This window comes from Coloeus monedula (assembly GCF_965178545.1).
Source record: "Coloeus monedula genome assembly, chromosome: 15".
Lineage (NCBI taxonomy): Eukaryota > Metazoa > Chordata > Aves > Passeriformes > Corvidae > Coloeus > Coloeus monedula.
In genome coordinates this window covers 261,843-322,790 of record NC_138795.1, presented here as the reverse complement: position 1 = coordinate 322,790, position 60,948 = coordinate 261,843, and the positions used below count along the sequence as shown (strand labels likewise).

The following is a 60,948-nucleotide window of genomic DNA, read 5'->3' as shown; positions in this document are numbered from 1 at the left end:
CCTACGAGCTCAGTGCACCTGCCCTCCCCATCCAACATCCTGCCTCCAGCCAGACCCTGCGCCCTCATCTGCCTGGCCGGGTCGCCCTGAGGGCTATTCCCACTGTCCCACACCACGGCATCCCACACACATTCAACACCAATAACACTGAACTGAGCAACCTGTCCGAGCGGCATGCATACAGAGAGGAAGAGCAAAACACAACCCAACCAAACCCACAACAGTAACAACAACAGAACTTTAAGGCTATGCAAAAACAAAATGAAGCAACATCTTTAAAGCTAGGTAGCAAGTAGCATTTGTGAAACATAAGGCTTGAGGCTTATTGATTCTTCAGAACAGGTTTATTTCTTTTCATTCTTAAACACCAATGTACCATTTTCTTCCTTTGCTTGAACAGGGATTTTGTTTCCTCCTCAGCCAGGACATTTAGCTCAAGGAGGTGATGTTGGAGCGACCTCCTGGGGGTGCGACGATGCGCTTGCTTGCTGAGCGCATGCCTTCATCAACCTGGGTACCTGGGATAGGACAAGAAAGTAAGAAGGGAATGGAGAAAAGCAAAGTTAAGAGCATCTTCTTCACAGGACTGAGCAGTCAGGAAGCCTGGAGCCTTGCCAAGGCCCTCCAGAAACTATCTACTGCAACCTGCTCCCTCTCCAACTCCAGTAGCAACCCCAAGAGCAGCAGTGGCTTGAACATCTCTGCAGATGCATTGTGAACAATGCAGCAAGAACAGCATCAGATGGTGTGCTGGCCTCTATAGTCTGCCTTGCTTTTACTGCAAGGTGCAGCTCCAGCCATGTTCTTTAAGGGACACACAGGATCTTGCCCTGCCATGATCCACTCTTGTGCTTACCTTACCCCAGGACACCTCCAACTGCCCCCTGCCCCAGGCCAGGGACAGGGATGCACGGCCAGTGGCTCTGTCCCCTCCCAGTCCAGCCACATGTGTTCACCTGACAGGCTGAATCCAGACTGATGGAGATTCCTGACAGGCGGTGTCTGACGCGTGGGGGACTCCCTGGTTGACCCCGCAGGGGTGCCCCCCTTGGGGGTGGTGGTCAGGTCAAACACAGGTCCGTCATACAAGCCCCGGGGCACAGCATGCATCTCTGCCATCTGCCACCAGAGAGAAGAGGACAGTGACACTTCTCTAGCCCAGGGAGCATCATGCTCCAGCCATCCCCCAGCTCCTCAGTCCCCCTGCAGAAGGAACTCACACCGCCATGCACCCTAAGTCCTGCAGCACTGAGGCCTGGCACAGCCCCACTGCCCATCCTTCATCCCTGCCCTGGAAGGGGTTGCGGAGCCAGTGCAACAGGCTATCACCCAGATGGGTTTTTTGCTGCACAAATGGGGAAGGAGAAGGCGATTTTGGCCAACCTTTTAACTCAGCATTTCCCTCCAGACTCCTGCTGCAGCAGGAAAGGATGAGGAGAGACATTACCACTGCTAACCTTGAGGAGCATCTGCCTCCAACATGGCCCACCACTAACACGAAGGGCTCCCTATCCAAGCCTCAGCTATTTTGTACATTCAAAAACATCATCAGTTTGCAGCACTGCTTACAGGGTCCACCCAGAACAGCAAAGGAAACCCAACCAGTTATCAAGGGCAATTTGGGCTAACAGTATCCAAACTCTGTCTCCTGGCATCCCCATCTCCTCACCTTCCTCCTGGCTTTGATGCGCTTGTAGACATAGTCAGGGAAAGGGCTGCTGGGCAGGAATCGTCCAGTCCCCTGGGTCACATGCAGGTTGCCATCCTCCAGCATGATCTTCCCCTGGCATATGACAACCAGCGGGGCCCCACGGAGCTCCATCCCCTCAAAGATGTTGTATTCAGCCACCTGCAGCAACCCCAGGATGATGGTCAGGAGGGACAGGAGCACTGCCTGCCCATTCAGGGTGGGTCAGTCCCCACACCTCGCTGCTGGAGTCACCAATGCAGGCAGAAGACACCTCTAACAGCCTTGCCTGTTCAGAGGCCTCCTGTAGCTCACTAGCCCATCACAGTAAAAAACCCACCAGAGCTCCCAACATGAACCAGGACCTGCTGGTTTGAAGCTCAGTGTGAGGAAGTACTCCAAGAACAGACGAAGGCAGGACCTAGGCTTGAGGTAAGGCATGAACAAAGCACTGTGGCAAGGCCAGGAAAAATATTTGTGCCTGGAAGAGGAACCAAGGTAAGGAGAAATGTGTGTCTTAACATCTGCACAGGGTCAGGAGAAGAACACCCAAGCAGGGTGAAAAAAGCCCCATGTCCTGAGCCTAGGGCTCACAGACATTCTACCCACAGTCACAACTGGCACCACCTGGAGCCTGGGCTCAGTCAATCCTCCTCAGAGTCAAGCAGGACAGTACCAAGCTCCCAGCAGCCAGGCCACCTTTTTACAAAGCTACTTGCATGCCACCCTTCAGCATTCACACAGATGAGTAGAGGACTTACAGATTGATGGGTTTTTGCTGTGATGATCTTTACTGCATCAGGATCCCATATAACCAGATCGCTGTCCGAGCCCACTGCTATTCTCCCTTTTCGTGGATACAGGTTGAAGATTTTGGCAGCATTAGTGCTCGTCACAGCCACAAACTGGTTTTCATCCATCTTTCCTGTGGCCTGCTCACACACAAAGAGAACTAAGTCCTTCTATGGGAAAAGGGTGAGTAAGAGCCCTGGGAAGCACCATCCTCACTCCCACACAAGGTGCTGGCTGGCTGGGCCCAAGCTTCTGAGGCTGATCTTACTAACTGGTGCCAGACAGACCAAGAACTGGGGGCACAGTTACAGCTTCTGGACGTTCATCCCAAGCCTGCAACAGCCACCCCTCCTGCTCCAGCTTGATTTGACTCTCAAAGCCAGAGAGGGAACAAGCTGGGTGCCCAGCTCTGTGGGACAGTAGCACGGGTGTGTGAGAGCAACCACCTCTGCTCACTCTGCCCGTTCCCTGGTGGGGCTCTCACCACTGCCTTGTCCCAGATGACAGACATTCGTTCCTCGATGCCGTTGGTTCCTTCTGGGATCGCTGTGAAGTTGTCTTTTCCAATGGCTTTCTGCGCGGTGCTGAAGGTACAGTGAGCACTTCCCGACACCTGCAGATCACCACTGAAGAGTGGTGGAACAAACCCACTGTCAGTCATTTTGCAGTCAGACAGCAACAGAGACATGAGGGATATGGATTTCCTCTGGCTACAGGCAGCCCCCGGCTCAGTGTTTTTTACTCTGCACCCTCATTTCCACAGCCCCTCAGCCTGAAGACTTCCACCTGACCCAGCCCCTGGGGCAGCTGTATCACATGGGGGCAAGAGACCTCTGCCACACTGTGCTACCTGCCTGAGCATGGACAGCATCCTGTACAAAAGAGAAGTCAACAGCAGAGCTCCTAGGGAACAGAGTGGTCTTTGTGTCAATCCAGAAGATGTCCTTTCACACCAGACTCCATCATTTGCACAAGTATGAAGAAAAAAACATGCCAGTGCAAGTCACAAAACCCATTTCTGGCAGTTTGTCAGGTCTGCTTGAGAGAGCCCTTCTGCCACACACGGAGGAAGGGGCATCTCTGCTCCAGGACCATTCCCCACTCCCACAGGCTGGCCCTTGTGTTGTGCACTGCCAGCTCCTGCATGCTGAGGGCTAGCACAGTCCTCCCCTGCCCCACGAAAGCCTGCTGCAGTGGGATGGAGGGAGTTGGGACTGCCCAGAAGCAGCTCTCTGCAGGAAGCCCAGAAATGCTTCACTGAGGCCTCTTCACCCTCTGCCCAAAGGGGTACCTGGACAGATGAGATGCCCTGACCCATCCTGCTCCTAGGAAACAGGAAGAGCCAGCGAGCTGCCCACAGACAAGGCAGGGAGAGGAACTGTCCATGGCTCTCTGGAAGTCACCCAGGTGCTGCTGGGTCCTCAGGGAACATTGGACAGGCAGCAGTTGGAAAGTCCTTGCTGCCAGGCAAAAGGAAGAAGACCAAAGCAAGCCAGTTCCCAGCACTGCCTACATGAGGCAAGGGGCCTCAGGCACCTGGGCAGTGCAGACACAGTGACTCTCCTCAAGGCTGCAAATCTGCCCTAATCCACTGATCATCTCCACCTTCCTCTGATAATTTCTGCCATATGTCTGACGGACTGTACAGACAGAAATCCAGAATGATCACACAACATGCTTTCTGCTGGAGAAAAGCCATCCAGCCCAGCTGGAACCTCACAGTGTCCCTCCCGCTGCAGCCTCACAGAAAACAGTACGGCAAAGGTGTCAAGACAGTCACCTATGAGCTGCAGGGACCAAGAATTGCTTGTGTCTTCTTCGAGGTCTGGCATAAATTGGAAGGTAAGGATTAGAAAACCAGTTCAGGAGCTGGGCTCACTTTTCCTTGCTAGTTGTTAAGACCTGCATCTCTATCGTACATCCAGTACGAGCTGAGGTATCTCTTGTTCATTGACCACAGCAAAATGCAGGGTGAGCTGCATATTCAGACCCTCAAATGCACTAGCACCTCTCTTACACCCAGACACAGCATCTCAACTCTGGCACAACCCGGGTTTATCCTAAGGTGCCCCGCCGAAGAGACACCTCTTAGTTACTGCTCATCCCTTGCTCATCTTGGCAGAGATGTTTCCAGCATTACCTCAAAGGACATTTCCACTTACAACCCCCTCAGTGTCAGCCATCTGCTGGCTAACAGACCAGACACTGTGCACACAATCGGATGTACAAACACAGTGGTGTGCGATGGACACACAGCACAAAGTCAGGGCCAGGAACGCGCAGTATCTTCAGCTGCGTGCTGGCTTTGCCAGTGAGAGGATGGAGTGTAACTGTGAAAGGTCATGGCAAACTGCTGAAGTGCTTTTCTTGTTTGTCTTTGTTTTCAACAAATCCCTTCTCTACCCCCTTGCCTTCAGGATGAAAAACCAACCTGCCATCCCAGCCAGATGTGCAGGAGCTGCTCCTAAAGGTTTCTTGCACTCTGCAGGCTCTGCTATTGCTCACCTCTATAGGTGTGTGAATATATCTGCTTTTTATTTGACTGGGGTCCCCACCAGCCTGTGAAACATGTAATGCCCTCTGCATTGGTGCAGCATCTTGCATCATCTTGCAGCATCCCAACTCAGGCAGCCATTCCCCATTTCTCCAGCTCAGTGAATGGTTCAGTTGACAAGTCTGTTTTAGCTTGTCCTCATTTCTTTGCCTTCTTCAGGGCATTTAAAATGGTTCGTGACTACTGGTATTTTTCTCATTAGTGATGTTAAGCTTACGGTGTCCTCCCTCAACTCTCGAGGATAAACCAACACGGCTTGGAGTCAGAGCCATTTCACTGGTCAGTTCATTACATCCCTACTGTGAAGTGGTTCAGGTTGGACTAACCTCTTTCTTCCCTAGCCAGAGTCCACTATCCCCTAGCAGTATCCCCAGCAGAGCTGTCACTCACCTGGCCAGGAGGGAGTTGATGTAGTCAGGAGTGGTTGGGTCTGGGCTCAGTGGCGGAGAGACCACAAATGCCGCAGCCTTGGCCCAGTTCTTGCTCCAGTAGTGTGTTCCATCAGTCCCCAGACTAGCTGTGATGGGCTCACCAAACACCACAATGCCTGGAGAAGGGCACAGAAAGAATAGTGTTTCGGTGGAGCCCAGTGGCATTCTCTGCTCCACAGCACTACCAACAGCCTGCCATGTCCCGAGAATACCCAGACCCATACCATCACTACAGGGTCCTCCTGCTCAAGGGCACAGATCCTAGTGCACCAGAATCCCCCTTCATACCTCCTGGGGCAGGGGCAGAGAGCCCACTGAACAGAGCTGTGGACATGCCCACACTTGTGGGGCAGCCCTGTGCTCCACCACCACTGACAAATGGAGCTCCCAGCCACCTGAAAAGGCACCCAGGCACCTCCAAGGGGCCAGCACGTCAAAGGAAGGCCAGAGCTGTACGCAGCAGCTCAACCCATTACCACGTGCAATGAACAAAGCGTCCTCGTCAAGCCCTTCACAGCTGCAGACAAACTGTGGTGTTTAAAGCATTGCTCCTACCTGTGCCCCACATATTGATGTTAGCTCACTGACAAAAGGAGGTGACTCCATGTGGCCTGCTGCAGTGTCACCCTGCCCTTCACAAGTCAGGCAAACTCCTAAGCTAACTACTCCCCAGCAGAAGGGGAAGCAATGCACAGCACCCAAAGCAGAGTGCTGATCTTGGCAAAACAACCACGAGGACACAGGGACCATATAATCCAGGATCCTGGTGGCAGCAGCAGGGCTGAGTGCAGCACCAGCTGCCACTCACCTTTTTTTCTGGCTTGTGAGATGAGGTCAGCAGCACTTTTGCTCATCACTTTAGTCACGTAGAGAGGACAGTTGGTCTGGCTGGCAATAGTGATGGCCCGGAAGACAGCTTCTGCTTCCAGCTGGAACAGAGGATGGCACAAAGCTGCAGAAGAGCACTGGCTGGGCAGGGAGGAGCCCCTGTTACTCTCAGCACACCACTGATTACTGCAGACACCCTGTGCCCTCACTTTTACCCTTGACTCCCCCAGGGCAGTTTAATCAGGGAGACCTGGGGGGGGGGAGCTTCCATCTCCCCAGAGCCTGGCCCAAATGGCAGGCTACAGTAACACAATGCCTGGCACAGGAGCACTGCCTGAACCCTGCTCCATGCCCAGCACAGGAGCACTGCCTGAACCCTGCTCAGGGACAAGCAGAGCCACATCTGCTGTTTTTTCCACTGCCTGGTTTCAGCTCTCCCGACAGCCCAAGCAGCCCAGGGACTGCTGCCCAGCCTGAGAGCACAGCTTACAGGCTGATGCCAGGCAGCAGGAGGGTCCACCCTTTTGTAGCACTCCCTGCTCCACGCTGTCCCACGGCTGCAGCAGGGTTAACCAGATGTCCCCTGCCACCCCCATGGCAGGGTGCAGAGGGCTGAACACTGGCAGGCTGCTTGTCATTGAGGCCTGGCCATCCTGCAGTACAGCTGCTGCTTGCCCCAGCCTGCCCCATCTCACTGTCCTGCTGTTAGTGGAGGGTAGATTTCCACCACGAGGGATATCTTTGGACTATTACATCAGCCTGTGCTCCACCCAAGCTCAACCCCAGAGATCTCCAAGTGTTTGCTCTACAATTTGGCTTCAAGTGCTGGCTTGAGAAAGTTCAAAACAGAAGCCTTAAAAAGACACAATGATCCTGCCCCCAGGGCAATGCCTGGGACCATGCCAGTCGAAATGTCCCAGAGCAGAGAAGCAGAGCACTGCATCCAGACACACATGCACTCCTACGCCTCTCATACTTCTGCAGATCTATTTGCTGTACAGTGAAAAGAGGTTTTTCTCTTCTTAAAGACTCTTTAAATAGAAATTTAAATGAGAAGCCATTTTTTATCACCACACTTATGGGTTGTAGTAGTTGATGGGGTTTAACATGTGGACAGGAGCAAACAGCCATCACTGAATACCCCTCACAGCAGGTTACAATCTGGAGCAGCATCATCCTGCCCTACCAAGTCACCATCATCACCGGAGAGAAGAACATGTCTTTAACCCCCACTGAGGTCCCTCCAGGACAGAGAAGACCCACAGAGCCACAGACCACTCTCCTAATGCTTTGCCATCTGCCTGCAGGCTTTATAGGGTAGCTGGGTCATTTGTGGTAGAGTGTGTTCTGGAAGAAGGACACTGTTTATTTTCAAAGGCAATGAGATCTGGATTTGGCTGAACAGATAATATCTAGAGCCTTGCACTGTTCTCAGTTGCCTTATACGTTAATGGCATTTCAAGATCAAACACTGAACAATGTTTATTGGCTCTGGATGAGATGTGCACTGCTTATGGTAACAGGACAGTTCTCAAATCTGGGCACAACCACAGCATCCTGTAATTGCACCTTAGCTTGCCAACTAGTGGCAACAGGTTAGAGTCATAAAAGTAAATGGCAGCTTACACACAGAGGGACTCTGAGCCACTGTATTTGACACTGAGACTCTTCCCTGTATAGGAAAATGCTTTACACTCTTGTATTTCAGAGAGAGTAAGTACTGTTATTACACTAGGCCATATATGTTGTTACTAGCCCTAATACAGCCAACTTCTTACACTTTTAATTTAAGCCAACTGATTTTATTTCAGCAGGCCCTGAAGTACAAATCTGTCCCTGTGCTCCCCTGCTCAGGGGAAAGCTTTGCTATTGTACCAAATTCCTATTGTTTTCTTCTTTCACATGCTGTGGGAAGTCAAAGTACCTCTCGGCAGGGAGTTACATGAAGGAAACCTATCTAAAATTAGATTCAACTCATATTAATGGACCAAACAGAAAAATCCCTGCAAGCTAAAATTAGAAGTAATCTCATTAGGGTTCTGACAATGACTTGTAACCAGGGAATTCCCCCTCTCTCTCCCTCCCACTCCTTCTACCAATGGCTTTGTCCATCTGACTCTGAAACACTTTAGAGACTAAGCAGATATAAAGCAGGAAGAGGTTGGAATCTGTCAGCACTTAAATGTGAATTCTCAGAGAAACTAAAACTCGTCATTAGATTCTTCTTAGGCTTCTCACACCCGTGGAGTCACCTACACAAGACAAATGCCCCCAACAATCCAGACTCAAAGGCTGCTAGAGCCATACAGACACTTTGGTTGATTGATTCCTCTCTGTGAGACTCAGAACAAGGGCTTCTATCTCTGCTGGGCAACTCAAGCAAGACTGAGAAATGTTGTCACAAACATGCACCTTGCTCTTTCCTGGGCTGATGATGAAAAAGACAGCAGTGCCTGTATGAATGGATACCCCTGGATGTACACACATTCTCCCGTGCCCTGATGCTTGCCTGCCCCCACTAAACACACTGAGCCCTACTGTGACTGGAAAACGCTTCAGTGAAGCAAGGCTGAACTGTCCTCTGCATCTTACCTCCTCAGGTCTGCTCAGCACATGGCCTTCAGGGCCTGTTATTCCCATCTCCAACATCCTGGCTTGTTCCTAGGACAGCAAAAGAACAGAGGGATATTACAGGACTGAAGTTATCAACCAAAAAAGCAGATCCCTTCTGTGTCAAGCTCTTCCCTCAGGACCATCACCACCCTATGTCTTGTGGGACCATCAGGCACAGTGAGAGGCTGCTGTATGCTCAAGGGGTTTGAAAGAGGGAACATGGGGAAATGGGAGATCAGGCGCTGACTTAAACCTCTTCAATAAAACAAGCACAATGTGCAGACAAAAAAGGGCTACAAAACTCCTCATCCTCTCCAATTCCCAGGACTGTGAAGTGCTATCAAATAGTAATTTTGGGGCATTTTATGATAAGGCAGGTACTAAAATAGAGATAAGCTCTGGCCAATACAATTCCTTTGACCACTCTCAGTTTTCATGTGAAGGAGCCATCCAACTGTGCACTGCAGCTCTAGAAAGTCCAAACAAAACTGATTCTTGTAGTCTGAAAAGATGCTCAAAGAATGACCTCTTGGTTCATGCTCCTTCAACTCCCAAGAACAAGAGAAATAGTTGCAGAGCTTAACTGAGCGGTGTCTTCTGTGCCTTAAAGAAAATCAAAACATTTGGACCTTCTGTCATCCAGCACCAGTTACAACACAGCGGGCCAATACACACTACTCACTTGATCACTAAACCACATCCCTCAGAACACTTTCCTTGCAAATCCAGCTTCATTAGCCACCTGTTTGCTTACAGGGAGAAAATCTCTCTTGTCAAGGCAGTTCTCAGTGAACTTTACCTCTCCTGGCTTGTTATGTGCAAGGCAAAGGTCTCTGCCTCCCCACACTGAAGACAGCTGCAGCTGGAACAAACATACCATACTTGATGGATACTCACTTCCATTTAGGTAATTGCTAATTCACTACTGCAGATTTGCTTATGCACAACATATTCACAACAAAAAATCTTGCTAAATTAGATATTGCTGCTGAACAGCGAAGGTATCACCTGGCACAAGATGTCCAACTTTAGAGTCATTTTGCTAATGGGCCACACCAAATCTGCCTGAGAAAGATTTTCAGTTCTTGCCTGCCAGAAGTAGTTAGTTACCTGTGCAATTATATCCCCATTTTCTGCATGAACTTGAGCTATGGCACCCAGCTCTGCCAGGCAGCTGAATATCTCGTACAGCTAAAAGAGAGACAAGAAGAAATGATTACTGAGCAGGCTGCCCATGGCCCTGACACCGCTCATGGCAGTTCCACCCATGCCCCTGGCAGCAGCAGGACCCAGTGTAGCCACGCCAGGCAGAGCTCTGGCTGTGCTGGGACCAGCTCTCTGAAGGATGCAGTCACCAGCAGATGCTCCTGGTGATCTCCACACTAGACCTGTGTCTCTGCCTGCAATGCAGGAGCCCAGCCAGCCCACAGCACAGCCTGGGGCAGCCCTGCACAAGCAGCCAGGGTGGAAGAGAGGAGCAGCAAGGCCTGGCCAGGGACAGCAGCCACCAGCCTTATGAGCTGCTCCATACCCACCATGGCTGTCACCCCCCACTGCTCCTTGAATCAACACAACCATGGCAGTGTAGGGGGTCTCACCTCGGTGTTGGACATCTGGTACAAATCCTTGTAGGCCATGTACACCATGAAGGAGTTAATGCCTGGGGCAGGGCAGAGAGGAGACAGAGGTGAGCTTTGTAGGTTAGGCTGCCTGCTCTGGCCACCCTCCCCACCAAATGCCCTGCAGGGCACAGCTCCTGCTGGCAGCTGTGCAAGACCCCATGGGAACCCAACAGCGCAGCCACCTCATGCCTTCCCTGGCCAGGGGACAGGGCTGGCCAAGGCCAGGCAGGGAGCAGCAGGCAACAAACCTTTCTCCTGGACCATGGTGTGCAGCTCCTGCCTGACGTGGTCGCTCCAGCGTGGGATGTCCACATGCAATGCATAGTCACAGCAGGCCTTGCCATCAGCCCACTCCCGCCACCGCTCCAGCGCCTCGGCCAGGCTGGACTCCGGCTCTGGCACCACGTGATCCACTGCAGGGCCACAGCAGAGGAAGGGCTGAGCAAGGACTCCCCAACCGGGCCATTCCACTGTGGCCTGGCAGCTCCACCACCCCAGGCTGGTCTCCTCAACAGCTTCAGGGCAGCTCCCAAGAGGATCCTGTCCCCTTCACAACATGCCTTGGCTCCTCAAGTGCATTTATTGGCAGGGAAGTACACAGAGCCTTTACTTAATGGCCTCTGGCACAGGACCAGAGGTTTTTACACGCTTCTGCTGAGAAACTGGCTGGAAGCTGAAGAGCCTTGTCTTTCCCCATCGCCACTCCCACCCCATTAGCACACAGCCTCTTCCTACACTGCAACACTAATGCACCTTTTATTGCCCACCATGGAATCTCCACACCTTACCACAGACCATTTCACAAAACATATATTTTTGGCACAGAGGAAGGAAAAACGGTGGGGGGAGGACAAGGAACCCAGCCCTTTACTGGAAGGATCAACACTTGCTCCTGCATCCCAAGAAACCCTGCAGTGCACCCAGCTGTAACCACTGCACAGGACAACACCTGGACCTCAAACCAGTGCACAGCCATAGCATTCTCCAGGGAAGGACCTCAGAATTCCCTTTCCTTTTTCGTCAGCACTGTTTATTTTCAAGCAGTGTGGGATGCCAGCACACTGCTCTGTTCCTCTGCTCAGAGCCATCTGAGCAACATGCTGTCCTACTTTTATTTAAAAGAGAAGTTATGCCATTGCTCCTTTTTGAGGGTCCCAGGGGCAACAGTGGCTGCAGACAAGCACTGCAGAACACAGGATCTGCAAGGGCACATATCCTGTCCTATCACATCATCATTACTAAGGATACAAAGTTCATCCCAATCCTTACTCGCTAGACTGCATTGACAGAGATCACAGAAAATATGAACACACTTTCATGGACTTTGAAGACAAAGAAGATTGAGAAAAGCACAGAAAAAAGAAAGAACTAACTGGGTGATCTTGCAGGAGTGCTGGGTGGTGTCATGCACAGGCCATGCCTACTGCACTTACTGATCATGGTGGTTCCACCAGCCAGAGCTGCTTTTGTTCCTTGGAAGAAATCATCCACAGCAGTCATTCCCCTGTATGGCATCTGCAGGCGAGTGTGGACATCAATTCCTCCAGGGATCACCATCTTCCCATTGGCTTCTATGGTTTTGACCCCTCCAGGAACAATCAGGTTGTCTCCAATCTGCCTGATAAGATCACACCAAGATACTCACACAAAGGAAAACCAGCCACAACACAACCTCTGAATAGCTCAGCCAGGGATTGCCAGGGCAGCTCCCTGCCAGCAGGAACACCCTACTCTGTCTTGCTCCCAGACCCAGGCTTGCCAGAGCCAGCAGAGCAAAACCACTCCACTCTGCAGCAATGTGCAGGATTGTCTGGCTTGCTTATACCTACGCTGTGCTTAGTCTAGGCGTGGCTGCCATCTGTCCAGTTGTCTCTGCAGTGCATGGTGGGAACCTGCCTAGGACAGTTCATACCCTACAGGCTCACAAAACAGGCTCCAGCATGCATTTCCAGTGTAGCAGTCCTAACTACTCACCCAGGGTGCATGCTCACAAAACCTGACACCAGCCCTGCTTCCAAGCGAGCTACACCCCTAATCTCTCCTGCCCCTCTGCCCACCTTAAGTAAGGCTCAAGTCTGAGCTTACTTACAGAGAAAGATGATTTCCACTGTAATGCCACAGCTGGTAGGCCAGCTCAGGGCTCATCAGGGACTTGCAATGCTGCTCACAGCACAAAGTCCCAAGAGTGAAGGGACTCCTGGGAGCTGGGAAATAGCTCAGCAAGTGCCCAGCCTGACTGGCTGCAGCCTGCTGGGCTCATGGCACAGCCTGCAAGCTCTGGGCTCACTGTCTTCCCAAGAAGTCCACAGTTCTCCCGTCTCACCTTGTCTCTTCTGTGGCCCTGAAGGACAGCTTTGCTATCAGCAGGGCCACACTGTAGTGAAGGCAGCTAAAAATCAAATACTTAAAAGTGTCCTCTGAAAACAGGAAACCTAGAGAGTTCCAGTATAAATCCACCAGTAACCTAATACACAACTATAGTGCTCTGGAGCCTGTCCTGTTCGAGCACAACTTGATGCACCCAGCCCTCCTGCAGGCCAAGTCACCTGAACCTCAGCATTGCCTTTCTAAGCCCCTGTCCCCTCAACCCTTTATGTGTCCATATGTACAACTCAGCCTTCAAATCTCTTATTTCAGAAATCCTACTTTCATCAACCCTTTCTCAGTTTTCCTTGATAAATTAATATTAAAGATAAGTTGGTTTTAGTGGAAAACTTCTGACTTCCTTGTCACACTGGGGAGGTAAAAATGAGACGCAAATTCAATTTTTGCATTTCATTCAAGCTGAGTCACTTTGCAGGGTTTTTTTTCCCCTAGTATAACAAAAATTCTGTGGACAGAACTGCTCACTTTACTGTCCTCACAGCAATAAACCAGCAGCTCTTCCCACTGCTTTTATGGAGATGAATCCATCACTAAAGGTTTTTAATTACTCATTGTATTCTTACCAGAATTCACTTGTAAAAGCATTTAGCTCCCAACGCAGTGAAATTCTGTGGCCTCCAGGCTGTAGATGAGGCTCAGTCATTTGCCCAAGCATACTCACAAAGCCTGTGCCATAGCAACACCTGAAGCTGGCTCTGATCCCTGCCTGTGTACAAGTCCTTGTCAATCACAAATGGTCTTGTCCACCAGATAAAAATACAGTCACACTTCTTGAAGTATTTATCTGCGGCTGGATTTTTAACATATACCACCCTGGGAAGGCTGGATATTTAACTCTTACCATAGAGCAAGCAATGCCTTTTCAAGTCTCTCTGCTATGAACTATCATGGTTCTTTCACTTCACCCAGTGTGGCGCAGGCCCCAACACAATACCTTTGCCAAATTTGAATGGCAGCCTTTAAACAATGGAGCTATTCCTGCAGCTCTGAGACATACATGAAGAAGCTGGGGGAACCCAGAGGTTTTCCTGCAATTCCTGGAAATCTCAAGGATGCAGATGACTTGTAGCACAGCACTGTCCTTGTTAGTGCTAACAAACAGGATCTTGTCTGGGGTCATTCATGCTAATACAGTTAACACAGGAAAAAACAGAAGTCAAAGATAAACCTGTTCTTGGTGTAATTAGACACAACTTTGCTTTACAATGGACACAGTACCACAATCCCACAAGCTGACAGCAATTCAGTCACTGGAGTTCCTCTGAAAACACATCAGCCAATCACGTCTATGCTCACACACACTGCAGAAAGCTGAGCCTCTGATTAGAGAAGGTTATCAAGCTTTACTGCCTGACAAGTTGGGTACAAACCACATCCACAAAAAGCCGATAACCACCTAACCTGAAGCTGGTTTAAGAGGAGATGGAGAAAACAGAAATCCCATACTTACTTTATGAGGCCATCCTCCATGTAAATGTCAGCATAGAATGACTGGTCATCATTGACTATTCGCCCTCCTTTAATAAGGAGACGATCACTCTGAAAAGGGAAGAGCACAGCAGTTGTCAGTAGCAGGTAACACACGTGCTTCATTCACTTCTGACTGTGAGGGTGGTTAGACACTGGAACAGGTTGCCCAGGGAGGTTATGGATGCCCCAAGCCTGGCAGTATTCAAAGCCAGGTTGGTTAAGTCCTTGAGCAACCTGGTATAGTGGGAGGTGTCCCACTAGAGGGGGTTGGGACTACATGATCTTTAACATCCATTCCAACCCCTTAACATATTACAATTTTATGATTCTCAGCACTCTGTACAGGCACTCTCCCACTGCTCACCTCAACCACCAGTGCTGCAGAAAGGTCACTGGACCTGTGCTAACACTCCAAACAACAGTACAAGATCAAGGATTGAAAATGTCGTATTACAAAAGCTGTTTCCAAATGGGAGAGGGGGCTGCCAGAAACACCACCAAGGCAGACTGAGCACAAGGGAGAGTCACTGGGGAACACAGCAAATATGCTTCCATAAAATATAGAGAGAAGTCAAAAGCTTCCTATGCCAGGACATTATGCACAAAGCTCTGCAGGCAGCATGAGCCACACATCAGTATTTAGAGCAAGTTCGTACTAAGGGCATGTCCTTAAACCTTATCTAGATACCACGTAAAGTAAGTTGCATTAAAGAAGACAAGTTACTCTCTCCTCTGTTACCACCTCGCAAAGACCACCAACAGGACAGGCAACTGGCTGGTAATCTGTCCCTCTCCTGCTGTGCTTGGGGTAACGTTTCTGAGGCATTTTACAGGTCTGTACAAAACCCAGGAGGCACTGGACTGCACTCCAGTCTCACGATTTACCACCTCCTCTGTTCTCCTTTCCATTGACCAAAGTGGCCAGCAGCCCTCTCTGAAGGAGCACAGCCAGACAGCAGAGGAACACCCCAACCAGGACTGTGCTTATGCTCTTCCTGCATTCACACTTTGGGACCATGCAACTCAGCATACACAGATGGGAGAGGACGGACACTGTGGACACTGTCCTGCGGGGAACAGACCCTATCCAGAGGAGCTGCGATGGCCCAGCTCCTGCTCTTCTACCTACCTCCACCTGCACAAGTCCACACAAGCAGCTGCAGGCAATACGGGGGAAAACCACCTGATCTCACATATGCCTGCCACAGATTCAGGTGACACAGGCTGACTGCTGTGCCAGAGAACATGTTGTCTACCTGACTGCTTAAAACACATCCAGTAACTCTTCAGCTCTTGATCGCGCCGTACATTCCTCTCTTTTACCCCTGGTGCCCACAGCCCAAGTTTTGGCATGTAAATACACTCCCCTTCCACAGCCTGAGCCTGACCGACCAGAGCCTTCAGCAGGGCTCACATGCCAGCCTCATCCTGTGACGCTCTTGCATGGTTAATTGCTCTGCAGGGAAACGGGTTTGCTCTCCATCTGCTGCCCTTGGGGCAATTTCTGAAGTATTGCCACCGAGGTGGGAACTTGTAGCTTCCCTTCTGTCAACAGAAGGATGCAAAGAATACTCCTGCATCCCGGCAGCAGCCAAAGCCCAGAGCTCCGCGTGCATTTTTACAGCAATCTCATCCACACGCAGCAGAGACAAAGGAACTGGGTGGGGAAAGGAAGGGAATGCCAGCGCGCTCAGCCCTGCTGCGGCTCAGCCCGTCGCGGGGGCACAGCCACCGGCTCCCGACACTGCCCAGGCAAGGGCCACCCCACGGCTCTACAGATGGCCGGCAACCCCAGCCCTGGCAAGGGGGATTTACCTTCCCCGCCCAGCACAGCCCATAAGGAGCCTCGCCTTCCACCAAGAAAAGAGCTCAGCTGAGTTGCTCCCGGTTCTCCTGGCCACTCACCATCCTCTCCAACAAGCAGACCCGGGGTCAGCCCCCCTTCTTCCCTGACCCAAGGTAACACATCGGGCAGAGGTCTGCCCAAACTGTGCTGGCTAAGGGGGCTCTGTAAGCAAGGGCATGTTGCTGGTCACAGCCCGCCATGCACAGCTCCTTCAAACATCCTGCACTGACGCACCTCCATGAGCACACAGAGATACCGGTCTTAACCAGCGACCTGGGGGACCACAGCCACCTCTCATGAGCAGCCGAGGCACAAGGACAGCTGGTGTGCGCTGGCCTAGCAGTCCCAGGTTCTTGGGCCAGAGCACGGCAGTGCTACACCTCTCCCCATGGGGCACATGCTGGGCAATGCTCAGCTTTGGGGCTGAGGACCCTGAGCACAAACAAGGTAAGAAAAAAAGTCTCCCTGCCCAGATCCACTAACAGCCCTCCATTTCATTTTTGTCTTGCCCTCCCGAATTCCTGGAGCTGGTTCTCACTAGAGTGTGGGAGCACCAGCAAATACTGATTCTGGCCTGCCCTTCCCTGTGCATCAGACAAGAGGAAGTCAAGGGAGTCAGGCACAGGCAGCACAGGGGCAGGAGACAGTCGCATTGACAATTACTGAATAAACTGTTAATATGAGCTCAGGAAATATGCCTGCTCCACACTCACAAGTGGTTATTCTGCGGCAGATGTGAAGGGCTGCTCAGTGCTAACTCTCTTAGTACACAAAATTTAGAGATCCACAATCTCTGAAGCACAAACAAGGCATCCACTCAGGAGATCAGGCACTGCTAGAACTGCTAGAACCCATCGTGCCCACCCCACAGTGAAGGAACTGCACCAGCCCCCACCCACTGACTGCAAGGAAAAAATGCAACAAAGTTGAATAAGGAAAATCCAAGTGACATGCCTACAGGCTCTGGCATCCTTCTGGAGTGCACCCAGGTGTCAAGAGGCAGGGGAAGAAGAAAGGAAGAGAATGAAACAGTTATGAGCAAACAAGCCTGATTTAATAGCCAGGCTTCTGCAACGCACGCTACCAGAGCGGCCCCAGACCACAATAAATGCACTGTTCCCCTATCAGGGCTCACTGTGCCTCTGCACACCCACCTCGGCTCCTGCCAGACAGAGTCAGGCTGTGTCATCAGCCACTGTCAGCAGAGGGAAAAGCCCTCCTGCATCAGGAGCCACGAGGCCATGGCCAGGGAGGGAGCAGCCAGTGCCTGAGCCCCGGCCACTGCCCAGCACAGCCTCTGGGCAAAGGGCACCGAAGCAGCAGTGGCTCTGCCTGAGCACTGGCACTGACCTGCCATTGGCCTGACCTCCACTGCTGACAGTGCCTCCAAAGTACTCAGGCAGCCAGTGACAGCTCATCTGTCACTGGTGTGCTTTCTGTGAGGATCCATTTCTGAAGGCACAAGGGATGCCTATGAGGACAAGACAGGAGCTTCCCTCCAGCTCAGCTCTGCCAAAACCTTCTGGATTCACCACCAGCCCTCAATACCTCTCCATGCTGGTAAGCCTTTATGCAGAACTCTCCCTGTCCCTCTGCCTGTTTGCATTTGGGACCAAGCCTTCAAACCCATTACCCATTCCCTCATGCCCACACTCTGCTCCTGATGCCCTTAAGCATTATCTGGTCATTTTGAGACCCCAAACTATGAGGTGGTCTCTTAGCATTTTTCAGAGTGATGTTGCAGAAAGAAAGGCAGGCAGCACCTCCAGAAGGCTGCTGAACCCAGCCAAGAACAGTGTTCACCTAGTTAACAAAGCACAAGGGCATAATTAGGGGAGCACAGAAGCAAGTGTATGGTTTTACTGCTTTTTCCCTTGTAAAAGAAGAGACACTAATTGCAGTGGTGTTTCATCAGAAGCTCATGTTTCCTCCTTACTAATGTACCACACAACAGCATGGAAGAACCCCTGGCTAGAGTCACAGGGAGAGATAGTTAGCTGCCAGCTACATTCCCCGCGGTCTGTGGCTAAGAACTGACATAACAACAGCTACCAGTTTACCAAAATCTGTCTAGTCAGCAACTGAGGCTTTCCTCCCCACTTGTACCTGATACAACATACTGGCCATCCCCATACAGACCTCCTTGTTTTTAGAGGTGGCAGAGACACCACAGAGATGGTGTATGTGGGCTCCTGCAGGGGGACTGGGGAGAGCATGGCTCACAACAAGAAAAAAATACGGGATCTCCGGTCTACCTGGCCTAGGAAAGGATTTTATGACAAAAGGACAAAGACTGAGTAATTTTGACTCAGCCAACAGTTCTGTTAACAGGTATTTTGTGAAATCAGGACAAGATTTTAGTCTTCCACCTCTCTTTCTGCAGAAAAACACACTGTGGACAGCAAGAGGGGAAATACTTCGATTACTTTTCCAAACAGCTAAAAAAAAGGAACCAATAAAAAGTCTCTCAACAGACACACAAGATCTGAAATTACTATTCCCCTGAGCTGGGCACCCCAGCATCAGCACACATGTGGAAAGTAATACCACATTTAGTGGTCTCTGATGCATGGTGCACAACATGAGGCAGTGAAGAGCAACACATCCATACCAAGCTGATGGAGCCATCACTGAGAAAGCCAAAGCCTTGGCTAACCTCCCCTCCCGGTGTTTTCTCCTCTGCGCAACTGACAGACACGCCTGTACTTCCCAGTCTTCCATCAGTGACTACAGTCATGCTGCCACACACAGCTTTTGACCAGGCTTTTTACAACTCATGTTGGGAATAATTTGCACAGAAATTTGTCTCACACTAACATATGCACCAGTCACTCATGATGCTGGCCTCTCCACTAAAATGGCTGTCCTAGAAAACATAAGAAACTGCTGCAGACACAATAGGCAAGCTGTGGTTTTTCAGATGTTACTGGCAGAAACCAACTACAAACACTGACTGCAGCACTGCTGAGTACAAGAGGAACCAGGAGGGAGTGTTTCTGCATCTCCAGAAACACATTAGGCAGTTGAAACAATAGCTGTTGGAAGTACAGATACCCAGTTTTCTAATATATCCTTCATGAAAGCCCAACCTGCCCATTGCTGGGGTGAAAGAAGCGAGGAAGGCACTGCTTCTCTTGTTTGTGAGCTCTGTTCCTGCTTCAGTGCTATCAGCCCTGAGATCTAAAGGTGAGTTACCTGCCTGGGGAAGTGGCTTCTATTATTGTCTGTATGATCTCCTGCTCCAGTACTCCCCCACCTCAAATACAATGCTTTAGATGCTTTAAAGGTAATGGGACAACACACTCTGAGACCTCTCTCTACTAACAAACATAGCTTAGGTGACAATCTACCATCCCCATCAGCTGCTACCTGTACTGACATGCAAGAAGATTCTGGGGCAGAAATCTAGAAAGGAGGAATAAACAATGTCAACAGTGTCCAGGGAGGGGAGCACAGTCGGTGAAAAAGGAGACACTGGAGCTGAGCTTTTATTTCTGCCACTCCATACTAAAACAGAGGAGGCCACCCGCCACCTGACTTCACTTCATTGCTGCCTTTGAGTCCCCTGATCATTTGACCAGAATTCCATGGCCATGTCTTCCAGTCCAGCCGGAATACGATAATGCTGCAGAATAGGGCCAGTGAGTCATGGAGGGTCATCCTCAAGCTGTAGAAGTCAGAGGAGAGCTACCTGTAACATCAGTGACACAGACACCATATGCCTGCAGCATTTTCAGCTTCAGCAGAAAAGGAAAGGATTTAATAGGGATAAATCGAGCAGCTTGGGAGATTTTGTTACCACTGAGGTGAGAGAGCTCCCATTGGATACCAGAGGAGCAGGCACAAGCCCTGCATATTGATAAAGCATATCATAAAGAAAAAGCCCCAGAGAATGGGAGAAATCCCACCTGCAGCAGCAGCTGGGGTGTCTTCATGGCAGTCTAAGGATACAGGAAAGGCAAGATGTGTAAAGCCATAATATTGCTTGTGAAAGCAACTGAATCTAGGCTCACAAAGGAATTTCTCTTTACAGTGGTCGAGATCTTACTGCTTCTTTGGGAGCATTTGTTCACATTTGTACATGCAAAAGAATAATGGAAGTCAAGTGCTTTGCTTTTCCTTTTTCTTCAGAGGACCAGAGCTGTCCTCAATAGAAAAATCAGGAGCTACATGAAGCCAGTGGAAAACCAACAAGATGAAAGACCAGATTGCCTTCCCAGGAACAAACCTTCTGCGGCCTCCGCAGGGCAAGCCCTGGAGCAGAGGGCTGCCACGGCAGAGATCAGAACAGGAAAGCCTCAGAGGGAGCGGCACGGCAGGACACCGGTGGGACCGGGGCTCCCGCAGCTTCAGGGCCAACCCACTAGCCGCCCCCTCTCCCGGGCGGGCCGGGGCAGACGGGTCCCTGAGCGCTGCAGCGGCACCGCCGCACCTGATACGGCGAGATCGAGGAGCTGCTCGGCGGGGACACCGAGAGGGGGGAACGCCCTGCGGGAAGCCGGGACAGCCGCCCGCCCCCTCCGGCCCCGCCCGGGGAGAACCCCCCACCGGCATCGGGTACCGCCGGGCACCGGCCACCGTTGACGCTCCAGCCCGGGCTACGCCCGCGGGGCTGCGGGCTCTGCCCAGCTCAGCTCACCGGCGGAGCCGGGGCACCTGCGCAGGCGGCGGCTCTTTGTCTGCGCGCCGCCGCCGCCCCGCTCCGACCCGCAACGCCGGACGCCGGCACCGAGCTTCCCCCCCGCCCCACGGGGCGCCCTGTCCCGGCCGCCCGCCGCACCCACCGTGATGCGCGGGATGTTCTTCTTGCCCTGGTACGACATGACGCCGCCCGGTTCGGCCCGACCCGCCGCCGCCCGTTCTGCCTCCGCGCCGCTCCTCACAAAGGCGAGACGGAGCCCGCGCCCGCCGCACCGGGACGGCCCTGCCCGCCCCGCCCACCGCGCCGCCCGCCGCCGCCAGGGGGCGCCCGGGCCCCGAGCAGGGCGCGCCCCGCCCCGCCCGGCAGGTGCCGGCACCGACCCCGGGCACCGACCCCGGGCACCGACCCCGGGCACCGACCCCGGGCACCGACCCCGGGCACCGACCCCGGGCACCGACCCCGGGCACCGACCCCGGGCACCGACCCCGGCCAAGTCTGCGTCTGCAGCCAGCCTGCAGGGACAGCCCATGGGAGCAGCCACAACCAGGGCTCTGTGCTGGCCAAGACTTTCCATGTAACACTGGCAAGTACAATGAACGAGGTCTGTAACAGACCAGGCTGTCTCGGGCTGCTGGCACGCACCTGTATCACCTCAAACTTTCTTTCACATGCACAAGAATTGGAAACATTAAAAAATAATAAAATACACCACACAACTGGCTTCGGGAATCCTACATGCCATGCAAACACTACGAGTGCTGGCAAGGACTCTTCCAAGGACTTCTTCCCTTTCCTCTCCTGTGACTTTCGTAGGAAGGTTTAAATGGTGGAATTGTTTACAAGTACCCAGTGTGTGCTGAAACAGATGATGCTGAGCCTGGCCCACAGCTGGCCAGGACCACACCAGCAAGAGCTGTACCACAATGGGATGAACTCGTCTACCCGTTCCTGCTTGCCACAATCCACTGTGCTTCCAGCACGTCCTAAGAAACATGGCCAGCCTGAACCTTGCTTTCTCTTCCAGGCCACTTTACAGAGCTGTGACTCACGTGCAGAGCTTTGAACGCCATCAGCAAGATGTTCCTACAGATCCTGCTGCCAGGCAGCTCCACTAGGAAAATCTTCCAGCCACACTTGGCACAGACATTGCTGTAAATCCAATTTCTACTTCCTGTCAGAAAAACAAGACATCTGACCTGGGTGACCAACACCCAAACCCTCTCTCCAGTTTGCTTTATGAACTAGAACCTAACAATAGCATCAGGGGCCTGACAAGCACCCTGTTCACCAATGCATGCACACGCAGAGCCATCTCACAGCACAACCCCTGACACTACAGCCAACTGTGACTGCTACAAAGCCCTGGGAGAAGTGGGTGACAGCAGTGTGGACTGTCAGTACCATGTGCTCTGCAGGAACCCAACCTAAAGCTTTTATTACCCACTGAGTCTCTTATTCTGTGTGCTTCTGCTGAAGTTCTTGGATAGTTTTACTGGATTCTAAACCCAAAAACCTTTCACCAGTTTGAAGTCAAAGTCAGCAGATGCTCAACAACTTACTTACTACTACCAGGACTGTGAGAATATTGACTAATTGCAAGGGCTGCTTGGCCTTTCTGTTTGCCTGTCCCAGCCCCTATGCCACTGCTGGTGAGCTGCTGTACCCCTGCAGTCAGCAAGAGATGGTTGGAAACCTTCCCCTCCATGGCAGATCCATGGGCAGGGGATGTCTGCAAGCACCAGGCAGCGAATGGGGAAGCAGTGCTGTGCCAGAGCCTCTGCAACTAAGAAGCCTGTGGGGAGAAGATCAGGTACCAGATCACACTGCTCTTGTCACACGACTGCAATGCTTCAAGAACAGGTCCTGGTCTCTACTGAAATTACACTGGCAGGGGTTGGGAGGTGAGAAAGAGCCTCAACTTCTATCACCTAACCTCTCAAAACTTCACTCATGCATTTTCTGGAAAGTTTATGAGTATCCCCATGGCTGGTGGTGCCATATTAACTTTGTCTAGATTCAGTAACAGAAAGAGCAGCAGTTAATTAGTTAATAATAGATAAATGACTATGCAGATGCTGCTGACTTCAACACTTGGACAGTTTCAAGAGCCAAGCTTGCATCAGCCCCCTGGATGTTGGCCAGCCACAGTGACTTCAGACCCCTCGTTTGAAGAGATATGCTTTCCTCACGGTTGCTATGTGACACTCGTGCAAATACAATCAAACACCCTGCCCTGGGCCCAAACATTCAAAACAGAAAAAAACTTTTTCCATAGGATCTCTTCCAGGTGCAGTGTGTGAGTACTCATATGCTTCAAAATATCCTCTATGAGAAGCATGGTCAATTTGAAAGTTACTTAAAATGGCAATCCTCAGAGCTCAAAACCTCCTCATGGCAGCAGATGTTTGTGGACAGCCACAAGTGACAGGAGCAGGATGAGGTGCACCAGTGGTGTGAACACAGAATAGAAGACCCATGCTGCTGCAAGGACTTTGGCACCAAAACAGATCCATCTCTGACTGTGGCCCACCAGCACTCAGCAGCCTGGCTCAAACCCCCTCTGTGGCAACCAGGAGGCTCCTGGACCCAGCTCTAATGCAAAGGACAAAAGCAGATCCCACCAGCCCTATGGGTCTGTGGCCAATGACTCTTATACAGGCACAACCAACGTTCAGTGAATATCACCAGTCATGAAACAATCTGGGCTCAAATATCATAATGTTCAGCAGATTTGCCAGGCCAACCTGTCCCCATGCATACAATCTCCTCCTCCCAATATATACTCCTTGCATGGAACCATCCCTTCTGCTCTCCTAGCAGATGAGTTTTCAGGGGTTAAGTTACCTCAGAGGCAGTGAATCCAAGGAACAGAAACACCATCCCTGCACCAAAGTGGGAAGTCCCATGCACCCAGAACAGTTCCTGCATCCCGCAGGCACAAAGAGAAGGTGTCCTGGCAAGGGAGAGGCTGTTTCTTCTCTTTGCCAGAAATAAATGATGTTGAAACCAAACATGTCAAATGGAATACACTAATATGTGTACACAAGTGACTGCTGCTTCAAGGCCAATTAATTCAATTTTAGCCTGATCCTGCAGAGCAATGAAATGCCCTTGAGCTGGGAGGCTCAACAAGTGTTTTTCCTCTCCTGGGGCTGGGTTGGCTCAGTGACCCATACGAGGCCAGGACTGGGAGGGAGCTGCAAGCCGTGGGGGCTGGCCCAGCACACTATGGGACTGGTCACTGCTGGGGCCCCTGTCCCTCTGTTCAGCACCGCTGCCAGCAGCAGCAGTGACCAGCTGACAGGTTTCACCCCTGACAGCTCTGCTGGAGAAATCACCTCTTTCCAGTTCCTCCCTCAAAAGGCACAATGGAAATGTTCATGCTGCAGGCCATGGCACCCCTCCCTCTTCCTGCTGCACCTGGGCTGGAAGAGCCTGCTCATCCAGAAGGCCATCCCTGGCAATACGCCAATGCCAAGTCTGCAGGGACATGGCTCCCGCTTCACTCGTGGCTCCTTTTGTGGCATGAGCTTGGCTGCACAAGAGCTTCTGTATTTCTACTGGAACAATTCAGTTCCATCCCAGCAGAGATGGGTCAGCCTGAGTCCCTAAAACACAGGCATCCATCTAGTTCCCTTTAACATGCAGAGCAAGAACTAGGAAGGTCTGAACCCTCTGCTTAGTATGACTTCCCCCCCACCCCAAGCTGTACAGAAACATCTGATACTGGATTCAATTCAAATCTATGTGCTGTAAAATGGAGCTCAGCTGTTCCCAGGAGGGCAATGGAAAAGATGCTGCTGGATTGAACCCACAGCCGAGAGCCAGCCCAGCTGAACAAGCCAAGGTCCAGCTGTAATTTCCAGCTTCTCAACCCTGTCTCCAGGAAGTCTGCTGACATGTTTGGGTTTTGTTTCTTTCTCCCATTTACTCCAGCCACCTGCAACAACTGCTCCCCAGCAGAAAAATCAACCTTCTCTGCTTTCCACCTCTTAGCAGAGGTGACGATGTCCATGTAGGAAAATCTTTTGCCTGAAATAAAGCAACAGAGCACATGTAGCTCCGGATGGTCTCCACCATGGTTTTTTCTCATGATTAGGGCTGTCAGTGACCAGGTTTGTTCTCACCTGGACCATCTCTGAAGAGCAGACCACACATAGGAAATTACTTTTCTGGGTCTCATCACAAAACCTCCCTGTTTTTGTTGCCACTTGCAATGGCACCAACACTTTACAGTCTTTCCCTAGGTCTGTTTGCTTGTACTTTTGAGCTGAATCTCTTTTTGTCCCTCCTGGCTCATGTCTCTGAGCCTTCCACACCACATCAGGATGGTCCCTTCCCAACTGATATTCACAACATCACTGTCACCTGCACACATGCTGTACCTCTTCTTTCAGGTCACTAAAGATACGGGAGAAGAGTCACTTCCAGCACAGATGCAGACAGCTCCCCGCTAAGCAAGTCATGCACCCTCCCTTTAAGCCCCACAAAATTTTCCTGTGGAACCGTATCTGCCAAACCAATTCCAAGCTCCCACTCCGGCGCAGGCATCCCAGCTAACAGGGTGCACACAGGGCCAAGATCATTTCAGGGTCCCCTCCCTTCAAACACAAGTGCTCTGCTTCTTCTGGCTGCATCAACCTACGTGTCTGGTGCGGAGGGTGCCGCCAGTTGGCCACTGTCCAGCCACTCTGGGACTTCAGCTGCTTGGACAGGATGGCAAGAAAAACCTTCCTGCGAAAGGAAAGCTGCATGAGCACCACAAAGCACCCCCTGCCCTCCCTGAGCAGGGCAGCACAACTCTGAGTGACCACCTCAGGACTGCACTGAATCCTCCTGAAAGATCCATGTCTCAGCATCTGGCAAGGCACCACCCACCGGGAAACAAAAGCCCCCAAAAGCTGGTCCACCTTGTGGCTGCACATATCGGAGACAAACACTTCTCCAGTCTGGGCAGGCAGAGCCGGGCGGTCCTGGCCTGCTGGAGGTACTAACATCTTAGATAAAAAGAAAAGGAAAAGATTATTTTAGACAGAACCAACTATTTTGCTGCAGCCAAACCACAATGTTTAATTTCAATTTAAACCTACTGAAGTTTGCATTTGACACTTTAAACTATGTTAATAAAAATATTAACTATGTTAATAAAAAATGTTTAGAGGAGTTTCCAACAACAAAGCCTCTTCCAAATGAGAAAGCAGTGAGCCTTGTCTTGCAAATCTCAAATGTCACACAAATTTGTGAGAACAAGAACCTCGTCCACATGGCTCATGCAGTTAGTTTGGCTCCCGAAATATGTTTGTGGATTGACTACTACCTGCCAAGAGGTGACACCTCTTCAAAACCCATGTCAGGACCACAGATGCCACTTCATCCCTCTGCCTCATCCTACTGTGGTGTGACAGGGACAGAGGCTCCTCGTACCCTGCTGGGCCTCACCAGCCATGTCAGAAGAGAGATGCTGCTGCATCACTGATGCCATGTCCTGCTGCAGGTGTTTTCCTTGTGGCACTCCCCACCAGAGCACTGAGTGAGCCCACAGCTGGCCTGCGGACCACAGGAGAAGCTAATCACAGCTACGCTGGAAGCTGCTCCTGGAAACAGCTCTTTCCTGATGAAGAACCAGGTGAGGCCTTTCTGTGTTTTCTGACAACCTCAGAAAACATATACAGTATAAAAAAAAGCATCACCTCTCCTACCTGCTACAATGGGCTATCACTAGAGAATCTTGCATGTGGTACTTCATGGCATGCTTGGTTAGGCCCACTGCTCCCCTAAAATGTACCATGGCCACTTTCTACTATTAATTGTTCAATGTGGAGAAAAAATATCACTGGGTTTTCATTTTAAACAAGTCTCCTGGGGTATTATTTTACAAAGGTAAAGAGCATTATAAACCCTATCATGGATGTAGAAAAGAACTCCTTGCCCTGCTTATGAGCCCCTTTTAAACCACCAGACCAGAATCCCTCTCAACATCGGGGTCACGGCACTAAAGAAAGATACCAACAGAAACCCTCCTCTGGCAGGTCGTGCCAGCAATCTGCCCTGAGCCCCTGCCATGTTTCTGGGGATATCTGCTTCAAGCAGGCTGAGAACAGGCTGCGTCAATGCAGGGCTGGCTCTCTCTTTTACACCTGGCTGCAAAACCCAGTTTCTTTCCTGCTTAATAATTCCATAGAGACCAACATGTCCTGGGAAGAGCATAAGGTTTTCAAGATCATACCAGCCCAAAATAACACTCACAGCATCATAGCAAAGCTCTGGCACTGCAAGATTGTCCTCCCACCTCAGTGCCCCAGATGCAGTGGCCAGGTACCCCAGAGGCCACTCCTGCCAGCCAGCTCCCTGTTCCCACTGGACTGCCCACATACTGGGGCCAGCCATTTCCAAAGCCTTGACCACGCTGAGAACGAGGACAGAAGGAAACCAACGACTACTGCCACAAGGCAGTGTGAAAAATCAAACTACTTCCATGCTAGGGTAAGTTTTGTGACAAAACACAAGCTCTTTGCAGCAAGCAGGAACTCTTCAACCGAATCCCTAATTTCTCTGCAAATCTAGGCCTACTGCATAACTCCCATGGAATCCAATATCTGTCTTCTTACACAGGGTGGTGGGATAACAAACTCAGCAGTTTTGTGTAAGTGCTGGCAATAACCTCTGTCCTAGCATGAGCAGCCAAAGAACTGACTCTTATTGCTGTGCTTCAGGCATCAGATTTCTTAAAAAACACAAACACATACATGTGGGAGTTTTTTCAATAAAGACCTGAATATTTAGCATTCAATTCCATGAACTGTAACGCAAGTTTAACTGTTGTATTTGTTTTGTGGGAACTAGTTCAGTGGTTGGATTTGTTCCTATTGTTTGCAAAAGTAACAGAAATAATGTAACTCAAAATTATTCTTTCATAAAAAGAACAAGTAAAACCAAAACACAGATGCTCAATGGGGTGATACTGAGGTGATGAATTAATGCTATTAAAGTGCTTTAGGATCCCATCCTCAAATTCAGGATTTTAAACTGTGCTAAAGGCAGTGCACAACTGCAACTTCAGATTGCGCCAAGTTGCCTTGTGAGGCACAGACTGCCGTTGGCTCGGTGTTCCTGCTATAAATTACTGGCATTGGAAACCAAAAAGCTGAATGCTGAAGTCAGAGCACATTTTACAAGTGTCAGGAAAACGAAGAGAGAATCAAGTTAGTCCAAGCTTTGTTCTCCATTTGAGGCAGCCCTGCCTGCATTTCCAGGGTGTATGACAAGTTGATATCTAATCTATATGATTGGTATCACACAATCAGACATGTGTGACACTGGCTGACTGCAGGAAAAAGCCAAAGACTGGCTCCTGCTGGTCTTCTGGAGGGGGCAAACTCTTCGCCTGCTTTCACTGCCCGCTAGTTTCCCTTACGTTCCTTTTCCCCTTCCTCCCCAGCCAACAGAGCTGCTCCAGCCTGCAGTAAAGCCACAGTCCCATGTTTGTTTCCAAGCCAGTTGCCTTGGAAATGACAACTTAGCTGCAGAACCACGAAGAAGGACAGACAGACAAAACATCTGGGGGACAGCACCACGTGCTCCTGCCTGTATGACTGGACAGAAAGATGAAAATGCAGGGTCTCTGCATGGTTGAGCAGTGAGGAGGGACGTGGACAAGGCCTCTACAGGCTTCTGGTTAACCTTCCCAGGCACCAGGCACAAAGTGTAAGGCTCCTTCTCTGTTTCTCAAAGCCCTGCTGCCTCTGCAGATGCCCAGTACTGCAGCTCTCCAGTACCTATTCACACATCACCAGCCCTCCGTGAACATCCGGGCCACAGGATATCTGTGGGGTGGAGGGTGTCTGTGATCTACAGAGAAACTCTCTTTTTACCTCATGGTAGTAAAGTGAACATAGTAATCCACTCTGGCTAAACAAATAGCATGACAACTCTCAGAGAAAACTGCAGGGCACTTCACAAGGGCAGAGTCCACATTGGCTATTACGGATAAAACCTGCACCGAGTTAAATCACTCTTGTTAAAAATGGTCTCTACGAATAGGCCAGATCAGCACTGAATCTGGCCCTCCAGCGTTGTTCCTCCAAATCTTAAGTGTTGTGCAACAACTCTTGCTGCAGCAGAACTTAGTAGCAGGGAAAGGGACCTCCTGATTTGAGCAAAGAGCACCTGAAAGGCACATCTCTTGTTCCCCAGGCAGCCCCCCATAGCCGCAGCCTCCACAGTAGTCCCCCTAGCCTCTACCCTAACGACTGTCACTCTCTGTCCCTAAATCCACCGCAAAGCTCAAAGTTCCACTGACAGAGCAAAGGCACAGCTCCCAACTGCTCTGAGCTATATCCCCACTATGACTTCAACGCACCTCAATATACAGCCCAGTTTTGTCCTTCCAATAGACTCTGTGATAAAACAAAGTGAGGTTGGACCATGTGCCTGGGTCTGTATTATGCTGTCCAGATGCATGACACCACGTGTTATCACCACACATTTATTCACTACAGTTGTCTCCCTGTAGAAATGTTGGTGCTTTAATTGTAATTAACGTCATTATAGGAAAAAAAAAAAAACAACCCACAAAACAACAACAACAAAAAAACCCACAAACAAACAAGGTGTATTGGTCTGTTGTACTTCCAAAAAACTGTTCACTGCAAAAATTAGAAGATAGATCTCTGTCTGTTGCCCTGGGCACAGGCAAGTCTCGTAATTTCAGCTTCTCTAACAAACAAGTTGCTTGGGCAAGAGTAGATGACTTGAGCTCTCTCTGTGTTTCTTAATCTGTGAAATTATTCAAAGTTCAATTTGCCTTGACAAAAGTGCCTTTGTGTGTCCCAAGTCTGCAGAGTCCAACACAGGCAAATTCCCCATGGCTGTGCAGGCAGTGGGGCTCAGTGTGCACAATTCATTTCCCATTGGACTGTCCTATTTTCGGACACCCCAAAACTTGAAAGTCACAATACCAAGTCATACAATTCCTTCTAGCCATGCACACACAAAAACACATGTATGAAGTTGCCCACCCTCTTAGGCAAGATGTGCAGATAAAAGGGATTTGGTTCCTGATGCTTATCAGCTGAAGGCCTTGGAGGAAGAAATCTAGAGGTAGAAATCATCAGGAAGAGAGGAGCAGCTGAAGGAAATCCTCAGCTACAAAACACCAGAGATAAGGGTCTACATAAGACCTTAAAAGGGAAGAAGACTTTTTTGAATTTTTGGCACAGCTAATAAAGAAAAGCCCACAGCAAAGCGTGCAGACAGGCTGTCAGGAGCTTCAGCTTCCTTTCCAACAAGCAGCAGCATTAAATTGTTAACGCAGTGGTCAGTTCTGCAGCTGCTACTTAAACCATGTGGACAAGGTTGGTACTGACAGGATAATGTTAATTTTGTTCCGGACTCTGTAAAACTGCTGTAAAGGAGCAAAGCTCAAGAACATGAACCGAGAAGCATGCCAGTAAGAAACCAAAAAGCAGAGGCTGAAGAAATTAAAGTGCAATGAAGACAGCTCAAAATAAGCATTGCCTAGCTAGACATTCCTACAGAAGACACTTAGGACAGCCCGATGCTTTTCCCCAAAACCAAGACAGGCCAAATCATCGCAGTTCACTGCTGTGCTTCCACTAGGCTCAAGCTGGTGAGGTTAGGCCTCCAGATCACAGATGTCTGCTGTTTATCAGCGTTTGCACTTCAGGCCCAAGTGGAAGTTTCTGCAGAACCCCAAGACAACCACTCCATCTCTTTGTGCTGACATGCAGGTGATTTTTCATTCCATGTTCAAAAGGCGGGGGGGGGGGGGGGAAGGACGGCGGGGGGGTGTTGCCCCTGTTCACGGTTAAAAAAGAGTGACCTTAAGACAGCTGTTAAAAAGTTCAGCCCCTAACAAACTTATTGACCAACAGCAGCAAATGGCCTTACTTGCCTGATACAAAAATGAACCAAGGGACCACTGAAAGCCCAACCATGACATTCACCCAACACTACTAACTTAATCATCTTCTTGCCCAACTGCTAGTGCAAGTAGGACCAGAACCAGCACAGCAAGCCATCTCACCCTCCAGCAGAAGGACTACGCTGTGGAGCTGGATGGATTAGTTTATCACTTTCACTTTGGTGTAAGTTGAGAAACTTTGTGCCTGGTGATACCTTCAACACTGCCACTTCCAGTGCCGTCCCCCCACTGCTGGTGTGGTACTTCTGGTTTGTATCCGTGAGAGAAAAGGACCTGCCTGGTTTGGAGCAACAGCTCCAAAACCCCCAGGTTTTTTCGGGTTTTTTTCCATGTTGGGTAGCGCGGGAGCAGGTATTCTTTCATACAAGTACAAAAGAGCCACTGCAGCAAACCAAGCCAGCGGCTCTGACTCTCCCAGTGCCGCGGTCAGACCGCCGACATCCCGCTCGGCGGACGGAGCTCCGCGCCCTGGGAACGACCGCGACGCTGCCTTGCCGCGGGGGCGGCGGGGGACGCTGCGGGAAGCCGGGGCGGAGAAGCCACCGCGGCACCACCAGCGGCTCCTCCAGGGCCAGCCCCGGGGGCGAGCAGCGGCGGGACCCACCCGCGGCTCCGCACCGCCCCCCGAGACCCCGCCCCGGGGCCCGCGCCCGCTGCCCCGGTCCCGGCCCAGCCCCGCCACGCCGCTGGCCCCTACCCCGTCGTCCGCGGGGGCTGGGTCCTGGAGCCGCTCTTCGCCGGAGGCAGCGCGGAGGTCGCCAGCAGTCGGGCCGGAGCCGGGGGCCGCGCCGGGCGGAGGGTCGGGGTCGGGGCCGGGGCGGGTGGGCGGCGGGGCGCGGCGCTGCCCAACGCGCAGTGCCCCGAAGTCGAGGGTCTTGCTTTCAAAGGCGCCCTCGACGCTGCAGAAGAGCCCCCCGCGCTTCTGACGAGGCACCGCCGCCGAGCCGGGCCGCGCCAGGTACACCGGCAGCTCCTCATCGTCGCGTCGCCCGTCCGCCGCCATCCCCGCCGCGCCGCCAGGACGGGACAGACGGGGCGGGACGGGGCGGGACTGGGCCGCGGGCTCGGGGCGGGGCGGACCCGACGTGAGGCTGAGGGGCGGTGGGGCAAGAGTGGATGCCGCTCGGCCGGAGCCGGGGTCACCTTCTCCGGCGTTCTCCGGTTGTCCGGCTCGCTGCGGGGAGCTGCCACCGGCCGCGTTCGCGGCACGCTCCAGCCGTGAGGACGGAGCGGACACACGGGAGTGCCTCGCTGCTGACCATGTGGGGCGCTCGGTAGATGGGCTGTGCCCGGGCGCATCGGCAGCAGCCCCGACAGCAGCCGCAACAGCCGCGTGTCGGTTTTCCCCCACCGGTGCGTGGGCGCTGCCCACAAACCAGCGTTTGCTCACAAGCCCTGGGCTGTGGTCCCTGCAGAGGCACCGCGGTTAGGTGGACGCTAGAGCCAGACACAAGCAATATCCACTGCACAAAGTCTTCACTGCTCCCAAACGCGAGCACGGGTGTTCCTGTCACAAAAAACACCAGACCGGCCGCACAAACAAGCTTCGTGTGTTGGCTAGTTTAAGCTGTTGCTTTGTGAGCAACTTCATTTCAAAAGTACTGGAGGCCCAAAGGACAAAGGGACAGCCAAGACTGGGTCTTACAAATGCTAATAGCTGTTTAACAGTACTAGCCTGTGAAATATATCGTGAGCACCAAAACTGGAGCTCTGACTAAAATTGTTTTGCCAAGTGCTCATTTCTTTATCTAGAACAAGTGTACATGGTACCTGTGTTCAACATCCTGTCAAGTCATTTCTCAAACTACATTTTTATGTTACGAGATGTTGTCAGTCATGCTTTTTCCAACCTTTTCTGTAAAAACAAAGCAGTGCCATTATCTCTCCGAGAACTGGTGGTTCTTAAGGAAAACCCCCATGGAGCCTGACCCATCGTGGAGAAAAATGACCCTGTGATTAAGCCTGGAGAGGCAGTCTCGGGGCATTGGCTGACTAAGGCTTGAGGCTGTGTGGGAGGAAATGGTTTGGGACCATTTCCCTCCTTTTGCACGCTGGGAAACGGTCTGCTTTTGTAACAGGACTTGTACCAGTGTCATTAACTGGGTCAGTTTTTTCTCCATCTAAGTGAAATAATCTACAGTAACTTGAATTTTTGACTAATTATTCAGGTCTAAAGAGTTGGGAGAAGAGAGGATGCACTAAATATAAACAGACTGTGTCTGCAAACTTGGAAGAGTTACTTTAAAAGCTTTGTGTTACACAGCACAGTGAAATACTCATCAGTGTCTGTCCTTTCTTTCTCTAAAGCAGCACCAGAAAGGGTTGCATTTGGTTGTTCTTGGGTTCTTACGTGAACTCTAATATGCAGTTGCCCCAGCATTGTGGCTTCATGATGCTCAGCACCATGAGTGTCATGCCTGCACCAGAGCCCCGCCTCCACCTGACCAGGATGTGACAGGAGAAGAGCCCAGTGCTGTCATGTTTCAGGTGCAGGGGCAGCAGCAGTGGCTGGCAGCTAGGGAAGGAAGTATCCCTTCAAATAGCCAGAACACGTTTGTTCTAGAGTTTTTTTCTACTCCTATTCTCCTGGCAAATGCTCCTCCTCTGTAACTGGATGCTTAGCAGCAAGTCCACCAGTACTGGCCAAGCAAATGCACACAAAGTGGCTGCCCACCAGGTCTTTACCTTCCTAAGGGACTGCCTTAGCATAAAGGAATTTATCCTCCTCCTGCTGCAAGTGGGATTCACTGAGTAGAAGATGAAACCCCCTCTCAGACAGCTTCTGCCCCTCTCGTGAGTGGGATGTGCTGATCTCAGAGCTGGTGGCTGGTGAGCTGAGTCCCTGCCTCCTCAGGGCCAAGCAATAGCACATGAGGAGTGAGCCTTTCCTGGGAAGAACAGTGTGCCCCTGCACTGCAGGCTGCCTTGTGCCTGTGTGCACTAACCACAGTTAAGTTAGAATGAACTCGTTGTTTTGGTTGGGACGTCTCTGTATGGCTGTGCAACTTTATGGGGAATTAAAATTCTCTGGAACGGGGCCTGGCCTTTGTCTGATTCTGCAAATGTGCAAAAGTTTCAGCACTGTACTTTAATAGCAATATTTATTTAAATCCTGATTCCAGTGTTTATCTTTCCTAGTGCCTTGCTGCGTAGATGGTTGCACTGAAATTATCTGCATCAGTAAAGGAGTACGAGGCTCTTCTGGGAAGTGAAGGCTTTAAAATCTGACTTTCAGTGAAAATCATTCACTTTATAAAAGACAATACTTGATTTTTGCTTTTTAAATTGCCATTCACTTTTAAGGTCTTTTTTGTTAGGTGTTGTAAGGCTACTAGTTCAAGAATACCATGAAAATGGAAGTTTGTGTTCAGTGTGTGTTCACTGCATGGTTGCTTTCAAGCCCATCAGAATGCATTATTTTTATTTCTGTATATGTATATCTTGGATCAAATGTGAAGCTTTTAATTATACAATGACAAAATGTCTGCCCCTTGTAGTTAAGTAAATGTCTGTCAGGCAAACAGTCATGAGTGGTGCAATTTCAAACCCTGCTGGCAAACCAGCTCTCTTCTCACTTCTCAGTACAAAGTAGATGGAAGATAGAGATCAGGGAGGAGATCCAGTGGGAAGGCTGTTTCTCCTGCCTGAGCCCAGGGAAATGGAGATGGTAGGCATGTGAGCTCATGTGCCTTGTGCTGCCACGGGACCCATCAGAGCCAACCGTCAGTCCTGCAAGGGTTTCCTTTGCTCAAGAGCTGGGTTCACATCCTGACCCCAGAACAGGAGTGCTGGTCCTCGTGGGTCAGGAATCTGAGCTGAGCCCGCCAGATGGGCATTGCTGGTTGGTATAATGAAGGAACAGAAATAGACTGCTCTTCTGATCTAAAAAACAGCATTTATTTTATGGGAAGTTCTGTAGTGGCAAGCTCCTGCTTCATGTCTTTCTAGTTAAGTAGGAACTGTTTAAGGCACACTGAGAAATGGAAATCAGTCATGTTATAAGGTGAGCCGCACTGGTTATGAATGGGGGAATCATGCAGCCTTCTGGGAAGTGGTCTTTAAGCAAATCCCTTTCTGCAAAAGGATTAGTTAATAAGATGGGACATAATCACCCTGTCTGGGGTGCGGGTTTCCTTGTTCTGTGCTCTCAAAACCCCAGTGCTGGTTTTCTTTGTCCTCATTGGCTGCTGCCAGAGCACCGGCTGGGGTCCCCGTCAGAGCCTCTGTGGGGAATCGCAGGCTCTAAATGCCGACAGCCCGAGTATCTAGTGAGAGGCACAAGGTGTCGTGTAACTTCATCAAGCATTTTCTCCATGAGACTGTCAAACTTACTGTTACCTTTAAATGCTTGAAGAGGAATGTAAATTGCCAACTGAATCATTCAAATAGCAAAAGTATTGACAGAGAAGTCAAATTAGGTCATCTTGCCTGCAACTGCCAAGGCACAGTTGTCCTCTGATGGGTATTTTCTGATGGCTTTGCTAATTTATTTTCCATTTGTCAGGGCAGTGTGCAGTTTCTTAATTGGTAATACTCTGCATCTTCTGCTGGCAAACTTCTGTGCTGGTTCCCAGCTCCCAGATGCTTTGTGCAACATCATTCTATCAGTAATAAAAATAGAAAATGGTTTAAAAGAATGAAACGTGTCCCAGATCATGTCATCTTGTTCACGTAATGCTTCCGGTGTCACTGGAAGTTGCTCATTACACCAGGAAACATCTCAGGCTCCATAGCTGTGACTACAATGCTCATTAGACTCAAAGCATTTTGTATTATTTGAAGGAAGCAGACTGTTGACATTAGGTGGGATTTGACCCCTTCCTTCACCAATGCTGACAAGCTTGAGCTATGTCCTGAGTGAGGACATTTCCTTCCTTGATGTGAGATCCATTCAGAATGGTTTTACACTGATTTTCTGTGGGTCTGGAGGCAGCAGATCTTTGTGTGTGAAAAGGATGTAACAACCACATAACATGGTGAGCAGGATAAATGCATATCAGCTTTTGTAGCTCGTTTTCTTCTAAGGTCTGTGGGTTCAGCTGGAGAAGCAGCAGGGCAGTGGTAGTAACAGGTTAACACTGATTTCTTCTAATTCCTACAGGATTTGATAAAACTGCATCCCTTTATTACATGCATGATAAGTTGCAATGATGAAGTAAGTTCTAGTTGTCTTGTTTCATGCAAACTTAGAGCTGCCTGCTCATACTCTGCAGTCATGATTTACAAGCATGTTTCCTGTTTTGGAGGCTGCCAGATAAACAGGGGTGTTTTACTATCATTCTTGCGGCAGTGTCAGGACAGCCCCCAGCACTGCCTTTCATGTGCCTCAGGGAAAGTCAGGCTAAGTACAAATGCAGAAGAAACAGTGAAAGAGCCAAGAAAATCTGATTGTCCCACTTACATTTAGAAGCAGAGGTCAGGGATGTCTGGGCTCTTTTGTTCTCCAAGAAATTGCATGTTTATGAAGGGCAGGTGACTGATGAGCCTGCTATCTCAATCAGCTGGGGAGGGCCAGTGGCTGATGCCTCCATCACCACACTCCAGTTTCTAAACTTTCAGACATACCATGTTAGAAGATGAGAGAGACCTTTGTAATCCTCCAGGCTGCTCTGCATATCAGTCACTGGGGAACTGCTGTGTGCAGGATGTTGTCCTTGGTGAAATCCTTTACCAAAGCCAAAGCACTTCAGACTCAGAAAGGCAAAGCATTTGACTCTGTCAAAAGCTTGTTCAGTATTTCATGTCAAAGCCACAGGGAGAGTGGGTTAATAGTGTGGTAACTTCTACTGCAGAATGCTATTGTATTGTTGGAGGGAGTAACTTCAGGCAACACACACAGCCTGACTTCAGCATGCTGCCAGTCTGTCATACTAACAGAGACCACAAATCCGATAAGCAGCTGGAAGTTATAATCTTCTGTGCTCAGTTATTCCAAGAATATTTCTGAAATGCAGTAATGCTTTTTGCTCCCAGATTTGTTTAGTGCTGAGCAAAACCCTATGGAAAATTCCAGTATTTCAACACATGGGGTAATTTTTCCTCCTGAAATGAGCTGCTAGTCAAAATGTTAAGAAATAGTAACTGTGGAAAAAGAGTTCTGAAAGTTTTTTCTGTGGGGAATCTGGATTCTCCTTCTCCCTCACCAGGTCCTCCAAAGAAAGACTACTATCTTCTCGGCGTTGAAGGAACTCCCGTGGCACTGCAGGCCTTGCAGTTAGATGCAAACTGAATCACTCAGTTACAAAGTTGTTGGGGTCAAAAGACACCAGAGATAAAGCTCTCACAAGGCAGAAGAAGCAATGTTTTCAAGAAGGTCAGAAGCACAGGTTTGGCATCAGTATGAAACCCCAAGTATTCCAGCCTGGCTAGAGTCCACTGGGCCCACCTGATTTAACAAGGAGGAATGGGTGGTGACTCTGGAGGTTCTGCACATGAGGTGAGCTCCAGCCACCTTTCATTAAGATGGACCAACCCAGAGATATAACTCCAGATTTCTAGGAACAACTAAGTAAACTTGTAGACATTTTCTGTTGTTTGCATGTCAATGGGTATCTTCAGGATCACAGTTTCAGGAATGGTGAGATTTTAGCCACTGTAACAGCTGTCTGGCTTGGTGTGGTATGGACCCTTAGGGCCTGGATGGAATGGATTTATGTAAGAAAATACACATTCTGTGTAAGTTTGAAGCCCAGAATATTCTGCCAGATGTGTGCCACCAGATTCACTTCAAGAGCAGTCAGCCCACTTCCTCTGCGTTCATGTTGTGCCTCTCAAAATCAGTCTCTTTTCACCTGGTCCTGTTTGTTCCTGCTTCTTGTATGGCATCATCTGGCATCTTCCCTAAGATGTGAAGCTTGGATTGGCTGGTCTTACTCTGTGTTTGGCCTCTGTTGTGATGGCAAATGCTGACTTGCTTCCAAGCAGATCTGCTGTTGTGGCTCGCTCTCATTCCAGTTTATCTTAGGGATCACCAGCTACTCTCCTCTGTGCCTGCTTTTATTCCCAGAAATTAATTGGAGGACTAAGCTGAGATTTCCTTGTTTCCATGGTGTTGCACTTGACCTAATCAGCCATTGCAGACCTGAAGTGTCCTTGCCTTCAACCTCTCCACCTGTGGCTTCAGGAGAGCACACTGATGCAAAAACAGGTGGTGTATCTAGAGATAATTAGTGATTATGTGCCAGTGATTACAAGCCTATAATGAGTAATTAGATGTCAGCAGAGTAGAATTACAGTGGATTTAAAGGTACTATGTTTGCTTGTTTGTTTATGTGGTTCCTTGTGACTGTGAGGAAGCAAACAGTCAAATATACTTTGTTCAGGCTGGTGAAGGAGACAGAGCTGCCATTTGTGCATTTTTTGTCATGGCCCTGCACGCCCTGGTATAATGCACGAAAGAAGCTCTCTAAGTACTGCAGGAACCAGGCTGTGGCTGAAGATCCTGGTCCGCTTGCCTAGTGATGTTAGAAATTGTGTTCAGTCTGTACTCACTGTCCCACCAAATGCTCCTTTGAAATCACTGTCAAATTATCCTACCATTAAGGACTGGTGGGCTATCCCTTCCACACAGATGTTAAAATAGATAAAAATAGATAATGTCCATCTGTGTTGCTCACTAAGTATGTCCTAGGGAAAAGCAAGCGCAGCTTACAGTCCCCCTTTTTCAGGGAATAGTAGAAAAAGGCTTCTGTACTACCAAAGTCCATCACCCAAACACAGCCTACCCTCCACTCCTTTGTAAGACCACTCTTTTGCAAGCAGTCTTGGAACTGGTTGTTCCCTCAACTCTTTTTCACCTGCTGATGTGAAACCCAAGACTCTGTCTGAAGGCCAGAACCCAATCTCAGCTGCATCAAATACACCTGGAAGAGGTCACATGGAAAAGGGGGACTTAATCCCAAATATATCCTGCCACGTCATGGTCAGTGTCAGCCCATGACAGACCTAAAGGTTGAGAAGAGCAGGTTGTGCCAGTTTCAGACCACTCTTCATCGCTATTTCCCAGGGAAATCCTCACCTTACCCTCTGGGATTACTGTGTTGCACAGACACTAAATTAAAATCAAGGTTTTGTCTGTATGCTTATACCCACCTTTGGTCAGGATGAAGGGGCTTTTCCTAACTTCAGTCTTGGTTCTTTCATCTCAGCTGCTTTTTACTTCTAAACCAGTGGGCTGTTAGTGCCACACCTTGGGCAGACAGTGGTGGAAAGAGCTGAGATGACTCATCAGACTGCAGGCTGTCTAATAGGGAATTGTGCACCACAAAATTCCATTGTGCTGAGTGCCACTGCTTTATGAATTTTACTAAGTATGAAAAAATAAAGACCAAAGAGAGAGACAGTGAACAGATAGCGAGCCAGATCCCTTCTTGATGGAGAGGCTGGAACCCAAGGTCAAATTGCAGCATTTTGATGTTGGCCCTTTCCAGAGCATGGGTGAGTTATCAGCATCAATTGCTGTGAACTTTCAAAACACAGTAAGGTGTTTTGGATTGGGAAATTGTGAAAGGCAGTTTGTTAGTAATTTCCCTATGAAAGCATATGAATGTTGTATCTGTTATTTGAATGCCTGAGACTGAAATCAGTCTGCACCCCAGATGTGCTAATGCCTTAACTGCAATGCAGTTTTTATGCATCCATAAAACATACATAATTTTAAGAATTTCAGACCCACAATTGCCAAATGAACCACTCACATTCTGTGAAACTAAAATCCTTTTCCTTTTCCCTGTACTTCTATTGCTATGGAGTAAGATTTCTCTTGGTAGAACATGGCTAAGAACATGGCAGGTTACTTTTGCATTGTGGCCCTTCTGATTCACTGTTAGTGATTTACCTTTCCATTATTTTTGATGTATATGTTGATACAGAATTGAGAGCCTGTGTGTGTCACCCACACATTTGTGCAGGTTAGGTGCAGGTTGAACAGTGTTAGGTACCATATCCATGGTTTGTTCTTACAGATTTAGACTAAGTGGCCATCCATCATCAGAATATTCAAATCCTTCATTCAGTGACTAGGCTAGCTGATAAAAATCCAAGTAACAGATACCGTGGTAACCTCTGGAAGTTTCTGTGCTGAGAATGTAAAAACAGAGACTTGTCTTTCCTGCCAAGCTGGAATGCTTGAATTCTTTTCAGAGCCTGTATCAGTTAAGCAATTGTAATTGTACTGGCTGGCTTACCTGGGCCTTAAAGAAGGATCTTGGTGGAACTGGTCACTTTAAAAGTTCTCTGTTTCACATACAAAGAAGTCCAAACTTCTGTAGTCTTTTTACTATAATACTTGGTAGATTTTGCTGTTCTTATCTATTCTTAATTCTCAGAAGTGACAGGGAAAGTTTAGCACCAATGCTTTCTATCTGTATCCAAAACCAAGAGTCTGGTTTGAGAGTTGGTTCTGGATGAAGAGGTTTACACAGAGGGCTTTCCCAGCATCACCTCTGGAACTCCTAATGCTGCAGGAGGACCGAACTCCAGCTCACATAGCGGCCCACTGCTCTCCTCTGGCTTGTCTTATAGACATGTAACATGTGTGCATTAGTCCTGTTAAGGAGTGTGTACCTTTTCTGTAATTTTTCTGTACTTTACTTTGTTTGAAACTTGAATAGTAATCGTTTCTAAAGCATTCACATTTCTCCTTTGAGTATTACAAAGCACTTTCCACAACAACAAGGAAAGGACCAGCGAGGTTCAGATTTTCCCGGCAGAGCTCTAACAATAAGGGCAGCTATGGAACAACCCAAAGTGGAGTGCTGGGGACAGTGCAGGCATCAGTGAATGGTGTGAGACTGAGGAAGCATTGCTGGGAGCGTGGCAAGGAAAGCCCTAAAACATGCTGACTGAGAGAATTGCTGTGGTTCTAAGATACTGTGGTTCTGTGTTGGTTTCAGCTGGGGTAGAGTTAATTTTCTTCACAGTGGCTAGTACAGGGCTATGTTTTGGATTTGTGCTGAACACAGGGTTCATACTATAGAGACGTTTTTGTTATTGCTGAACAGGGCTTACACGGAGCTAAAGCCTTTTCTGTTTTTTATATGGCCACAATGGCAAGGAAGTTAGGAGTGCATGGGGGGTTGGGAGGAGACACAGGCAGGACAGGTGACCTGAACTGACCAAAGGGATATTCCATACTAGATGATGTCATGCTCGGTATCTAACATGGGGGGAAGAAGGAGGAAGGGGGGACATTTGGACTGATGGTCTTTGTCTTCCAAAGTAACCGTTACGTGTGATGGGGCGCCGCTCTCCTGGAGGTGCCTGAACACCTGCCGGCCCTTGGGAAACAGTTAATTCCTTGTTTTGTTTTGCTTGTGTATGCAGGTTTTGCTTTACCTATTAAAGTGTCTTTATCTCAACCCATGAGTTCTCTGTCTTTTACCCTTCCGATTCTCTTCCCAATCCTGCTGGTGGAGGAGTGAGCAAGCAGCTGCATGGTACTTTGGGTTAAACGATGACAGGTTCTCATCCTGAAAAACTGTTTCACACATTCTACACTGATGACTAATGATATTTTTGTAGTTTAGTATATTTCTCTGGATTTAAATTAGAGAGACTATCACAGCTTGCAAACTCAGGACCTAAAATATAACTGCATCCAGTGCTACTTGTCAGAATGATCTTGAATCCAAGAATTTCCTTGGCTTCCATTCATAAAAATCTATTTTAGATGACTAATGAAAACAGACTGATTTTCTTGTGTGCTGAGCACTTCCAAATCTGCCATTTTCCCACCTTCTTTTTCAGTGTAGTCTCTCCATTAATCCTAAAAAACATCCAGTTGTATTTTCTGCATGCCTGGACAGGAATTCACATCCCTAACTTGGAAACTGTTGTTAAAATATGTTGTCTTCTGCCAGCTCTCAGACCTCCTTTATCTGTCTCCAGGAAGTGAAGGTCGTTATGTTTCCCCTGGACCATGCAAAGCAGAATAATAATCTTGTTTTGTAAAGTATATTTTGTGTCACATTAACATGACTTAACTTCTGGGATGCTTGAAAACAGACAAAGAATGTACAAACAAAAGACTTCCAGTTCCATTCAAATCTCTGAATGCACCTAACTATGGCTATTGTAAAGAAATCAGAATTAATGAGTCACTGATCCTTACTGCAGAAGGATCTTACTGAAGATGATTCTTAATGAATTTTTATAACCATTTGTTATTAAAGGAAATGGTCTGCTCAAGACCTGAGCATTTAAAGCACTTGAGAGTCAGCAGCTGATACCCCAGCACGAGAGAGTTTGTTTCGCTCGCTTGGGGACTCGGAACTTAACTGAGTGGGTTTGTTTCTCTGATTGTGCCTTATGTAGCTCAAATATGGGTGTTTTTCCTCTGTCTGAGGCAGCTGGGGAATTTGGGCAATTTACAGCATTAGGTGAACTTCTGCATTTTACAAGGTAGGTTGGTATAGTATAAGGCCAGAAGTAAACCAAAGAGTTATCATTAATTTAGGTATGACAGGAAGTAAGATTGGTGACAGGGTCTCAGTTAGGGCTCTGGACTCAAAGCCCTGCTGGTTCTAGGCAGGTGCTCCAGGTTCATCGGTGCCAAAGCTGTTCTCTCCCCCAGTCATTATCATGTAGCTAGATCTGGAAACAACAAATGACACAGGGACGGGCTGGCAGTGTGGATTAGGATTCTTAGGGTTAGGGATCTGGAATAAAAGAGTTGCTGACCTTAATTTATAGATGACCCTTGTTTGGCCCATGACAATGGGGTCACCTGCTTGGTTGCTGATTGCTTTTAGTTCTTGTGTCCCAGGGCTCAAAGGTGTCAGTTAAGTGTAGAGCTAGTTTTGTGGGCTCTGTACATCTAGGTATATGGTTTGTTATGTAACTGACTGGGACAAAATTAGGCACAAAGAGTGGGAATAGTGTTTTCATCTGCTCCAAGGACCAGAACTCGGTTCGATGGGACTGTACTGGGATTAGTATTATGGTCAATGTCGAGGTTTGTATTTGGAGGTGCTGAAGATTTGTTACTCCCTCTTTATGTTGAGAAATGTGACTGACTGACAGCCAATCCATCCCCAAGGGAGTGCTTGGTGTGGAGGAGCCTGTTTAGTGCAGCGGGGGTCCTGCCTTTGAGTGCACATCAAGCCCACCAGACATGTCCGAGTTTCAAGATCTGCAGTGAACCAGAACTCTATGCAGCATTTGAAGATACAAATGAGCAAGAAGATGGTACAGTGACATTTTCCAATCTCTGTGCTTTCCCTAGTTATCCCTAAAATGGCATTCAGTTCTTGAGCACTGACCTGCAAGATCCCTCCATTGGTGGAAGTGCCTCTCATAAATGGTAAATGTTAGTTAATAATTAAGGAGTCTGTAATCCATAGATTAGTGGCTCCATTCTCTAAAGTCTCCATCTGTTGTACACACTGAAATCATTGTATCTCTAATCTCAGTCCTGTTTCAAGCTTCTAACATGGTTTTCACAGGATTTTCTTTGTTGTGCAAAGCAGCTTGTTCATGGCTGTCACTTGCTGTCCAGGCACTGGAGCAGATGTAGCACAATGGCCTCTTGTCAATGTCGCACAAACTATGGGATGCACCTCTGCCCAAGCAGGAACAGGGCTTTGAAATGTATATTTTGGTCATGTTCAGATTTAGTGCCCCTCAACACAAAGCAGATCGCACACTGCCAGTTATTAGGGCTTTTACTATGTTTAGACAATATCCCAAACAATGTAAGACTGTTACCATCCAAAGGGGCTACAGAGACAACCCAGAGACCTTCTAATGCATAGCCAGGCTTCTCTTCACTCTAGCCATGAGCACTCACCATGCCTACTCTGGGAGAGGCACAGTCTGCCACAGGGCTCAGTCCCTCGCTTGCCAAAGTATTCATATGATGAAATACCAGACAAAATGGAGATGCCTCAAGGGTGGCCCACACAGCTGCAACCTGATGCCTCATACGACCACCATACACCCTGCCTGGGGACAGGCTGATGTGCTGTCATGTACCAGGGACAGACTCACACCAGGCCTGCCCAGGGCTTGTCCCAGGACAGTATGCAACTCCCTTGGATTGTCCCATCCTTTTATTGTGTTGTAGCTGAAGACACCTTGCAGCTGTCCCAGAGAAACACCCAGAGCAATCTGGACCCAAAATCTGGTGCAGAGTTCTTGTTATTGTCAGAAAAAGGATCCCTTGGATGGCCATGCTTCCATGTGTACACAGGAGATGGCAAAATCAGACATAACAGATGTTGTAACACCTAGGCTTACCGTTCTGAGCTGTATCTGTACAGGATGCTGGTTTTCTCGCACTGTATCTTCATTCCATCAGCAAAGTACTCCTGGTTTACTCCAGCAGGTGTTCAGGCTGGGAGTTCATGCAGGAGCTTTTCTACACCCCTACTGATCCAACTCCCATTAGCAGCAGTTTCCCTGAAATACATTTCTAATTTTATTAGAGATTTTTAGAAGAGTGAATGCCTCCTAGTCTGGTCACTGAGCAACTACTGTGTTGCACATCATTTGGCGTGAGGGATGTTTGTAAGTGAGCTGCACCCCACAGCCTTATCCGGGGAGGATCCACAAAGTCCTTCTGAGCTGGGCTCATCCCACAGGCCCTGTAGCACACATCTATTTTATATTGCATATATATTATCTTTAATTCTAAATTAATGCTTTTTTATATTAAACGCCCCTTCAATTTTTTTTGCAGTCAGAGGAAACGACTTCTTGGCTCAAGTTCTTTGCTTCGCTCATTACTTGAAGATTATTGTAAGGGAGATGAACGTTTGAACTCTCTAATAGTAGAGAACTAAATCTAGATCCAAATTTTTGTGTTTCGGACCCATTTAATGTGTTTCAGTCTTCTAAGAGTACTTTAAAGATATGAACTGCAGTTCTTGGGAACTGGATCTTGGGAAAGATAATGTTTAGGATTTTTTTAGTAAAGAATACATTACTGTACTGGGCTATTCTGTAATAATCTGATACTCTTTAGCTTCGATTTCTTGAGTGTAAAAAGGATGAGATAGGTATAAATACCTGGCTACAAGTATTTGGCTACAAGTTTGCACTTCCAAATGTGTTTTCCATTTACTTTCTAAGACTCTTCTTGACAATTTTCTTCCCAAAGGGCTGTTTGGCAGCGTACACAGCTCCCTGTGCCCTCGGACTGGAGATGCTGAGCATTTTGTCTCTGAGACATCAACTGCCATGAAGCGCCGCTGTGCACTGTTGAACCACTCCTCAAAATGAAATGATTCTACGATTTAAAATTCATTTTAGGCAGAGAAATTGCAAAGGTTTGATGGGGACGGAGACGATTCCAGAGTCTGAGCCTGTCAAGAGCCGAAGGTGAGGCGCAAACCCCCTCAGTGAAACAGAAGCGGGAGCCAGCCGCGGCCCCATAGCCGGTCACCGCCGTTACGGCTCTGGGGCTATGGTCACTTCCAGGGGTCACTGGTCACTTTTCTGCGCTTCTACCGAGACTTTTCCAAGCCGCGGTTTCCGCCCCCGGCCCGGGGCTACCCCCTGGCGGCAGGCGCGGAGAGCGGCCCCGCCCCGGGCCCCGGCCGCAGGCCCAGCTGAAGGCAGCGAGCGGCGGCTTTCTTACTTCAAACTGTGCTAAGAGCCTTCAAGAGCTTCTGACCGTGCGCCACGAACTCCAGAAAGGCAGCAGCTTGCTGTTGTGTTTTGGTTTCTGCACAGGCCTGGCAAACAGCAATAAATTCACCCTTGGCTCCTGCTGGGACTGCTACCTGCCCTCCCTTTTCCTAGTGATCCCCCCAGGACCTCACCCTTTAATCGAGGTACCCCCCACCCCAATGTACCCCCCACCCCAATGTACCCCCCACCCCTTGCTGTGTCACAGCACAGCCCCCCACGCCAGCTGGGCCCCAGCATGTGCCTCCGTGGCTCATCTTTAATGTGATTCCTCCAAACAGACTCCAGACATGCTGAATATCTCTGTGAATGTAAAGTGGTATTTTTTTAAAAAAATGCTGCTGTTTTATTTTTTATACAAACTAAAACACCAGAGGTCATTGAATCCTATATTAAATACATAAATTAAAAAATAACCATTCATAAAACTTTACATACAATAAGGATTCTCTCCTACACGTTAATACATATAGTACAGATACATGTCCAGTGTTTATCAAAGGGTCATTCTGCCAAGTCATTTACAATTTTGTTCTGGAATAAACACCAAAAAAAATCTGGAACAAAAAGTATATATAAAACCACAGAGGTGCTGATGTGAGAGAGGGCAGGGGAAGAGAAAACCCTTTGGATCACCAGCAGCTGTGTGTTTGTTCTCTGAGCCCTGCTCATGTCACAAGAGCCTGGCCTGGGTAGTCCTCATGGGATGCCACAGAACTGAAAGCTTTGGGGTTCAGAGGATGTTTCCCACTGAGATGATGGTACGGGGCTGGAAGATGAACAACACCTAAAAAAAATTCTTCATTGTCCTCCAGGCACATCAGTAAGAGAGGATGGGAGCGGTGAGCCAGGCTGGTAACACTGCAAGAAACACCATTTCCTACTGCAACCCCAATTACCTAAATGCATCTCACATAACCAGGCCCTCATCTGAAGTGTTGAAATTCAAAAAATAGTCTTCAGAATCTCCCAACTTGGTCACTGGAAAAAAAGCAGCAAGTCAAATTGTGGTCAAGCTGATTTGTACTACCTTCTGTGGCTCACCTCCTACTTTGGAGGGAGGGATAGCCTGGAGTGCTGCTACTCCTGAACAGCCTCGAAGGGATGCATGGGAGGGATCCAGGGCTGTATATGCTGTCCTCAAAGACTGCAGTAAATGGTTTTTACTTTTCTGGCTGGTTTTGGGGAGGGGAGGTTGGCTGCAGTGACTAATGTGAGGGAGGATTCTCAATCCTTTCCTTCAATCAACGTCAGGAACAGCAGAAAGCCCAGGATTAACAGTCCAAGGACAGAGAAGGGTCCAGAAAAAAGAATCAGAAAACTAGTTGCCCATGAGATATGAAACTAAACCTGGAGGAGTGTACCAGCTGTGGCAGCTAAACAATCTTGATTCAGTTCCCCATGCCTAGATTGAAGTATACTTTTGTAAGTTATAGCAACAATTTCTATATACAACAGGGAATAGGTAAGTATATGCATATATATGTATATATATGTACATATAGATACATGTATATATAAATATATATACATATATATACACAGACATCAAACTCATTTTGCTCTAGCTGATACCAGAAAATTTGTATAAACTCATATCAGCAAGTATGTTTTAGGTATGGCATGTGTTATGCTTCAAGGAGTAAAGCAGTGGTAGTTCAGCTCCCTGGAGGGAAGAACAATCCTTGAAAAAAGTTTGCAGACCCAGGTATGCTGCGGTCAGACTACCATCCCACATCCCACCCTGAGCCCTTGGGAATGCAATACCTGCATGTATATGTATACACACAGGAGTAAGGGAGGGCAGATCAGACAAAAAAGAGAAATTAAATAAGATAACATGGCTCAGGGAGTCTAAAGGATGAAGCCTGCCACAAGACCAGTCAGGTATGTTGTGAAACTTTGTATTTCTATCTATGCCATAAACCTTCTATATGATTGCCTGAAATAATTGTTTCTAGTTCTTTTTTTTAAGCCAAACCAGTGGTGGAAGTTATTGCACCATCATTGAAACCAAGTGCTGCTCGTTCTTCTGCAAGAACTCAGTGCTTTAACTGCCAGCCCTAACGCTGGGGAAAGCAGCCTAAAGGTGTGAAATTACCTGATGCTGCAACAGAGAAGAAAAAAGTGAGGTGGGAAGAAGGAATAACCCGAGAGAAACCGCCCTTTTCATAGCTAACAAGCTGTTGTTAAGCTTCTCAGTGATCTCCAGCTGTCACAGGAGTGGGACAACTCTTCCACAGCCTGACTCCAGAGCTTCAGGACTGAACTGCTAGCTCGTGGAAAGCACATGTACGTTTGGGTCAACCTTATCCACAGGGTCTTCTGCTATGAAAAAGCAATTTGAACAAAAAGCATGCAATGTGCCGGCAGTCATGTAATGTATCTGCCTACAAGCATATTTCTTAAAAAAATGAACCAGCAAACATACAGCTTGGTGCCAGAACTCAGTAAACCCCTTGGCTGAACTAGAGTGCTTCAAGATGATGTGGTCATTCTATAATTTAAATTAATTTAAAGGAGCAGGAAAAAAAAATCACTTGATAATAACTTCTAATCTTCGATGGAAGGCTTAACACTATCTCCTGGCACTCAAGAAATAAGGATGTTAGCAGTCTTTGTGGAGAAACTGAGCCCAAAACTGCAATGCAGTTGGGTAAATGGACACTACTGATTAAAAGCTATTCTGGAAAAAAAAAAAAAAGGTATCTGTGAGGGGCAGACACCCTTGATACCACAGGAACTTCCTCCCTCCTATGGCTAAGGAACTGCTTTTGATGGGCTGAGCTGCTCTGGCAAGTGACCTCACTGCTTTGTGCCTCAGCTGCGTTGTCTGTAAAAGTAAACAGGCAACCAAAGGAGAAGCTCTTTGAAAAATACTTTAAAAACTTCTGATGTGCCTAAGATTTTGGTACATGTGATCCCTGCTTTGAAGGTGTAAGTAATGCACAAGCTGTATTCTGGCCCTTAATCTTCTAGTTTGTAGTACAGAACTCCATTTCTTCCAGTTAAAATTAAGGCTCCATTGCAGAAGACACAGCCTTGCCACAGGAACCCAAAGTCTGAACAGGCAGGACTCCGTTCCCAGGGAAATGAAACCAGAGGCACTCAGAAGTGCACTGACAGCCCATCAGTGAGAAAGGGAGGGTGGGTGCAGCTGGCTGCACTGCTTCCCTCGGCACAGGACCCTCCCAGTGATTGCTGCAGGCATTATGCTCCTCAGGGACGTTTCTGACAGAGTCCTGGGTGCATGGACCTATGACCTCACGGAGGCACCAGGGCTGAGTTCCAGGCTTTGTGATTAAAGAGGTAAGTAATGCTTTGAAAGTAAAACTACTTTTAGTTACTCTCAACTGTGGAAAAATCTAAACAGATTAGCAATATTTCTTATTTGTAATAAGGTTGTGTTCACAAAGTTTTTCCCCATTTTTGGTTTATGTATCATTGATCAGGAAGCCAACTAACAAAGTCAGTTGACAAGCTGAACCAAAACATTTTTTCCAAGCTGGGACAAAACAGTTGGAAGCTGATGCTCTGTGAACCATGTCACATGGATAAGGGGATTAGCTTTCCTCCCTGCCCTGTCCTCCAACATTTCTTTCTCGGAAGCTACTCTGTAGGTCCAATTCAGTGATCCTCAGTGGTTATTCTATAGTGAAACCAAGTACAGTCGTTATTATCTCAATGGCAGTCTTTAAAGAGTATGAAAAGTATCTGATAATAGACAGGCTGTTCTTCATGGAGGGATGGTGAAGAGAGATAAGGCTTCAACTCCACTGGAAACCCTCCTTATGCCAGACACCCTCTTCTGCCATTCTTTAGCCAAGGCAGGTGGTGCTGTGTTGTGATCTCAAGCACAAAACATGGTGACCTGTCCTGCCCATCCTGCAATAACCCAGACTGGTTTTTTTCCTTTCTTCCTTCCACACTGCAGCTGTCAGTTGTTCCTGAGGTTAAAACCAAAGAGGGAGAGCAGGAGTCCCTGCAGCGAGAAAGCCACACAGTTCAAATCGAGCACTTTGTTGTCAGCATCTCTTGAGTTTCTCCTACTCTGATCTGTTCATTTTTGATCCATTTGTCAGATGACAGGGTGACATTTAAATGATTGCCCTGCACAGCAGGAATAGATTTTTCTGTTGTAACTTTGGTTCCATGCCCAAGATACACTGACTTGATCAGCTGAAAGTGGTTCCTTCCCTTTCAGTTCTTCCTAGGTGATGTAGGTTGTCAGTTTATTTTTCTTCCCCTTTTGTAATTTCAACATACAGGATTTCATTAGATGCAGCATATATCATAGGTTTAGACAGGAACTGTCAGGTAACAAATTTTGAGTGATGGCTTTAAAATACAAGGTGGTTGCAGCCTTGGCTACAGGTTGTTCATTTTTATACTTTTGAAAATAGGTGTAAACAATATTCTCTTCATCGAGGGGTGGAAGCATTTGCCTTTATAAGGACTTATCTGTGTGGTCGGGCACTCTAAAAGTTAAAAAAAAAAAAGAACATCTGTATCAGATAAGGTGTAAGTTCCTCTACCTACCTATCCCAGCTTTGCCAAGATACAATCAGGAAGATGAAAAGGTCAGTTCTTAGAGCTATCAGTGTGAAACTGGTTTTGTCTGTATGAAAAACATTTGTGAAAATTCTGTGTATTTTGCTAAGCGTGTCCATTTAAACCCCACAAAGTGCAACCCTGTGGTGCATAAAAGTCCCCATGGGCATCTTCACATGAGTAGTATGCATAAGTTTCAATGACTCTTGAACCAAAGCTGCCTGAAATTCATCCGTAACAAGAGCCATGGCAGCAGACAATATCCTTGGGGTGTCAGAGCAAGCCTAGAATTTTGGCTAATGCAGCACTGAGGCAAACACAAACTGCTACTGTTCTGAGAAAGCCTACCCTACCTATGGAAAAGAACTTTGGTTCTCAGGTTTGAGACCAGGGAAAAAAGGGCATATTTTGTCTTTGTTATCTCAGTATTCGAGCCTACACAGTAAAATTCACTGGGTGCAAAATCCACACAGACCACACTTCCTTATGTGATCACAAATAAGTGAATATGTATGTTCACAAGCACAGAGAAAATGCAGGTAGGAAAATCCCACATAAACAGGAATTAGAGAGCTTCTGGTCTGGATACTGTATACTGCTGCACATGGTTTCCTTTATTTGCACATTCTTGTCCTTTGTTATTGCAGTACAGCAGTGAGTCCTGTGTTCACTATGGGTGAGAAAGAAACCAGAAAGTATCATCTGTGACCACACTGTGAATTTCCCTCTGCTGGTTAAAAGGTCAGTAAAGGATAAACAGCACCAAGGCATTAACAAAACCAAGGACTTCTCACCATCAAGTGACTCCCTAGGATGAGTTGGGCTTTTTGTTTGTTTTGTCAAGGATCTGTTTGAAGTCCCTTATGATAAGGTTAAGACAGTTCATTTGCATTCAGTGGAAGTAAAGCAATTTTACAAAGATTCCCCTGACAATATATAGCTCAATAGTTGTAAGAAGAAGAAATGCTGAAGGCACACTCCCCATGCTGTGCTCACCTTTGCTGGGTAGGCAGGTGGTTTTTAATACAAATGGGTAACACAAATCAATGTTAGTTATTCACTCCAATTCCACGTATTTCAGCCTCGCAAAATACAACTGCGCTAAAATCCCTCTCCATCTTGCCAAGACCATTCCCAAATTGCTTCTGTCTGGAGATTCCCCCTCAGGTACTGAGGGGAGAGAATCCCATAGAGGAAAATGCAGGGGTGAAGGCAGGGGATGAGGAGCTTACCATTACCTTGTTTTGAGGAACTGCTACAAGACTTGATGCTTTGCACCTGTGGAGTGACTGGCCTTGGTAAAACACTCTACAGGTATCATGCGTGCTGTGATGCTGGGCCTGCTGCAGCTGTCTTTACAGTTCAAGGGAGTTCACAGCAGTGCAGATCCTCTGGAAAAGCATTGAGTTTATATATCCCCCACACACACCTCACCCGTAAGATTTTTCCACTTTCATAGTCAATGTCCCAATCTCTAAATCACTGTATCTCCACCACTGTCATGGCTCCTTCCTCTGTCATAATCTGTCTTGTTGATCCCTACCTGATGTTCATAAAGACAAATATGCAAAAGCAGGATGGGAAAGGCAAAAGAATCTTTCATCTCCTGGGTGGTCCTAGGAGTGCCACAACCCTCTAGCAGGCTTTCTGGGACTGTAAACCACATTTCAGCTCCTGCTAATGCTTCTCATCCTCTCTAGGGGGAACTGGACCCCTGTGTGCTCTGGGGACCAGCCATTTTGGAGCAACAGTGAATTCACTGAGTGAAACTCATCTTGGCATTGTAGTTAGAACAGCCTTCCTGGGCTCAACAAAGTGACTCCAAAGGGATTTACACCTGCTAAACCTTAGATGTTATGTAAAACAAGAGGAAAACCCATTGAAGGAGATTGGGCCAGAATGGGGGGGTGGAGGGTGGGGGGAGAAAGGGCGTGGGGAGGGAAGTGAAGTCTTGACACAGTCCCTAAGGGATCCATGTAAATTCCCCTGCAATGACATCAGTCAATTGTGCAGCTGGGACAGTTGTGTCAGCCCTAAAGACAGCACACAAATGTTTATGTTGTTTTGACTATTAGTCCTGTTCAAGGAACACAACAGCGAGGTGTGCATCAGCTCAGTGGAGAGCGAGAGCTGAATGGGACCCAGCAGCCCATGGAGACAAGATGACTGCAAGTGAAAAATGGCAAATCTGCTAGAATTTTAGGAAAAATACGGAGTTTTGACCTTAAGCATCTCACTAGCTTTTCTAACCAGCCAATACCTGCCCTCAAATTAGGCCAAAAGGACGTAAGTGTTATCAGCAAATGTTCCTGTTTTATTTTAGATAGTCATGACTCTTCTTCTTCTCTGTGTGTAGTTCTCCCTTTTCTACTTTGAGAAGAGGGAAGGAATGGCTGCTCTGCAACAAAGAATGCAGTCCGCCTTTGAATACATTGCAGACCTCACTGTGAGGCTACTCAAATACATTTTTCCTTTGCATGCAGGCAATGAAATGTTACAAGGCACTGGAGATACTTTCATAGGCTCCGAGACAAAGGGTTCATGAACATTACTGGAATTCCGATGTCAGAATAATAGGGGATTTTTTTTTTTTTCTGTTTTGGGAGATGCTTATTTCAAAAGATACTGCTACATATTTGCAATCCCTGCAAAGCCATTTCTTGTCTGTAAGGTCTGTAAGTCTATGTTTGCCTTCCTCTCTCTTCTGTGCTGGCATATCAAACCATGCGGACAGTCTCAGGAAGCACACACCGGCATTTTTTCCCAGGGCTAGGGATTTCCTGTTCTAAGTTCAATTACAGTGCAATTAAAATTTTTCATAGGAATCATCCTTTTATTTTCTAATGCAAAATATGTCCCAACCATAAACAGAAATTCTTTTTTTAGCATTTTTTTGAATATTTTCATCATTTGCATCTACTGCTGAGAGCTTTTTTAAACTTCAGGGAAAAACTATTTTCAAAATGCAAGACCATTTAAAAATCAGGAAGACAACATTTCCTTATGAGTTCTAATATTAATGAAAATTTTAATTTGTACTTCTTGGGATGCATGCTCTACTGCAAAGACTTTACTGCATGCTTCATCTTAGAAGAGACAGGATTAGGAAAAACTGTTCAGTAGCTGAATGTCATGAACACATTTTTTTATAAAAGTGAAGTAAACTGAGCAAGGGATGTCTTTTGAGGCACCCTCTGGTTTCTTGTTTTTCTTCTACCACAGCCAGTACCACTATTGGTAAAACTAGGACATATAAGCTTCTTACCAATTCTGTAGCTGTACTAGAAGAGGCAAATACTCACTAGAGAACCAACTCCATACCCACACTGGTGGAAAATGTGGGTGCAAACTGTATATACAGAAAACTCTGAACCTCTTATTGCCCAAGTTTTTCTCATATGCTGCACAAGGACATTATTTCAGTAGGGATAGGAACTGAAAAAGGACCACAGTACAGGCAAATGGAAAAAATTCATACAGACAGGTTCTTGCAAATGTCACTATCAGTTCCTGTGATTTTTCAAGCTGCACCTTAAATCCAAGAATTTTTTTTATTTGGAATCTCCCTCTAGGTTGACTGCTTGTTCTGGACTCATGCTTCTGTGGTACAGCAAAAGACACAGTCATATAAAGTTATTTGCTATACTGTGTACTGTGAAAATACTGGCTTCTTAAAATTATTCTGTCCATAATTCGGTTGTCTGAGAACAATTTCTGATTTTTTTTCTCCATTATGAATAAGCAAGAAACTGTAAAGTTAAACTTTCACCAGTCACAGCCACTTAAAACATCTCGCAGCCATACCATGCTGTACCATGGTTCTCAGAAATCCTGCAGTAGGAACACAATTAACTATGCAGTTATAACTTAAGGTGTTTAATGATCGCTGGGTCAAGGCAGTATGTTTTAAATAGCAGCAACTTGATAATGATATTGACTGTTGTCAAGAGCTGTCATCACTGATCTGTCCACATTTCTCTTAATTCTTTTCTATGAGTTGTTCCCCATTCAAGCCAATCTCCATGTATATTGCTAGCCCATGGAAACATTCATTTTAAGGTCTGGCCGAACAAGGACGCAGTAGATTCCAGTTGATGTGGATAATTCTGAGAGTTGTCTCTGCATCAGCACAAAACTGCAAATGAAGGCTTTGATCTAGCTGAAATGAAACGCAAAGTAGGGGCTTCTCCTTAAAGGGAAAAGAAAAACCTACCAAACTGCACCCATGCCACTTAATTGTAATCAATACCTTGAATTGTACCTGGAAACATTTGTAACAACTGAGCTGGTACAAATGGTGGAAGGGCATTGTGGATACAAATATTGCTGCTAGCAAGAATTTTTCTTGCTTCTTTCCAGTCCCGTGAGATACTTTTCTCTCTCACGGAAGATATTTGTAGAGTTCTATAAACTATGAACACCTGCGACTTTGCAAAGCCTTGTTTATAGTACAGTAGAAAAAGATTTTGACAATGGATGTTCTAGGATTTTAGCCAATCACCCGCAAGGGGTGGCTGATCCTTTGACCAATTAGACTACGAAGAAGAAAGTCTAAGGAGTTGTAAAACAATTAAATAAAGGAATCTTGCTGCACAATTCCTGCCTGCTGGATCTCTCTTCTCCTCCCTACCACTGTGGGACACCGTGATAGGGCATGGCAGAACACCTTTCACACAACTGTATCTCAGCTTGTCTCAAGTGCAGAGCAGAGGAATTATTCATTGGCACAGCTGAAGCCAGAACCAAGAGAGACAGTGAGAAATTTAATGGTATGGGTCTGTCCCCAAATCAGAAAATTCTGCTCTGTCATTACATGTTCTTGAGACTTTAACATTATGTTTTCTAGGCTATGTTCTACTTCTGTTATCCTGGATGAAAAGAAAAATTGTCCTAGCCCAGTATCCTTATTCTGGAAGTGGCTAGCCACAGAGGGAAAAATGGGACCATTATAGTTCTCTGATTTATTTCCTCATCTTCATATTACTTTTTGAACTCTGAACTTTCAGCTGCCAAGCATACTGTGACAGACTTCTTTACAATCTATATCCTGAACTATCAATTTTTGTTTACTTTAAGCTTATCACATGATAATTGTTTATATTAGACAGTGAACAATAGCAAGCTGTCTGTCCATCCGTCCATTCTATGACAAATTTTTTAGACCTCTCCAATACCTCCTTTTAGCAGTGTCACTTCCTGAACCAGAAAAATCCTTCCATCTCTCTGTCTCTCCCTTCCTGTCCCTCAGCAGCTGATCATTCTTCCTTGCCCTTCTTTGTATTTTTCCTGCTGCTGGACACAGAGCTCTACCTCTTTTAACATCCTGATCTATTTCCTGAGTGTTAGTTCAGAGCCCATCATAGTGTGTTTACATTTGAGGTTATTTTAACTGTTTTCCATCTGCATCCTTTTGCAAACATCAACATTGAATTTCCCCTGCAATTCTCTTGGCTATTTGATACTGTGAAATTCCTTGTTAGCTTTTATTTTTACAATTATGAATAGCACAGTATCACCAGCAACTCAGTAGTATGACAACCCCCTACTGTGAACTATTACAAATTGACAACAACCTGCTGAATTCGCTGACTCCAAACATCCACAAGAACACACAAGGATGTGATCCTCCGCTCTGTGCAAGAAGTGCTAGCTTTGAGGAAATAAATAAAACAGTCTTACCTTTCCAAGAGGCACATTGACATCAAGGCCAAAGAATAAAGGCAAGAGAGAAGAACAAGAATAGAAATAGAAACTGCAGAAGAAAAATAAGATTGTGTAAAAATTAAAGGTAACGGCTTTGTAAGCATCAGAATTATTTTTGCACTCTGTAGAACAGTTAGAATAATTATTCATTCAGAAAACACTGTTATTTCCCTAGTTACTTCTGTAAGTACCACACCACCTCCCAGGCTTAGAAAACAGATCCCAATACTTTTGTTGATGGATTACAATTGGCACCATATTGAAAGCCTGAGGTGTAACTGTCACATCGTGATACCCCCATGGGTTGACAAGTCATAAAGCCGGATATCAAAAATAGCATGTGTAGTATTTTTAAGTGTGTTAAAAAACAGTATCCGCAACCCATGCTAGAAATAGCCTGGATATTAAAAAAAAAAAAAAAAATATATATATATATACACAAACATATATGCGCATATATGTTTATAGGTATGCACACACACACACATATCAAACACTCATCATTACATGTTTGATAATGTAATGTAGTATTTTAAGATTAAAGTCTGTATGCACTGACACAAACTGAAAAGAAAGGACAGTGGACCAGCACCAACAGGTGCAGCTGACTGAGCGGAATAGAAAGGTCATCTAGTTCAAGAGAACTGGAGCACTCCTTTCAAAACAAAGTTCATCAGTGTGCTTCAGAAACATAACAGAACCAACCTTTTCCTCCAGATCCTTAATTTGTCTCTTTTGGATGTCAGTTTTATCTTCTAAATCTCGGATCCTCTGGAAATCAGAAAAGAAACATCTACACTAAATTCTCAGTAAATCTGTTCCACTGAACAAGTAACTTAATGTTCCAAGTGCCAAAAGCCTAGAAGTAAACAAATACATTTCTGTGGTAGGGATAATCTTGTGTCGTACTGTGACTCCATCCACTCATCCTGCCACATCACAGCTTTAGCACATGTGCAACTGCTCAAAATATGATCCTGCATATATGGATATATATGCATATATGCAAAACTGGATCCTTAAATGCTGGAAATTAGTATCAATGATTGATCTGTTTCACATTATCTATTTATTAATCCTGTTGATCTATTTATTAATAGATGAAAAGTGTAAGATCATGGTTATAATCTTTAGAATTCTATCATGATTCATTAAGATTTCTCACAGTTTGATGTGTTGAAAGAAGATTAAAGTGTTATCATTAGATCCAAAATTATAAATGTATACAATACTATGAATGTATTGATTCTGTGGTGAGTGAAATATATGTAACTTATAGACAAGGTGTGTATTTTTAGCAGAGCTAGGTACTTTGAGAAAAACTATGTAGCATGACTTAAACTTTTGCCTGCATGGGAGGAGAAATCCCCCAGAACAGAACTCCTAAGTACAAAAAACGAGGCCTTGAACCTCAGTACGTTTTTTTAATTAAGTCAGGTCATAAGAGAGCTGTCCAGCAAATAGCAGAAATCCAAAGAGGCAAACCAGGAGACGCCTGAAGGCCCCAGCACCTGGAGAATAGATGGCACCTGTGACTGTCTTCCTCCCTGTCTGGGGATGAGATGACTAGCTTATGGCAGCTTTCAAATTCTATGGAACCACAAAATCACAGAATGAGTCAGGTTGGAAGGGACCACAGCAGTTTACCTGGTCCCACCTCCCTGCTCAAGCAGTGTCATCCTAGAGCATGTGGCACAGGATTGCATCCAGATGGGCTTGGAATATCTCCAGTGAGGGAGACTCCACATCCTCTCTGGGTAATCTGTTCAGTGCTTGGTCACTTGCACAATGAAGAAATTCTTTCTCATGTTCAGGTGGAACCTCCCGTACAACAGTTTCTGCCCACAGCCTCCTGTCCTACTGCTTGGCTACCTCCTCCTTCCTTTGCCTTTCAGCCACTTCCAACCCTGCCTGCAACTGAGGCTGGCTCAGAACTGTTCTGAGAAGCCAGAACTGCTGTGGCAGTGTCCCTCAGGGCAGTGTCCCTCAGGGCAGTTGTCATGTCTAAAATCATGAAGCTTTTTCTGTGGCAAAGGCTTGGCAAGAAAAAAATAAGGGTGGACCCAGTCTCAAGTGCCCAACTCAGGATCAGGAAAGACTGTGAGAACTGAGCCTTCCTGTGAACCAAAACCCCCTAAGTGCTGGGGATGTGCTCCTTCTCTTACTCCCATAAACATCCGAGTCAGATCTGTTTCATGGTGCAGCTCTCACATTATTCAACGTGCTGTGACAGTTTGCCTTTTGCTCTGGGACCACACAGCTTGCAGAGCAGCAAACATCGGTCTTTCAAGGTGAAATGCAGTACCCTATCTCAGCAGTGAAAAGTACAAATGCCCAGTTGGGAGGGACAAGTAGTATCTGGAAAAACAGACAGCTTTCCTGTGCCATATGAGCCAGCAGCCCATTTCTCTTGTGCCCAGTCCAGTAACTAGGGATGACCATTTTTATTACAAAGCTAAATCCATGCAGACATCATTCTGGATGAAAACATTAGGCTAGAATTTTAAAACTCAAAATATGCCAAATCAATCTTGCACGAGCTAATATCACGTGTGCTTGCATGCACAGAAAAGACACAAAGTATGAGACAATTCAAAAAGCTGGATGCCAGGCTCCCTCATGGCCTGGAGCTTGCCTAAATTTGACCTCAGACTGTGTTCTTACACAGAAAGGCTGAGTAGATACCACATGTCTGCGATTCCTTCTTACCTGATGAGCCTGCTGGAGCAGCTCCATCCTCTCCTGAAGAATCTGGCAATCATATTCTCTGCTTTTCCTCAGCATCTGACGTCTCAGCTTTTCTACTGCTGTCCTCAGCTCTTCCTGCTGTTTTTCAGTCAGTAGTTCCCCAAACTTTATCACTGTTTCTTGCTGCAAAGCATTGTACAAGGTGGCTTCAAGCTCCTGGATCCTCTGGTTGATGCAATACCAAAAGTCAATTAGAGATGAAACATGGCTTAAACCACATTGGGAACTGGGGGGTTGGTGGCAGATTCAGGCCCCTGCATGAGAGGCAGTCCCTGTGCTCAAGTGTGCAAAAATGTGAAGAACTGAACTCAGAAAATGGTTCCATGTTTTGAAAAGAAGATACGAACTTTTATTTTTTAAAATATTTTAATATTAATTTTCACTGAAATCCTTCACTTTTACTCTTTTTTATGGAGTTAGTTTACAGAGATAGAGTTGGATAGAATTTTCATATCTGAAGTGTAAATTATTTCACCAATTTTAAAATTTCAACCTATTGCACTAAAAAACTCCAGTTGGACAAGCTGCCATTAATGAGCAATATCTGCCTTAAACTGACAAGAGTTTTCAGACTTCAGGGGAAGTCTTTTTAAGACATGAAAAGTCAAGGTATTGTGTTGAAGCTGTGCAGATTGCATGCTAGTACATCAGAAGAATAAAGAAAAAACAAATTTTAAAACCCCCAGTATTAATAAAAAAGCAAAAATCTCTCTTCCTGATTCAACAAGAGTCTGTGTGCTATTGCAGAGTTGGCCAGTATGTGCTGCAGAATTTCCTTTGTACATACCATGTATGCTTGGTCAAGAGCTTGCTTCCTGTAGTCTAATTCTTCCTCCAAATAACCTTTTATTTTGCAAAACTGCTCCTACAATGAAGGATCATTTAGACAGAAAAACAAATTATTTACTCCAAATACTTTAGGAAGTTTTATTAAATCATTTACAGATATCTAATTCAGTAGGACAAGGAGACTGGTTTTTGACTGGTGCTTGGCAGAAATATCTCACTCAGCTAGAAAAGAAGGAAGGGCAAATATAGCTGTAGATTGCTCTTGTATGTGAATACATCTGATCTACATGAAACTAAATCCATCCTGTCTGTTGGCTTCAGTGGTATTGCTTGGCATTTCAGTAGTGAAATTTAGGGTGTTCTGTGTTATTTTTCTAAAGATACCTCCTCTGGCATCAGGAATTACTCTTTTTGTGCTTTCTCTTATTTTGGAAGAGGTGTAAAAGTGCACTAAACTAAACAGGAACTAACCAGACATCCACATTCACATTACTTGGGGGCAGCTGTGTGCTTTAACTTATCAGTCCACCTTAAGCTGAATAGACTTAAGTACAGACATACCACAGGAACAGAACAAAAGCCACTACAGCTGTCTAATTCTTGTAGTTACGCTTGATCATCTTGTAGGCTACTGCCATTAACTAGAGTAAGAACAGGGTAAGGTACTAACTTTACTTAGTATGTAATGAAAGCCAACAGTGTTATAATTCAGTAATTTTTCACATGCTGGTCCTGAATAAAACACAATACAATAGCTAATGTTTAGACTGTGAATCTGATGAGGTAAATAATGTGTGCATCTTTGAAAATTTTTGAGAAACATTTGAACCCTCTGTACTTATTAATAAACAGTCATCCTCATAGAAAGAGAGAAGAAGTTTTTAAACTTTTACCATTTCTGTTATTCTGCTATTGCATGTGAACTGGACCAGGAACAATTTTATGGATTCACCAAAAATCAGAGAAAGGCTGCGTAGTTCATTTGCCAATAGATTCCTAGCTATTTTTTGGCACATCAGGTAAGTGTGACACAACCAGCATTCCTAAAATGTGTAATAAGGAAAGTTTTCTTACCATATCACTTTCCAGTTCCATCATCTTCTGATGCAGAGCAGCTTCAGCTCCCTCAATCTGCTGGATCCACTGGAGAGAAGACAATGAGAGCTGTAACCTGCTGTGTTTTCTAGCACACAAGCAGTGGCAAGTGGGATATCTACAGCATCTTGTTAGTCTGTTTTTAGCAGCCTGTTGCTACTGCTGGGTTCATCTTGAGACTGTTTGTGACAGAGGCAGCCATGATGTCTGCAGGTAGTACTTGGCAGGGAAGCAGCAAGAGGATTGCCACTGCTGGGTCACCAGAAGACGGAGAAGCACAAGCCCTGGGATGGACAAGGAACCCATTTCCCATGGATAAAGGCCTACAATGGGGCTACAGCACCTCAAAAATAGCCTAGCTGACTTTATGGCAGTTCTGTTTGCAGAGGAGGGATTGTTGAGCAGAGTCCTTGGAAGTTATCATGTTGAAAAAACTGTGTGCTGCATTTGAGCCTTAGAGAGCAACTTTAACCAACCCCCACTTTTTTCCTAATATTTGAAACAAGGAACATAGACATATACTTTCAGTGAAATTTTGGCATGCAGATCCCTTTGGAAGCTTTAGAAATCCCAAATTTTATCTAATCATGGCTTAAATTTCTGATGGTTTCCCATTCAGTT

General features: G+C 47.2%; 2 protein-coding genes across 5 annotated transcripts in view; both read right to left on the bottom strand.

Annotated features, from left to right (window-relative positions):
• Nucleotides 1-356: 356 nt before the first annotated feature.
• DPYSL3 (dihydropyrimidinase like 3) lies at nt 357-31,816 on the bottom strand (the record flags this gene model as incomplete). 3 transcript variants are annotated; one of them, XM_082291501.1, is made up of 14 exons in its annotated part: nt 357-518; nt 957-1,119; nt 1,670-1,849; nt 2,449-2,619; nt 2,964-3,105; nt 5,424-5,580; nt 6,273-6,393; nt 8,885-8,953; nt 10,016-10,096; nt 10,504-10,565; nt 10,776-10,940; nt 11,961-12,145; nt 14,363-14,451; nt 31,511-31,816. In XM_082291501.1, 14 exons carry the CDS (start codon nt 31,814-31,816, stop codon nt 430-432), a joined length of 1,980 nt encoding a protein of 659 aa, XP_082147627.1. In that variant the 3' UTR covers nt 357-429. The 3 variants fall into 3 exon arrangements, with proteins under 3 accessions (XP_082147627.1, XP_082147629.1, XP_082147628.1); XM_082291503.1 differs by lacking the exon at nt 31,511-31,816 and adding an exon at nt 21,013-21,123; XM_082291502.1 differs by lacking the exons at nt 357-518; nt 31,511-31,816 and adding an exon at nt 21,013-21,123 and having other exon boundaries at nt 800-1,119.
• A 23,877-nt stretch (nt 31,817-55,693) lies between these two features.
• The window catches only part of JAKMIP2 (janus kinase and microtubule interacting protein 2), a gene marked incomplete at both ends in the record, with an annotated part of 20,793 nt that continues 15,538 nt past the window's right edge, over nt 55,694-60,948 (bottom strand). For both annotated transcript variants that reach the window (XM_082291265.1, XM_082291266.1), the window contains 5 exons: nt 55,694-55,744; nt 56,401-56,466; nt 58,405-58,608; nt 59,231-59,308; nt 60,307-60,375. In XM_082291265.1, coding sequence (XP_082147391.1) covers nt 55,694-55,744; nt 56,401-56,466; nt 58,405-58,608; nt 59,231-59,308; nt 60,307-60,375 — 468 coding nt within the window. The remainder of the gene's footprint in view (nt 55,745-56,400; nt 56,467-58,404; nt 58,609-59,230; nt 59,309-60,306; nt 60,376-60,948) is intronic.